Source organism: Pongo abelii, chromosome 3 (genome assembly GCF_028885655.2).
Source record: "Pongo abelii isolate AG06213 chromosome 3, NHGRI_mPonAbe1-v2.0_pri, whole genome shotgun sequence".
Taxonomy (NCBI): Eukaryota; Metazoa; Chordata; class Mammalia; order Primates; family Hominidae; genus Pongo; species Pongo abelii.
Window position 1 is genome coordinate 65,294,228 of NC_071988.2, and position 72,089 is coordinate 65,366,316.

The 72,089-nt window shown below is 41.4% G+C and overlaps 1 long non-coding RNA gene across 1 annotated transcript; it reads right to left on the minus strand.

Moving 5' to 3' along the window:
- Positions 1-15,664: 15,664 nt before the first annotated feature.
- Positions 15,665-50,157, minus strand: LOC100937750 (uncharacterized). Its single transcript, XR_151533.3, has 3 exons — positions 49,890-50,157; positions 28,943-29,118; positions 15,665-17,257 (listed from the first exon to the last, which is right to left on the minus strand). It is a non-coding gene; the product is annotated as an uncharacterized LOC100937750 (long non-coding RNA).
- Positions 50,158-72,089: the final 21,932 nt, after the last annotated feature.

The window sequence follows — 72,089 nt, forward strand, 5'->3', positions numbered from 1 at the left end:
GGGAATCCTCTCTGTGTGGTGCTGTGCCAACTTGGGGGAAGACGAGGGGCAATGCAGTCAAAGCAATAATGTTTCTGCTACCCTTTCAACATGGATTTGTATTCAGCTTTGTGGTACACATAGCTGACTCTGGCTTATTTCCATGTTTGGGTGGTTTTACCCAGATGTTTTTGTCTGTGGATAGTTGCCACTTGATCTTTCCATTGAGGGAGTGAAGCATAGGACTGCCTATTTTACCGTCTTGCTGATTTCACTTCCTTTCTAGATTTTTTCAAAAGTTCTGAATATAATCAAAAGACTTGCCCATATGGCTTCCTAATGTCCTACTGGATGTTAATGTGGGTAAAAAAGAAACAAATAAAGCTTTTGGTTCAAGCCTAGAACTTAAATTTATTTAATAAGTAACCACAAAGAAACTTTTCCATAGTATTAACAATCATTAAATTTTATACAAATGCAATTACGGGTAAATCAAGAGAAAATTTAGTATGTTTTGTCTGGAAATTTAGGTAAAGTTTTCACCATTTTGAAAAATCACATCTCTAATGGTAATGCTGCTTTTGGTATTTGAGTTGCCAAATAGCACACCTGTATCAATCTGTCTCTCAAGCATTCACAGTGATCCTACATGCAGGAAGAAGTATTGACTATTTTATTATGTCATCCATTTTATGCCTACTTATTTACTTTATTAAAGATGCATGCTAAAACACACATTATTTATTGAAAGTTGTTTTATTTTTGTTTCTCTTTTACTTTACTGTTGGGACATTGTGTTGGGTTTTTAAAAGTAATATATGTAGTTATAAAAGCAATAAATTTCATTTCAGGATAATAGATACAGTGGTATGATGCCATTATTATAAAGAAGAATTGTTTACCCCTACTAGAAATCTAAAATTAAAAATACTGACTATACCAAACGTTGGTGAGCATGGGGAGCAACTGGAATGCTCATACACTGCTAGCGGGAATGTAAAATGGTACTATCTCCTTAGAAAACTGTATGACTATTTCTTTGAAAGTTACACGTACACCTACTATATGAGTGAGCATTCTTTTCCTAGAGACTTATTCAAGGGAACTAAAAGCATTTGTTTGTTTGATGACATCTACATGAATATTCATAGCAGTTTTATTTGTAATAGCCCAAACTGGAAGCAACCCAAATGTCCATCAACATGTAAATAGATAAACAAAATTGTAGTACATCCACACAATGGAATTCTACTAAACAATAAAAAGAAATCAACTATTGGTGCACACAAAGCATAAGTAAATTTTAAATAATTCTGCTGAGTGAAAGCAGTCAAGCAAAAAAAGTACATACACACAATTATTCCATTTATATGCATTCTAGAAAACACAAACTAACCTAAAGGGATTGAATTAGTGGTTACCTTGGAATGAAGCAGTGGGGTGGGATGGGTGGGCAGGGGCATGAGGGAAAAATTATGAAAGGACAGGAGAAAACTTGAGGGTGATGGCTATGTTTATCATAATATATTGATTGTGATGACAGTTTCACAAATATATATATATAATGTCAAAACTTATCAGATTGTATACTTTAAATGTATGATATTTTTAATATGTCGATTATATCTGAATAAAACTATTAAAGTAAAAAAGGGGATTTTTGTAAATACCCACCCTATTAAATAGAGCTCATACAACATCCTCCACAATCTAGATACTTACTGCCTTTGTTTAAATAACCATTCTTCTGGGTGGTGGATCTCAATAGTGTAAGTTAATTAGGGTGGTTTTATTCCTTGTTTTTCCCAGGGAATGGATTAGGTGTGGCCATAAATAACCATTCTGGACAATGAGATAGGAGGGAAAGGCATGAGGAGGCTTCTGAGAAATGTTTACTTCCTTAGAAGAAAGAAACAGAAAGGGAAGTACCCTTTTCTTTCTCTTGACATAGGTGTGTCTAGATGTGATGTGTGAAGTTTTTGCAGCTTATGACCATGAGGGATAGCAATTTGGGAACATAGCTAATACATGGAGGAAGGCAAAACGGAGATGAAAGAAATCGGGTCCTTTATATCGGGAGTCCCCAACCCTGGGCCACGGACTGGACCACAGAGCAGGAAGTGAGCAGTGGGCGAGCAAGCATTACCACCTAAGCTCCACCTCCTGTCAGGTCAGTGGCAGTATTAGATTCTCATAGGAGCACGAACCCTATTGTGAACTGTGCACATGAGGGATCTAGTTTGCGTGCTCGTTATGAGAATCTAACTAATGCCTGATGATCTGAGGTGGAACAGTTTCATCACGAAACTATCCTGCAACCTAGCCTGTGGAAAAATTGTCTTCCACAAAACCTGTCCCTGGTGCCAAAAAGATTGGGGGCTGCTGCTTTATAGCATTGTCCAACAGTTGAATTAACGAGCCTGCAATATCTCTAGACTCTATATTATGTTATGTAATAAGTACCTTTATCATGTAAGGCTGAGTTTAGGTTTTTACTACATGCAGCCAAAAGCATTCTAACTGATATATGCCTGATCTTTTTAAGACTCAGCTCAAGCACTGCCTCTCCCAAGAAAACTTCCCTGATAGCTGCTGTCTTCTGTACCTAGACTGGGTTACATACCCCTACTCTGTGTTCTCAGGACATCCTCTTATGGCCACTTTTTTGTGATGTATGTAATTATCTATCTACAATTCTCCCCCTGCATTGGACTGGCGACATCTCAGTACAGGACCATGTTTTCTTTATCTCTATTTTACCAAAACCTAAAGAGTAATTAACACATAGTAGGCATGTAATGTATACAGATGATAGGAATTGAAACTCTCCTGTTCACCTTATCCTACACCAACCAATAGGTCTCGCTGCCTCCTAGTCATTCCCAGCCTACATAATTCTCATACCTAAGAATTTCTTTCTTCTCTATCTCAATCTTTTGTAGTTTCTTTTCCCTGACATATTTAGAAAATGTAGTTATATTTGAGGTCTCCCTGAACCTACAAAAGGCCATACTCCAGGTGTGCCCCTGCAGGCTAGGAGGGAAGAAGGAAAAGGGGCTTGTCTCTTTCCCCACGTTTTGGGCATTGCCTCTCCAATTTCTACCCACAGTGACCTCGGCTCTTTGGGGGAGCAGCAGCTGTTCTGTCCACAGTGTGACAGCAGACTGAAAGAAATTTGAGTTTTCACCTGTTCTCCCCTGTCCCCTCCTTCAAGGCCCCTTGGCATTATGTTACTGCACATTTTGGCCCAAGTTTGCCAAGATATCTAAGTTCTCAGTATTTGATTCTTTTCTATATCTTGCTATTTTGCAACAGCACCAACTCCAATGACACTGACAGGTAATGTTTTCCTGCCTCCCAGATCACTACCAGTGAAAAAGATGTAAGCCTAGAACAGGCCAACCCCCCAATCCCCCCTACTCCCAGGGGCTTCTGCTGGATATTTTTCTCCCCCTCCCTGGAACCTCAGGCTGGATGCAACACCATTCATCATTTTTTTGGCTGCAAATTCTGCAAGATTATGGTTTCCACTTTTGGAAAAAAATACTTCTCTTTAAAATTTATAGTATAAAAAGGCATGTTCTCTTTCCCCTTCCCTTTTTTTATTCCCCTCTCTCTCTGTCTTCGGTATCTTTCCAGATTAGTGCCTAAAAACACAGACTCTGAAATGAAACCATCTGATTTGGGATCTTTGTTTTATCACTGAATAGCTAAGTAGTCTTTGGAAATAAACCTTCTGTACCTTGGTTCCTTCAACTCGAAAGTGGTGATAATTGTGCTATACCTATCTCATAGAGTGGTTTTAAGTGTTAAAACATAACATAAAAAGGGCTTATAAGGATGCGTAGTACAAGGTAAGTACAATATAGATGTTAAGTGTTATATTACTACTACCACTAGCACTGATAGCACAGCTAGCATTACTGAGGGCATACTATTTATTATGTACCTGATATTTACTATGCTGAGCTCTTTAAAAACACTGGTCTCTTAAATTTGTACTAAGTCTTAAGAGGTGATTGAAAAAAAGTTTTTGAATGCTCTGTGGAAGGCACTTTTATACACTCTTTACTCTGATTTTATTATGTAATTTTCACAACAACCCTATAAGGTAGTTATCATTAAGGTGCAGCCATCACAGATGATGAAACTGAGGCACAGATTAAATGGTTTGCCAAAAACCAAGTCTTAAATTTATATCTCTCTAAACCGGTGGTTCTCAAATATTAATACACATTAGAATCACCTGGTGGGCTTATTAAAACACTGATTGCTGGACCCCAGCTCCACAGTCTCTGATTCAGTAAGTCTGGGTGGGGTCTGAGAATTTGCATTTCTGGTAAGTTCCTGGGTGATGTTGACACTGCTAGTCTGGGAGACAGGGTTTCCTATTCTGAGATCCACTGTATTTTTTTTTTTTTTTTGAGACAGAGTCTCGCTCTGTCACCCAGGCTGGAATGCAGTGGTGTGATCTCAGCTCACTGAGCCTCCCAAGCTCAAGCGATTCTCGTGCCTCAGACTCCTAAGTAGCTGAATCTACAGGTGTGTGCCACCATGCCCGGCTAATTTTTGTATTTTTAGTAGAGACGGGATTTCACCATGTTGGCCAGGCTGGCCTCTAACTCCTAACCTCAGGTGATCCTCCCACCTCGGCCTCCCAAAGCGCTGGGATTTCAGGCGTGAGCCATTGTGCCCGGCCGACATCCACTGTATTAATGGCAAGTGCTGCTTTACCCTTAAAACAGGCACAATCCACAGTTGATATCTTGAATTTTGCCAAGAATCTTAACTAGGAGTCATATTTCTCATCACAGGAACTGAAGAAAATAATTAATGTTCATCACTCCACTCACAGTGTCTTGGGGACATTATGAGTTCAGTTCAGTCTTCCTTACATGCCTGCTTCCAGCTAGCACTCAAGGAAACGGACTCTCACTTAGCAACCCATTCTCTGGTTATGGTGATCTCTTTGTTTTGATTTATATTATTTCATTATTTTCTGTCTTTTTCCACAAAGAGGTTATTTATTTTACGAGCTGTCCTTGCAAAAGGACCATGAGTCTGAGCACTGAAGCTGCTGACATTGTAGATTTTAAAGGCCCATACGTGGAGAGGCACAGGAAACCCGAGAAGATGAAGCACCACATTGGTTAAAGGGTTTGGGTGTTTCCCTTATTAACAGTGAATAATCATCAAATATAAGAGATCTCCAGACCATCAGAATAGAGATCCTGAAACTGGCAAACAATCCATACTAGTTGTGCCAGTTATCAACCCATTTCCTCTCAGCTCCAAATGCACCCATCTTTGCTCTATTAGTGGTAGTGGGACTGGACCCTGTAAACATTTCTCCTTTTCCATCTGCCGCAGTGTTAGCCTAATTGTCAATAGAGGGTACTGGGGTGTTGCTGTAAGCTCATAGCAGAGGAAGAGGCTTATCTTCAGTTATGGTGCTCTTATTCTCTTATGGTACAGCTGTCAGCAAACAGGCAGACAGGAGGCCCAAGTCGTTCACTCTCTAGTGAGTTTCTCCTGCACCCAGCAGACCACTTCCTGTAGACCAGCTCTGACCCCTCAGCTGCCTGCAGGTTGTTTCTTATAAGTCAACTCCAGTCCCCTGGTACCCCAGCTGGCCATGTCCTGCTCTCCAGCTCAGCTCACCTGCTCGCTCCAGTGGACTTAGCCACCCAGTTTCAGTTCCTGCAGACCAGCTGCAGCTTGCCTGCACCTTCTCGAGTGTCTCAACCACCTAGCAAGCTGTTCCTCCAGACCAGCTCTGGCCAAACTCTTTGACAAGTTTCTTTACCACTGACAGGCTACCTGTTTCTGTGTCAGCCACAAGATACCCACTGAGGGCTGAATTCAGCCTTGGAGGAGGGACCTTCTTTCATGTTCTTAATTCTTTATGTTATATTCTCTCCATTCTAGAGGTAGGAGCTTCTTCTCTATATTCTGTAGTTCTCTTTTAGTAGTTAATTGCATTTTACTAGCTCATAATTCTGTATATTATATTTTTTCTGTTCAAATTACTGTTGTGTAGCTATCTCCTGACTAGACCTTACAGAATTGATATCAGTAGTGGTCCTAAAAGACAGATCCTCACACATGAGATTTGGTACTAGTTTGATCATGATTTTAGGCTTCAGTGCAGAGACAATTTATTTGCCAGTGGGAAATTGATACTAATAATCCATGGCAGGTAGTAGCTTTGCAATTAATCAAACTATGGTAATTGTGATGGAGTGCAAACTAAAGCAAGGACTATGATGTTGGGTGGATCCTCTGGAGTGTACTGTAGCATTTACAGAAAGCAAATGACAGGCTAAAATTCCTTTAATTTTCAGTTCAATTCATGAGTGGGAAACTAGACATTTCTAGGGCAGCCCAAAAATAATCTTTTATTTATTATGGCCACAGGCTGATATTGATAAAAATCAAACATAAAATTTAATTGGGAGGCTTGCAGAATTACAATTTCAGTGGATTCACAGCCTTGCCAAATTTCTTATGTAAAAGATAGGAAATAGACTGGGAAAGCATGAGACACTGAAACCTGGAGTGAGGCATCAGGTTAGAACTGATTCTAAACACACCCACGTCACTCTGAGCCTCCCTTGCTTGTTCTTCTGTGTCTGGGGAGACCACGCTTTCTTTGGTTGAAAGCCCTGCAGTAACCTCATCTGGGATAGCAATGTTCCGAGGGGATGCTCATTTTCCACAAGACCTACAACAACTGCCCCCGTTGCCACTAGACCAATAACTAGGTTCAAATCACAGTGTGCCCCAGATCAGGAACACATGATGACCCAGGAGGAAATGACTTATATACACTGCATGATTTTGCTCATATATATGAGCAGAAACCTGAAAAAATACATGTGGAGTAGATTTGGTAAAATATAATGCTAGATCATTATCACTATGTCTTTTCTTTTAGGCATAACCAGGGTCCTTTTTTAAAATGAATAAACAAACAAACAAACTTTATTTTATGGAAGTTATGTGAGGATAGCCCTAATAGAAACTAGTAATGTATTATGATCCTGCAGTATTTGAGACAAAGTTATATTAGTACACGAAGAGAAAGAATGATTACTGGAACAAAATAGAGTCCAGAGAAATACTTAAGTATGAATGGGAATGTGATTTGTAAAAATGGTGACATTTCAGGTAAGGGTCAAATAATAAATAAATCAATAAATAGTGTGACAATAGACTAGTGATCTGAGGGGAAAAAAGAAAGAGAGAGGAGAGAGAGAGAGAAAAAAAGGAAGCTGAATCCTTACATCATTTCTTACCTAAAATAAATTTCATCTTGGTCTATTCTTTGCAACATAAAAAAATTTATGAAAGCATTAGAATAAAGGCAGTATTTTATTTTCTTGGAATGATAAAGATGTCCTAAAGTGTGACATAAAACCCAGAAGCTATAAAGAATAGATTTATAAATTTGATCACATAAAAATGTAACAGAGCAAAACAAAGCCCAAAGACAAAACAATAAACTGAGAAATGTTACTGTCACCCATACTGTAGGCAAAGATTGATTTATTTAATTTTACTACTATAAGCTATGAAAGGAAAATAAATCTTGGGACCCCAAACTCACTAAGCCAAAGGGAAAAATCAAGCTGGGAACTGGGTCATGCAAACCTGCCTCCCACTTTCGTTCCTAAATAAGATGGCTACAGGATGAAAAGCTACACATCTCCCTCATAGTTTGCCCACAAGGAAATTCCTTGTGAGCCCCAAGATCTTTACCTTAAAGCATTTCTGTTAAAATTCACCATGGCAATATAAATTGATAGCTTATCTTCAGAGGTGCGGGGACATAGGACAGAACTCAAAGTCATCCCTCTGCCCACCTGACGCAAACACATATCTTATTGTTTCCTCTGCCCTACTGTCTATGCTGTCATATGTAAAAATTCACGTTCACTGAGCCAGACAAGGGCATAACTGACTATTTTTTCACCTACTGCCCCTCTTGCATGAAAATTGTGTATATCTCAATATCCCCCTCTTTTCCCCTTTAAATTTGAAGCCCTCAAAATCATATTCGAAGAAAGGCATAGACCTGTCTCCCAGGCACACATCTTAGCTTCGGCAAATAAGCCCCCTAAAATGATTGAGACTTGTCTCAGTCATTTTTCTTGATTGACAAAGCCAAAAAGAAAAACAGGTGAAAACCAAGGAGAAAAGTGGACCAAAGATAAAAGCAAGCAGCTCATAATAAAAGACAGCTCATTATAAAAGAAGTACAAGTGGCAATTCACAATACAAATGTATGCCCAACTCTACTTGGAATTCAAGAACATCCATGAAAACAACATAAGGAAAACTGTATGAAGATGGCTGGCACCCAGTGTTGATGAGGGTAGGGAAAGGATAACTTTGGGTGAAAGTACAAATCGATTCAGTCTTTGAAAGTAGAGTGAGTCAAATCTATTAAAATTTAAAATGTGTATGCCTTTTGACCCAACTCTAAAACATTTAGGAAAGATATGCTCACATACTTGCACAAGGGTATTTGAACAAGATGCTTATTGCTGTTTGTACTAGTGAGAAAAATGCTGGAAACAAGCTGAATGCCCATCTCTAGAGAACCAGTTAAATAAATCATGTTACATCCACGTGATGAAACAGAGTAGATCCATTTTAGCAATGAATATAAACACCAAAAGGTAGCTGTAGCGTACTAAGTTAAAAAGCAACCTTCTGAAGAGTATGTATTGTGTAATCTCATCTGTGTTTTTTAAAAGGTATATAAATACAAATCTCTAGGAAAAGTCTGGAAGACATACTAAAAATTGTTAACAGTTTTTACCTCTGGTGAATGGGATGGGGGAGGCTGTGTCTGATGAAGAGCATGAGATTCATACTTCTTATTTTTTATAGTACTGAACTGTTTAACTTTTCTTTAGTAAGTATGATTCAATTTTATATTTAAAAAATAACTTGTCCCCCCATTTTTTAAAAAAGAGTTTTCCTTTCTCTTCCTTCCTTGGCAGTTTTCTTCTCCTTGCTCTGGATAATTGCTAAGAATAAATACTCTCAATCTCTGACCAGGTGGGATGACCCCAGGACGTACAGGAGAAGTAACTGACTGGGCTAGAGGCAGGAGAACTGAGTTCCTTTTCTTAGTTTTGCCTCCATCTCACAGTAGATCTCCAGCAACTCACTGAATCTCTGCTAACCTCGGTTTCTTCCTGTGCAAATGAGGCTGTAGGACAAGGTTCCTCTCAAGGTCTCATCAGCTTGGTGGTCAAGCAGTGACCTTCTGTTCAGCAGCTTTCCAGCCCCACTCCCTGGCTCCTGAGCTCCATCTCCTGCCTTATATGGGAGGCTCCAGCAGCGCCGCCTTTCACACAGAGGTGCTGCTGACACTGATGGACAACAGAGGGCTTTTATTCCACCCCACACCTGCTCTATTTGGGGGCTGCTATCAGCCATTTCACATCTCAGATTTGCCTTTGTTATCTAAATGGCCTCTTTGGGGCTAGAAAGCAGATGCTCTGAGCCATCAAGGAGAGCTGTCTCCGTCTAGGTTTGAAGTGGGTTTCTCTGAATAATCCTGTCACTCAAACACCTGGGTGGCTCTTATATTGAGCCTACAGATGGTTAGGACACCTGTCTGTGGAAGGACTGTAGTCACAGGCCCAATGTTCAACTATATAAAGATGACATGCAAAACTCCATAATCAGGACATTGTGTGTGTTTGTGTGAACACGTGTGTGTGTGTGTGCATGCACTACCTTTTACTAAGCACTCCCTATGTGCCTGCCAGAATACTTAATGCTTTATGTGGGATACATCATCTAGTCCTCTAACAATCTTAACAACTATGTATTATTAGCCCCATTTTACAGATAGGGAAAACTGAGACTCAGAGAGAGAAAGCAACTTGCAAACTCACAATAGACCAGTTTGGTTTTGAGATGTTGAGTCTAAGGGTATACACAAACTTTCCCCATCTATATCAAGCCTGTGCCCTTGTTTTGCTTTTGGCAAGGACATGACAGATCACCCAAGACACCGCAGTGTATACTGGACTAGGATGAAGTTCATTGCTGACTTCTCTTGATTCTTCCCCATCCTGCTCCCCACCGCCTGCCCAACCACAAACAAAATTTGACTATTCCACTTTCTTTCTTCACCAGATATTTGTTTAAATAAATAAAAACCTTCTGGTTGTCAGTATTTGCCAAGTTGTGGCAGTTGGGTGGGGGAGAAAAGGGCCAGGGCCGAAGAGACGAGGTATAAAGTCAATGTTTACGTGTCATTTAAAATATGGTCTGTGCATGTGTCAGAAGTTTGCACAAATCTCTGAATCAATTTTGTTGATTTGGGCACTTTTTGGAGGATAACCAACATATCTTGCAATATGGGGCTAGGAAACCATTTCACTGGGGTTCATTTTTCAGCGACAGCTTCCACCTTATCTCTAGTGTCTCCATTCCGAAAATCATAAGCATATGTCCTGCTGCTATTGAGAATAAATTTGTCGAGACAACAAGCTGGTATAGACAAGGGCAGTGTGCAAAACAGGAAACCACTGCAAATGCTTCCATACTCCTCCAGGAGACAAATTACTTTGCATCTTTCACTAGGAACAACTATAGAAGTTAGTATTTTATTTCCTAGACCTATAAAAGCCTAATTGGTGCCCATATGTCATACTGTAAGATTTCTTCCAGCACTTTCAAGTGTGCTGCAAGATTAGGATGGGGGAAAAAAGAATAATTGAGCTCTCTTGTGGGTGAGATGACTCCATATGAGAATATACAGACTCCATTTCTAAACTGTTTGGGTATCACGTTGACTTTTTCTTGATTCTTTGTTAGTCCTCTCTCATCCTCACAACCAAAACTCCACCAAGCCTTTGCACCTTCCCCCACAATATAAAAGCCCCAAATCACTTCTTTGTAAGCCGTAAGATTATTCTAGAGCCCTTGGTTAGTTTTGTAATATCCCAGAAGGAGGTACACAAAAGCTTTTTAAGAGGACAAAAGAAATAAGAAATTCATTATTAGTGAATACGAATAACTTTTCTTGGAAGGTGCAATGAATGGAATGTGTGTGTGTCTTCCCCTCAAATTCTTATGTTGAAATCTGCACCTCCGCGGTGGTGGTATTAGGGGATGGGGCTTTTGTTAGATGAAGGTGGAAAGCCTTCTGCACGAAGGTGGAACTCTGATGAATGGAATTAGTTCCCTTATAAAAGAGGCCTTACAGAGCTAGCCAGCCCCTTCTGCCATGTTAAGGACACAGCTAGAAGGCGCCATCTATGAACCAGGAAGTGGGTCCTCACCAGACACTGAAATTGCTGATAACTTGATCTTGGACATCCAGTCTCCAGAGCCGTAAAAAATAAATTTATATTGTTTAGTAGCCACTAGTCTATGGTATTTTGTTATAGCAGCTCAAATGGACTAAGATAGAGGGCAGGGATTTTTGTGAATTTTCTTCACTCTACATCTCCAACATCTAAGAAAAAGCCAGACACATTCTTGGTGTTCAATAAATATTTGTTGAATTAATAAATAAATAAATTATAGTGGATGTTTGTAGTTGTTGCCTGTCTGCATTCATTCCTTTCTTTCTGCTAAGAGCACCCTAAGCCTTCTTTGGGGAATCTCTCTTTTCTCACCCTTAGTGCACATGGCTCAGGTACAACTGATTCATCCCCAGCTGCAAGGCAGAGCGCATGTCCCAGCTCTGAGCCACGGGCCACTGTGATTGGTTCAGAGATGGTACATGATTCAGTGAAAGTCCAATGAGGGCCAATCTCCAGTTCTGATGGGAACTCTGGGGATATGGAGTTTTTTCCCACTGGAACTGCTATATCTAAGGACAGTATAAGCCAAGAGATTTAGGGTTCACCTCATAGAGAGATCCTTTCTAGGAGTCAACACAATACACAAAAAAGCAAAGCCAGAGATGGAGATAAAGTGTGAGTTCTATGTATGTTGTTTAACCCTTGCATTTAACTATATCTGGGACCCAAAATCCTTTGGAATTTTTAAGTTATATGACCCAATAAACCCCCTTAAGCCAAATGAGTTTCTGAAAAATCTAATGTTTAAACATAATAATAAAATTAAGAAATGAATTAGGGAAATATCAATTATGTTACCATCCTGGTAACTATGATTTCTCTTAAAGTGTGTCAGTACTTGACTAGTACTAGTCAAGAATAAGGCTCCTGTTTCAAAGAGACCCCAAAATACCACAACTTAAAGAACATGGACATCTTTCCCCCATGCAGAAATCTGGGAGGCAATACAGGGCTTTAATTGTGGCTTAACTAGGATTTGATCTTGTTACTTTGTCATCCTCAAAATGCAGCTTCTCTTTCATGGCCCAAGAGGGCAGTTCAAGTTCCTGCTATCAGGTGTCCTCCTGCCAGCTGAAAGGGAAAGGGGAGGAAGAGGAAGATGTGTACAAATAAAAGGCATCATCAACTTGGAGAAAGGTGCAGGTGGGTGGACCAGAAGAGAAATCAAAAATAATCCTTCCTTCCCCTCTCTCGTTTTCTTTCTCCAAGCATTTATTGAGCACTCACTATATACCAGGTACTATGTTGAGTGCTGGGAATATGACATTAAATAAGGCTGATTCAGTCCATACCTTACTGGAGCTTATACTTCTGAGTAAGTGTATTAGTCTGTTTTCACACTGCTGATAAACACATACCTGAGACTGGGTGATTTATACAGAAAAAGAGGTTTAATGGACTCAAAGTTCCACCTGGCAGGGGAGGCCTCACAATCATGGCAGAAGATGATAGGCACGTCTTACATCACAGTAGGCAAGAGAAAGAATGAGAACCAAGCAAAAAGGGTTCCCCTCATAAAATGATCAGATCTTGTGAGACTTATTGATGACCATGAGAACAGTATGAGGGAAACCGCCCCCATGATTCAATTATCTCCCACTGGGTCCCTCCCACAACACATGGGAATTATGGGAGCTACAATTCAAGAAGAGATTTGGTTGGGGACACAGCCAAGCCATATCAGTAAGTTATTTTAACATGTCAGAGGTCCAGTTTTAGATGGTGGCAGCTTCTAGGGAAAGATCTGGGCTTTTCTCTCTATAAGATTTAGAAAACTCAGCCACCCCCAACTACTAAGACCTAGTGGCTTTCAGTCTTCTGTCCCAGTGGCTACCAAAGTAGCAAAAGATCTGCTACCTCCATTTCCATTTTGTGTCGTACACAGTCCCATGCATACACAGTTATGCACCATATAACAACATTCCAGTCAACGCTCAACCACATACATAACAATGGCTCCATAAGATTATAATACTTTATTCTTACTGTACCTTTTTAATGTTTAGATACACAAATACCATTTTGTTACAATGACCACAATATTCAGTACAGTTACATGCTGTACAGCTTTGTAACCTAAGAGCATTAGGCTATACCATCAAGGATATGTGGGTTCACTCTGTGATGTTTACACAGCAACAAGATCATATAACAACACATTTCTCAGAACATATTCCCATCATGAAGTAATGCATGACTATATTAATTTTCTCTATCCTGTGTATGTTATAAATCTTATATCTTTAACTATGCTGTTAAAAACTGTCTCTTTTCAAAGGAATTTCCGACAATTGCAGGATGCAAGAGATTTTTTTTTGTCTATAAAATGGAGCTAATGATGCTTCCTACTGCATAATGTGTTGTGAAAATTAAATGAGATTATATATGTAAACTTCTAAGCAGAGTAAATATGTTGATTCTTTCTAAAATCATTTTTATTATATTTTCTGATCAGAGATCATTATTTTTCTCTCTCCCTAATTCTATTTAGGGCACCTGGAAGAGAAGGTATCTGGATTTTTTTCCAATGAGTACATATTACTTTTATGTTTAACAATTTAATATGCAAGAATAATAACTTTTTGTGTTTTAAAAAATGAAACAGCTTATAAAGTAAGCAATGAAGAAAAGTAAAAATAATTTTTAGTAGTAACCCCAAATGATTATTATTAGGTGAATATTTCACATCTTTCTAAGTAGATATATAGATTACAATGTTTTCAGTTTCAAAAATATATGTAAAATCCAAGTCGAATTGCTTTAGCACATGGAAATGTATTGATTTGTGTAACCGACATCCCCAGACAGAGTGATCTTCAGGGTTGGCCTGATCCAGGTTCCAGTCGCTGTGTATGGGGCAGAAGTCTTCACCTGCAGTGGTGAAAAATGTCTGTAGCAGCTCCAGGTTTTGCATCTTTAAACCAACAAGTCCAGAGGGAGAGAGGGAGTTTCCTATGGTGAGCTTCTCTTAAAAGCTGAGAAGCTCCTTCTTCAGAATTCTCCACCAAGCCTTCCTTCATGTTTCACTGGCCTGAGCTGGGTCACAAGCCCATTCCAGATTCTACTGCAGGAATATGCCACACCCTGGTTGGTTTTGACCTGAGTTCCCTGGGATAAGGGATTATCCTTAGCCCAATCATTCCACCCTGGCCCTGGAGCTGGGTTCACAGTCCCCTGAAGTACTTAGGTTGCCTGGCAGAGAGATCGAAATCTGAATGAAAATCCAGTTACTATTTGGAAAGGGGAAGAGAGGAAAGAGAAATGTATGCTGCATTAGTCCATTCTCACCCTGCTATGAAGAAATACCCAGGACTGGGTAATTTATAAAGAAAAGAGGTTTAATTAACTCACAGTTCCACATGGCTAGGGACGCCTCAGGAAACTTACAATCATGGCAGAAGGCACCTCTTCACAGGGCGGCAGGAGAGAGAATGAGTGTCAAGTGAAGGGGGAAGCCCCTGATAAAACCATCTGATATTTTGAGAACTCACTCACTATCATGAGAATAGCATGGGGGAAATCCCCCCCATGATTCAATTATCTCCACCTGGTACCTCCCTTGACATATGGAGATTTTAAAATTCAAGGTGAGATTTGAGTGGGGACACAGTCAAGCCATGTCATATGCTAAAGAGATATTGAAAGAGAAACAGACATAGATAGGCAAAAATATTTTTACATAAATATGAGCATATTATACACATTCTTCAAAAAACTAATGGATTTAATGTTACTTGAATTGAACATTAGAAAAGTAAAACTAACCTAAAACTGAAAATTTGTTGCCCTTTCATTAAATATTCTTTATCACAGGAGATACTATTTGCTCAAAATTCCCTCTTGGGGAAATAAGGTTAAGAAAAGATACTATAAAAAATGTTAAAATGTTGGAGTCATTTTTTTTAGCAACATGTTTCAGTTTTAGACAATATTGAATGACTCACACATCGGAAAGATGAGTAAATCTTTAGACTTGTACTTCCTCCCATCTCCCGACCCCTCACTTCCCAATTTTGGCTCTAATATTATTTTTACAATATCATTGCTTATAATACTCACATTCTGTTGTGGAAACATTAATCCCATAATTGTTTAATACCATGAGTTCCATGTTCAAATGAATTATGTGTTCCTAAGAAGTCTTTTTTATCCCAGACTATATATTTCCAAATATTTTATTTCTTTTCATCTCTAAATTGACTGTTTCATCACTGAATAATTCCTCTCAAGAAGGACTCATGAGTGTGTGTTCCCTGAGTTCTGTTGTGGGTCAGAATATTTATCTGTGCCTTTTATACTGAAACTCATTCTGGATGGGTGAAATATTCTTGAGTCACACTTTCCCTTGGAAATCCTAGGTAGTGCTTTATTATAACTTGGCATGCAAAATTGATTATTAGCGTCAAAGGCAACCCTAACTGACTTCCTTTACTTTTTATGTCCTATGCCAAAATACTTTTTAAAAAAGTCCTTGAAGTTTGATAAGTTAATGAGGACATGTCTCAGTGCTGATCATTTAGTATTCGTTTTTCTTGGGTCATGGTGTGCTCTTTCAATCTGCAGATTCATTTCTGCATTTGTCAGAGCAATTTTTTTTTGTTTTATAGCTTTGAATATTTTGTCTGTCCTATTTGCAGATTCTCTACAACCAGGCTTAACAACTAGGCTGAAACTGCTTTGTGCTTTTCACATGCAATTGTTATCTTTATCTTAAGGATTTTTTCTGTCTGTAAACTTATTTTGAGCTGTGCCTATTTAGTTTTTTTTTTTTTTGATGATTTTTATCTATTTATCAGTTCTATAATAATGTCTTTTTGAATGAAAACACTTGGACACAGGGCGGGGAACATCACACACCCGGGCCTGTCGTGGGGTTGGGTGACAGGGGGAGGGATAACATTAGGAGAAATACCTAATGTAAATGACGAGTTGATGCATGCAGCAAACCAACGTGGCCCATATATACCTATGTATCAAACCTGCACATTCTGCACATGTACCCTAGAACTAAAGTATCATTAAAAAAATAATATTGTTTTGGTCTTTAATTTGTTTCTATAGGACAGTAGCAAATCACTTTTCCAGATCATTCTCTTGTTTCATCATTTCCTCTTTGGGACCAACTATGTTGAATTCATATTCTTATTAACCTGTTCTATAACCTAAAGCATTCAGGGAAAACAATATGCCCTGCTAATTTGTTTCTTTTCAGATTTATAGCTTTTGATTCAATTTTTCAATATTTTGGTAATCCAAGGCTTCCAAAGTGAGCACAGAGTTAGAAACTACTTTTCTAAAACTCCTTCCTTCCTTTGTCCTCCCCTTTTTGAAGTCTATGACATTAGGTTGCTCCCATTTCTTTGTGTTCTTGCTGTTGCTGTTTTTTTGTGGGTTTTTTTTTTTTTGCTGATTTTTATTATTTTTATTCATATTTTAGATGTTGGAGGAGGAGATTATTTTGCCTTTATTCTGCCATCCTTCTTCAGAAGTCTATATTGTTTATATTTATTTTCATTTGTTTAAGCCAAGAAATAGTAACCTCCATTTTTTAAAAAAGAATCAATGAGATCATGTATGTGAGGTTCATTAAAAACTTAAAAATAATATGCAAACATTATTTTTAAAAGATAAAATCATAGAATTTTAAGATTGAACTAAACCTAGCGTCTTGTGTTTTAACCCCATACTCAACTCAGAAATCCACATGCAGCATTCCTGATGATGGCTTCTGCTGCTCTCTGTGATGGGGAACTCACTCCTTGGCAGAGCATATCATTTAGTAAATGCACAGCTCTTGCAGTTAGTAATTATCTATTATAAGGCCAAATGTGCTTTCTGGAACTTTCTGGAACTTCAGCCATAATTTCTAGTTCTGCCGGACTTAGTAGGTGATACAACGGTCACATTCACAGTTGTCACGATGTAGAGACACTGGCATCCTGAAGAGAAAAAATAAAAACTAAAAGATTCAGTGTGTTTGTATAGGAATCATACAGATCACAATAACTTGTGTGAACTGTTTTCTATTTGTATCCAAAAACATGCGGCAGAAAAAAAAAATGTTTTTAACAGTGAAAACATCTGATCAACTTTGTAGCAAGTTTTTCTCTGAATTTAACTGAGTCCCACAAAATCCTTACTCAAAGCTCATAGATAGCTGCTCCTAGAAATGTTGTCAACCATTTAAAAAACTAAATGGAGTGTTGCTGATATCTGGCCATTATCACCTTTCTCTGCCACTCAAGCTGCTGAATAAGCACTTGTTGAGGGAGAAACACATTTCCCAGTGTTCAAACCACTTCTCAGGAGGAAGCAGCCCAAGGACCACTTCCTAATCTGCACACTCCGGCTTGGTGGGGCCACACAAATCCATTTAGAAATAGTGTTTGCACAAATAACTGTTCCTGTAGCCAAATGTTTTAAAAATACTTTAAACAAATCTTTTTGAGAATTCTAATTCTAACCTGTATCAGAAATGTGTTAAAATTCTGCAGACCTTTTTGCATTTTGTATCAGCTCAAGTTTCCCTTGAAAATGTTTAGGAACTTCTATTAATCTTTTATTCTCCTTTTGAAAGTGAATTTTCTGGCATCAAAAGTTTCTAAGGCAATTGCATGGCACTTCAATACTGACCATTTAGGAATTAGGTAAGAGGCAGATAATGGAAGCATAAGGGGAGCATGGAGAGCCAAGGTGGTAAATGTTAAAGGACCCCTGACTCTCCTAGTCCCACCTTCACCTCCGTTGAAGGCCAATGTGCTTTGCACATTCTTCTCACAGCATCCATAATAAACAGTGACGTTTCTGTGCTTGTGGAAGCCGGTAATGCCATTCGGTGGGGTTCCATTTTTAGACCAACACACACAAACTTTAAGTCATCCTCATCGAATTCTATAATTCAAAAAGCCTTTCTTTCCTTTCTTCTTTCCGTCCTTCCTTCCTTCCTTTTTATATTTTATTTTATTTATTTATTTATTTATTTATTTATTTATTTATTTATTTATTTGACAGGGCCTGGCTTGTCATCCAGGCTGGAGTACAGTGTCGCAATCACGGCTCACTGCAGCCTCAGCCTACTAGGCTCAAGTGATCCCCCCACCTCAGCCTCCCGAGTAGCTGGGATTACAGATGCACGCCACAATGTCCGGGTCTTTTTTTAATTTTGTAGAGACAGAGTCTCCCTATGTTGCCAGGGCTGGTCTTGAACTCCTGGGCTTAAGCGATCCTCCCTCCTTGGCCTCCCAAAATGCTGGGATTACAGGTGTGAGACATTGTGCCTAGCTCAAAGAACCTTTCTTAGAATCTTAATTTTTGTTTTTCCTCCTGAGGACTGGGTCAGTATTCTCTTCAATTACTTCAGCCTTTTCCTTATCCTCCTTCCCTTTTTCACTTCTGGAAAGGGGCGGGTTTATCCTGATGAGCTTTTGTGCCCCCACCCCAACCTCGTGCATGGGTCTATTCTCCAGCCCAAGTCCTTTCCCTGAAACAAACGAAGTCTAAGATTTACCAGAGCACACCGCAAGCTCAGCCCTTCGCAGACATTACCTCATCTACCCTTTTCCGTGACTCCCTGAGATAGGTTCCATCATCACCCCAATTTCACATACTGGGAAAAGAAGAGTTAAGTGGCTAGCCCGAGGATATCCAACTAGGAAGCAGAAGAAACCAAATTTAAATCTAGGTAGTCTGATTCTGGAGCACGTACTCTTAAGCCCCACACAATGCTGTTGCCACAGGAGCCATTACACCATGTGCATATGATTGTACTGGTTACCTTAACATAAAACACATTATCAGCAGACTTTGCTGTGCTTTCCTGGAAACTCACCCAAATGGTCATCTCCAGCACACATCCTGTGAGCACCTCTTAAGGTGCTTGCTACTCTAGGTGATTAAAGTGGTAGAGGAAGCTCTCTGTGGGTGGCACATGGTGCTGGCATAGTCTTAACATGGAGTCTCACAGGCCTAATGGAATTTCCATTTGGGGCAATGTGGTGGATTGCATTACATGAAACCCTCCTGCTAAGAAACACCTGGCAAAGCAGTATAAACTAGAACCAGCACCTCTTTAAATGTCCCAGCTGAGCTCAAAAGAAAGAAAAGAAAATCCCAGGGGCCAAAAATGAAATGGCAACTAAAACCAGAGAATAACCAGCAAACTGAAGTTGGGGCCACCTGGGGGTATTTGATGATCTCACAAACCAAGGAGTTTGGGATTTGATGGTTAGTCTGGGACAGAAGGAAAAATTGATATCCCACTTAAAGTTGCTATCCTTAGTGAAAGGGGAAAAGCGGGGAAAGGCCTCCTTCTCCTAAAAGACCAAAGGAAATGACAGAGAAGCTTGCATTCCTTGGAGTGAGCTCTGAGTGGGGGAAAATTTTTGAAACTCCAGGCCTGCATTCACCAGCTTTGGGGTTCAAAGTTGTACTCCCTCTATGGCACTGGAGACCTCTGTGTGTTAAATTAGCGTAGAAACAGTTTTTAGACATTCCTAAAATTCCTGGCAAAAGCAGCACCAGAGAGATGCCCTCAAACTTGGAGATCCAGGATTCCCATGGTTTAAATGCCACGTTAAGATGAATTCACAATCCAAGAGTTTTTAAAACCCCAAACACATGAGCCAATGCCAGCAGGCCTATCAATAGAAAATATAAACCCTCCCCAAACTCAGCTTTGGCTAGGGACTATAAAATAAGAACACTTAAAGTGATTAAGGTAAGAAAGAAATAATGAGAGACAAAGAAGCCATAGAAAACACTAAGCGTATTGTACTAAATAGAACTTTGAGAGTAAACAATAAAGATTAAAAATTCAAGGGCAGCTGGAGAGAGAATCAGTAAAGCATTAATCCAGTTCTGTCTGATGCCTGAGACATATAGAAATGAGAAAAATTCCAGAAGGCAGCACAGAGAAACAATAAGAAGCTCCCAGGAAAGCAATCTTGGGTCTTCTACCAGAAAAAAAATGGACAAGAAGAGTTCTTTGTGCACTGGAGCTGCGATGTCAGTAAACATTTTCTAGAAATGGCCAGATAATAATCCTTTTCGGCTTGGTATCCATACATCTCTGTCTCTGTCACACAGTCTTCTTTGCATTTTTTATAACCCTTTAAAAATGTAAATATTTTCCTTAGCTAACAGGCTGTACACAAACAGGCTTTGGGTGGGATTTGGCCTGAGGGTTACAGTTTGTGGATCCCTGTGCTAAACCCTAAGTCTGTAGCTGCTCATGGGCATTTTCTACTGCATGAGGATAATCTGTCTGAGAAGGAAACCATTCAAAGGAGGTCCTGCCAGGAGGAGGATGAAGAGAACACAGATTCCCAATGACATGGGTTGAGTGCCTGGACCCACCAAATACAAAAACCTAACCCAGGAATTTTTAGTTATGTGAACCAATAAATGTTCTTTTTTCAAAAGTCAGTTTGCCCTGGTTTTATGTTACTTATAAACAAAAGAACAACTGGCAAATTTAGCAATGTGCTTGAATCTCTAAATCCTTTATGTGTGATAGTCTGCCTGCTTTAATATCATCTAAATTGCAATTGCTATTGTTCAGGAATTACTAAAACATTTAAACCCAGATTAATGCAATATTTTTTACAATCAGTTGCTCTGTGAAGTGGAAAAATAGAAGAAGGAAAAACAATATTTTTGAGTGTGTCAGGCATTGCACTGACTGTCTTAGATGTTGTCCCACTGAACAGACACAATTCCTTTGTGAAATATGCATTAACTCCGTTTTATAGGTAAGAAAACTTGATTGTGAGAAGTAAAGTAACTGGTCTAAGGCCACACTTAGAGTTGAGTCATTGTGGCAGAGATCTTATGGTTTAGAAAGCCAAAATTATCTGCTATCTCACCCTTTACAGAAAAAGTTTGCTGACCCTGCTCTGGACAGGAGGAGATATTATTATTATCTTAACTGCTGGCTGAGATTGTTCTCAAGAGGGAAACTGTGCTTGGGAAAATACTTTGCTAAGTGTTTGGGCTGGAGATCCATGATGCCAGTATCTGGAGGAGCCCTAGCAGGAAGGAAAAGATGTACCATTTTACATGTGAAAATAAGAGGAATATTGGGTATCGGCTCCTGAAAAAAAAGAAAAAAAGGAGTGGGGAGGAGGAAGGAGGGAGGGGGCAAGCAAGCAGGCTGGCAGAAAAAGAATTGGAGAGAAAGAGGCTGGAAACTTTTCAAGAAGTAGGAATGTAATATTAGGGCAACAGAGTTGCAGAAAAATCTAGTACCAGATTTTAAGCTATTTGCTTTGTGGTGTATCACCCTTCCTGGGATCTCCTGGTCTTTGATAAAATGGCTTTTTTGTATGGTTGATTTTGGGATGAAGGGAGAGTCAAAGAGAAGTTATGTGGGGGCCCAATATCAGAGCTGAATGGAAAGAAGTAGCTCTAAGACACAGAGAACAAATTTTGACAAAGTTAGGACATGAGAATAGAATTAACCATAAGACCATAAACCATAAGAACTTCCCCCAGAATTTGGAGACCCCTTGCGAAGTGCTTTAGGTTTCCCTAATCAATGTAATTAGGATCTGAACCAATCTTCTGTAGGGCTTAAGGGCCAGGAGACCTTAGCTAATAGCAGAGTCAGACACTTACTCCACAGGGATTGAATAAGGCATTCTCCCTGCCTCTGGGAGCTCACACCCCGTGGGAAAACCGACCTCAGAACAAATGTGTAATAATTGCTCTGATAGAAAGATGAACAATTAAAGCACAAAAGAAAAAATGGTCAGCTCTGCCTAGGGTATCAGGGAGGACTTCCGGTAGGAAGTGATGTTTGAGCCAGGCTTTGAAGGATGAGAAGGAGGTAATCACTCAGACAGGAGAAGAGAGACTCTTCCCGCCAGAGGGAAGAAGAGGTGCACAAATGTGAAGCCAGAAAGAAGGTGTCAGGAATCAGAAGGCTCCCTGCAAGATGAGAATGAGAAGGGCAGAGGAGGGAGTGCAGAGAAGTCGGTCAGGCCCCTAAGGTTGCATACTTTCTTTTTTCCTCCATAAAGCGCATGTACACAAGGAAGGCAATCAATGAAATTTGCTTTCAGATTGGTTATCACATCTATTATTTAATAAGAATTGAGGTTTGATGGGGTGGCCCTTTTTCTTTCTTGTTGCTCTTTGAAGCTTCTACTATTTTGTGGTCTTAACAGCTGCTCTTCTTACTGTGAGCACGTCTTGACCGAACATCATGATATGCATTAAGGACTCAGGGAGGTTTAACCGATTGTACTGCCAAGGGAAGCAACAGCATGTGTTAAGAAAAGCACAGCCTTGAGTTTAAATGCTGTTTCTGCCACTTCTTAGTGAAGCAGAATTTATAAACATTCCGAGCCTCAGCTTCTCTCTCAATAAGAAAGATAGAGACCAGGTGCAGTGGCTCACACATGTAATCCCAGCGCTTTGGGAGGCCGAGATAGAAGGATCACTTCAGTCCAGCAGTTCAAGACCAACCTGAGCAACATAAGAAAGCCCCAGCTCTACAAAAAATTTAAAAATTAGCCAGGAGTGGTCGTGCATGCCTGTGGTCCCAGCTACTTGGAAGGCTGAGGTGGGAGGATCACTTAAGCCTGGGAGGTTGAGGCTGCAGTGAGCTGTGATCATGCCACTGCACCCCATCCTGGACAACAGAGGGAGACCCTGTCTCAAAAAGAAAAAAGAAAAAAAAAAAGTAGATAATAGTATCTATGTGGCAGAATTGTGGTGAGGAGTAAATGACATGAGAGCCCAGTGGCTGTCACCTAATAGATGTTCAGTAAATATGAGTTTCCTATTTTCCAGTTAGATGAGATTCTTTTTGTACTTGATTTTTTTATGATTGTTTCGAGTCGTGATGTTCAGTATGATTGATAGCCACTAGCAACGTGCTGCTATTGAGCACTTGAAATGTGCCTAATCTGAATTAGGATGTGCCATATGTGTAAAATATATACCAGGTTTCAAAGACGTAGGATGAACTGAAGAATGTAAAATATCCCATTAATAAACTTTTATATTGATTGCCCATTGATGTGGTAATATTTTGGATATATTGGGTTAAATAAAATATGTTCTTAAAGTAATCTTACTTGTTTCTTTTTCATTTTTTAACATGGCTACTAGAAAATTTAAAATTAATTTGTGGATTGCATTATATTGCTATTGGACAATTGCTGGTTATAGAGGAAAGACGGAATGAAATTTCAAGGCCTGTCTGAAGCCCAGGTGACCAATAAAATATTTCTATTTTTTCAACTTTTGCTATAAAGATTTAGTTGCCTAAAATTCAGTGGAATTTTGAAAATAGGATGAGGCACTTAGTCAGTGGAAATTAGGTTAAATTGACTTTGATGGGAAAAAAATGCAGTTGTCAACATTTACTTTCATTGCATTTTCACCACTAACTGAATACCTTGTCCTCTAATGTTACACATAAATGTGGAGGTTAAGAGCTGTCTCTCTAACTTACCTCTGCTGGCCAGAATCCTGAAGCCATATGCTACACTGCTTTGTCTCTCCTGGATTGCACAGTGAAATTGTTTTCTCTTTATGTATGACAGAGCCTTCACTTCTTGAACTCATCCTTCTCAGAAACCACACAGGGTTGTCCCTGGACTGCAGAGGAGGAGTTTCTTTCAAATACTTTAAACCAGCAGGAGACCTCAGTTTTGACATTAAAACTGTTTAAATACACATATGCACATGTGTGAATGCACACACACACACGCACATGCACACACGCAGAAACCCAGCACAGAGTGAGGTGGTGCAGGGAGCAGTGGCGGGGTGGTCTCTCTTAAAAAATTCCAAGGCACTCACTAGCTTTGAGATACACAAAAAAGCTGAAACATTTCTTCACACACCATAGTTTCTTTTCTTTGACATCGTATGTGAGCCCGTTTGCTGAGGAAGGAGGGGGGTGACTGGGGCTCCCACTAAGCACTTGTGCAGATGGAGGCAGAGAGGCAAAAGAGAGTGTAGCCAGTGTTCATTACAACACCATATCATTGGCACAGTTTCTACCTCCTTCTCTTCCAATCCCCAACTGTCTCACCTGAGTTCTAACTCTGGCACTCCTCGCAAACGGGTGCCTCTCCCTAAGTACATCATGACCTCCAGGCTGCTAAATCCAATAAGTATTTTTTAGCCACATCACAGGAATGGCATTAACATCTGCCTCCCTTAATCCAGCATTGACCACAGCTATGGTGTACTATAGCCATGGGCACTGTTCCCTTTCCTCTCCTCCCTATGCCCAGCAGGCTTCCTCCTGCCTGGCCTAGCAGCCTTCAGAAATGGCTCATTCAGAGGCTTTCAAGGCATAAGTAATGCCACATCTCAGATATTGTTCAGTTCTCATCTTTACTAACCTCTCAGCAATACACCACTCCTCTTATCTTGAAACACTCTCTTCTTTGGCTGTCCAATGCCATCTGATATGGTTTGGCTGTGTCCCCACCCAAATCTCATCTTGAATTGTAACTCCCACAATTCCAACATGTCATGGGAGGAACTTGGTGGGAGGTGACTGAATCACGGGGGCGGGTCTTTCCTGGGCTGTTCTCATGATAGTGAATAAGTCTCACGAGAAAAATGGGAGTTTTTCTGCACAGACTCTCTTCTCTTGTCACCTGCCATGTGAGACACCTTCTGCCATGATAGTGAGGTCTCCCCAACCACGTGGAACTGTAAGTCCAATAAACCTTTCTTTTGTAAATTGCCCAGTCTCGGGGAATGCCTTTATCAGCAGCATGAGAACGGGCTAATACACCATCCTTATCTGGTTTCTCCTAGGGCTTTGCACCTTCCCTTTCTATCTCCTTTGCAGGCTCAATTTCAACCTCCTGACTATGAAATGTTAGATTCCCAAGACTTGGTCATAAGCCGCTTCTCTTCATCTATTCTAATACTTTCTCCCTTGACATCCAGGAATTATTATTACCAGGGTTATCAATACCCAGGGCTTCGACATCTGATAATTCCGGTAGCTTTCAGATTTATGTCCTCAGCGCAGAATGTTATTCTGAGTTCTAAACCTATACATCTAATCTTTTACTTGACATCTCAACTTGCATTTCTCAAAGATCTTCAAAGTAAACTCAAACAAACCTTAACTTTGAAGCCTGGTTCTCCTTAAGTGTTTTATCATTCAGGGGATGATAGTTCATCTCTAGCATAAACCAGCAATCAAAGAGTTCCTTTGAAATCTCCCTTTCCTTCACCTTTACCACCTCATCCATTATATCATCAAGTCCCAATGACCTCATGTGCCAATAATCTCTCAGATCCAGGGAGTTCTTTTCATCCTCCCTGCCAAACCCCAGGCCAAAAGTACCATCATTTCTTGCTTGGACTGCCTCAGTAGCCCCCTGTCTTCTTTTTCTCTCACTTCCCTCCAAACATAGCCACCAGAGTAAGGTGGGATTTTGCTTCCCAGACCTGTTGAGTCTACCCTAACCTAGTTCTCTTCTAAAGTGTGAAAGACGTAGGCCATCGGGGATGTGGCTTGGAACATCCATGATTGCTAAAAGCACTAAGATTTTGTAAGAATTCACAGAAGGAGAAGGTTACTTCTAGCAAGTGGGTCAGGGCAGGCTTGACTGAGGAGGGTTGTTTGACTCTGGGTGGTTTGTACCTGCCATGTGAATGTTAAGAGGGTCATTTCAGGCCAGGTGCGGTCCTCATGCCTATAATTCCAGTGCTGTGGGAAGACAAGGTGGGAGGATTGCTTGAGGCCAGGAGCTTAAGATGAGACTGGGCAACAAAGCAAGAACCCTGTCTCTACAAAAAAAATTTTTTAAAATAGCAGGTGTGGTGGCACATGCCTGTAGTCCCAGCAACTTGGGAGGGTTAGTATGGAGGGCCACTGCACTCCAGCCTGGGGTGATAGAGCAAAACCCTGTATCTTAAAAACAAAACAAAACAAAACACCCCATCATTTTAGGGAGTGAGAACAACATGAACAAAGGCAGGGAGGTAATAAAAGACAGGTATTTGTCCATGGATTCATTTAACAATTAATTATTGAGCATTTGTTATGAGTGAGACATCATTACAGGTGCTGGGAATATATTGATGAAAAAAACAGACATGGGCCTCATGGAACTTACAGTTGAGAGGTGCTGTGTGGGGAGTGTGTTGGATCCCAGAGAACATGAAGGGAATCTTGGGGTGTTTTGCTGGAGAAGTAAGTGAAGACCAGATTAAGGAAGGGACTTAAAGAGATAATAGGAGTTTTCGATTTTATAAAGTCAAGACTTACAAAGTCAATGCCTTGAGCGGACAGGTGGAAAATGTAAATTAGGGATGTGGGCTTGGTGTGAGGTAAGAGGAAGAGTGGGGATTTGGGCAAACTAGAAATCTCAAGCCCTATCCAAGGAGTGACTGATTATTCGGCCGCAGATAATTATTGCCATTCAGAAATGTGGATCCAGAACCTCTGCTATTGAAAGAAAGAAATGCAAGCATGCAAGCTTTTAGAGCAACTTTTGGTTTGTTAAATTTTGATAAGTGATTTGATTCTTTTTTTTTCAAAATGCCATGAAAGTATCAAACTATGACTTTGGGTTGATTCAGCTTGCAGGACAGCAGTTTATGAGCTCTGCTTGATACAAATGGGAGCCGTTGAAGGCTCTTTGTCTTAGTCCATTTGGCTGCTATAACAAAATACCTTATATTGAGTGGCTTATAAATAGCATAAACTTATTGCTCCAAGTTCTGGAGGCTGAGAAGTCCAAGATCAAGGTACTAGCAGATTTAGTGTCTGGTCAGGGCCTGTTCCTTATAGATAACACCTTCTATGTGTCCTCATGTGGCAGAAGGGGCAGATAAGCTCCCTCAGTTTTCTTTTTATAAGGCAATAATCCCATTCATGAGGGCTCTAACCTCATGACTTAATCATTTCCCCAAAAGCCCCACCTCATAACAGTATCTCATTGGGGATTAGGTTTCAATGTATAAATTTTTCAAGGGCACACATATTCAAACCACAGCACATTATGTGTAAAATGTGTTGAAGATGAAAATTCTTTAGGCAGAAAGCCCATTGGAAGTGGCCGAGGAGACAAAGAATAAGAGTCTGGTTTAGAATTTAGGCAACAAGAAAGGAGATGGGCCTCTTCCAACAAACATTTTCCTCTTCTTTCTTTCTTTTTTTGAGACAGAATCTCGCTCTGTCATCCAGACTGGAATGCAGTGGCAGGATCTCAGCTCACTGCAACCTCTGCCTTCTAGGTTCAAGCCATTCTCCTGCCTCAGCCTCCCAAGTAGCTGAGATTACAGGTGCTCGCCACCATGCCTGGCTAATTTTTGTATTTTTAGTAGAGGCAGGGTTTCACCATGTTGGCCAGCCTGGTCCCAAACTCCTGACCTCAGGTAATCCACAGTGGCCTCTCACAGTGCTGGGATTACAGGTGTGAGCCATTGCACCCGGCCTCCTCTTTTTTCTTAGTAACTGAACTGCAATGTGTTAGGCTGGAAAAGAAAACTACATTTGCCAGCCTTTCTTATAGCTAGGTTTGGTCATGTAAATAAATAATTCTGTCCAATGTCATGGCAAAAGATTGTAGGATGGGACTTCAGGAAAAGTTTTTAAAACAGGTATGCCTTTTTGTTCTTTCATCCTTCTGTTTTTATCATTCTGAGATGTGGACACAATGGATGAAACTTCAGCAATTATCTTAAGCCAAAAGTCGAAGATGATTTTTTCAAAAGTAAGATGGAGGGACTAGGGGTCTCTAAGGTGCACAGGGCACCATTTCAGCCCTGAGTAGCCTGCCTGCCTCAGGATTTCTACTTGAAAGAAAAAATTGGTTTTATGTGTTTACATGTAAAACCTGATACATTCTGACTTTTCTGTTACATGCAGTCAAACCCAACCCTCACTGAGAAAGCAACTAATTAAATGCACAGAGCAGGAAGGTAATAGGAGCCCAGGTTTGAGTATACAATATTGGAAAGACAGGCATAGCAAGAATCTAGACGCACATCAGCAGGAGCAAGAATGTAGGCGCCAAGGATCTATTGAGTGTTCACCACATCCCAGGTGCTGTTCTAAGGGCTTTGTATGTGTTAACTCATTGAAATCTAACAACCAGTCTATGAAGATACTAGTCTATAACCATTTTACAGATGGGAAAACTAAGACACAGGGAGACTAAGTGACTTACTCAGATCTCCAGCTAGCAAGTGGTAGAACCACGAGTCATCCAACTGTTCTGTCCCAGAGCTGGTACTTGTAACTTCCACCCTGTGCTGCCTTTATGCGCTGTCTGTCCCCACCATCTCTACCACACTTCCAGTCTCTCTCTCATTTGCAGCCTCTAGCCACAGTGCTTCCTTCTTCCCTGAAAATGCAAAGGCTTTTCCTGCCTCAAGGCCTTTGTCCTAATGAATTCTCTATCAAGAAGGTTCTTCCTCCAGATTGTTACGTGGCTTGCTCCTTTTCCTAACTCTGACCTTAACTCAACTATCGCCTCCTCAAACAGACCTCTGACTCAGCAGTTGGGGGACTCTTGCAATGCATGTTTCTTGTGCAGAATTATAACCTGTGTTCACATTCTCAGACATCTATGGTTATGTTTCCACATTTAAGCTAAACAGAATACTCTATTTAAAGAAACAAAAATAAAAACCTGGAACTGTCGCTGCCAGACAGTCGTCCATGTCCTCAAGAAATTCTCTGACAAGTAGGGAGGCACAGGAGAAGAACCACATGTATAGTGCAGGATCAGCGCTCTTCAGGAGGTCCTGGAGTGAGATGCACAGCAAGGGCAGAAAGAGCCACTTCAGCACAGGCCACTGCAAACAGCTGAGAGTGGAAGTATCAGAGACTATTAGTTGTCCTCAGTTTATTTTATCCACTGTTTCCTTGAGAATAGGATCCCAAATTGGTTTTTGGACAAATGGTTGACAAAAACAATAACTACATTTCCCAATCTCTTTTGCAACAGATGTGTCCATGTGACCAAGTTACATGGAAACGAAATGGGAGTTCCTAAGTGGAACTTCTTGGACGCCATCAAAAAGGGAAGGGCATGACTTTCCTTGGTCCTCCCTTTGTTCCATGGGTTAACATGGGGATCTGAGAGCTCAATCTCCAGCAGCCACCCCAGCCAATGACACAGAAGCTACATGGCGAAGGAAGTGGAAAAATAATCTAGAAAGAACTTGGGTTCTGGATGACTTAATGATACCACCCATATGTAAAGAAAAAGAATCAGCTTTCTAATAGTTTATACCACTGTTATTTTCATTTTTCTGTCACTTGTAACCAAATCTACTCCTGATCCAGAGTGTTATATAATAAATGAGGCTGGAAGGATAAAACCAAATCAGTGAAGTCATTATAAGGAATATTAGGAAACTTGAACTTCATCCTGAAGTAATGAAAAGAGGGTGAACATTTTTTAGTAGTGAATGAACAGGATTGCTTACACTTTTTTTTTTTTTTTTTAAATCACTGTTGGGAATGAAAGCATTCTTGGGAAGTGAACTGGAAGGGGCAAGACTGGAGGCAGAGACGCCAATTAGGAGGCTGCTATAAGTAGCACTGCAAAATGGCACACTCTGAACTGCAGTCATGGATGCAGAGCTAGAGAAGGTGGATTGCAGGGAAATAGAAGGAGTGGAATCTCTAGAACTTGATTTATCCATGTGCTGGCTGAGAAAACGGGAGCATTGGAATAACTTTCAAGTTTCTGATTTGGGCAGCTGCATCACTCATGAGTGAAAGTCATTAGGAGGAGCAGTTTACTAGGCTTCCAAAAAAAGACCTCCTCTAAGAATAGGGAAACTAAGCAGTAGAAGATTTTAGAAATAGGATATTAACCCAGTTTCCAACTACAAGACCATCTGTCAGGTTTTTGATGTAGTCAAAAGCAAGAACCAAACAGATCTGATTCAAAGTTTAGACAAACCATGCCCTTACTTGACCTTGGGCCCAGTTATTTAACCTCCTAGACCATCAGTTTCTTCATCTCTAAAATGGATACAATCACACTAATATCATTGGGCTTTACGGAAAATAATGAAATTCCCAGCTAAGTGCAAGGACATAGTAAATGGACAATATGTGTAGCTGTTGTTATTTACTGCTTGTTAAGTATTCAGGTCATCTATATGGGAGCATTTTCTCTTCTCCTGCTTAGTCTCTCAAAGATTCTTAGTACAGAACACAGCATGTATTACCTTCACTCTCAACTAAGTCCCATTGGAGAGTACATTCTCCATAAAAACAAAGGTAATTAAAGAGTCCAGTGTGTGCACGCTAGCCCAAGGAGAACTTACTCAAATTGACTTTCACTTTGATTCTCTGCCTGCCCTGAGATCTCCCTCAGCTTCTCCTTCTGGGTATCTGGGTATCTACTCCACCTAGCAGCTCCAGCAAAGAATTTTAAAAATAAAATGTTCTTGATCAATATCTTGATAAATTTCTTAAAGTCTTAATGTGGTGGACAAATAATTCCTTTTTTAATAAGCCTTTTTTTCTTTGAAAGACTCTCAATTGACATGATTGAACCAAAAGAAAATCGGCATGACATATATACTATTAAGCAGCTATAAATCTGGAAGAGATTCAAAACCCAGACAGAAGGCTTTGATTTTTTTAAAGCACATTTAATCACGTTTTAAAGCAAAATGAAAAACCACAAATCTGTTTAGACATTCCAAATATGAAGAAATAATATTTTTATCAAAATCTTGTAATCTTACTCACACCATAAGAAATTGTTCCTAAGCAGCGCTGACAACTCTGTCTGAGATGTGAATCTGAAAACACGTTTTAAAAATTATACTTTGGAAGCATTGAATACGCTCAATGAAATTCCAGAATTAATCCACTCCAGTTTTGCAATAGGCACTGACTCATCTACATCTCCTTCACTCTTCCCTTTTAGCAAAGCTACCCTACTCATCCCCCCAACACATACACACACACACATGTACACATACACACACACACACCTTCAGTTAGAACCAATGGCTATGATACATCAAAAGAGTCACAGTTAATCCAATAGACTCTTTTTTTCTGTTCCCTGCCTCGGTTTTTTCACGTTAAATGGAGGAAAACATCTCACTTATCACCTGGAACATCTCCCAGATGAACCAAGATGCAGGGAAGCTCTGATTTAGGAATGGTAGGCTGGCTCTTCATGCTCATAAATCCAGGCTGTTTAGCAGTCCCTCGTAGAATGCCAAGAGAACTGCATGTTACTGATCCCCACAAATGCCAAAATTGCAATGGGTTGACATTTACTGTGCAGTCATCGTATAACAAATGATTTACCTAGAAAGAGACACAGTCTTCCAGTGAGATGACAGTTAATCCTTCTTCCAGGCTTGGAGAGGTAGAGAAATTCCAGGAAACAAATTAGCTTTAAAAAGTCTCTGGTTTTAGCTGCATCATACATAGTTCTTTTTTTAATATAACTTTTTAAAACATATAATTCACATACATAAAACACATTCTTTAAAAGTGTACAATTCAGTGGTTTTTAGTGTATTCACAAATTTGTACAACCATCACTATTATCTATTTCCAGAACATTTTAATCACTCCTAAAAGAAACACCATAACCACTAGCAGTCACTCCCCATTCCCCTCCAACTCTCCAGCCTTAGGGAATTGCTAATCTACTTTCTGTCCCTAGAGATTTGCCTACTCTTGACATTCATATATAAGGGATTATACAACATGTGGCCTTTTGTGTCTGGCTTCTTTCACTTAACTATGTTTTTAAGATAGTAGATGGGAGTTTTTGCTGATATGTTGAATTTCTCTTCTGATAGCACTAACAGTTAACATATTTGGAGTGCTTCTCAATGCTGAAGTGCTTTCCATGCATAATCTCTCTTCATCCTCAGAACAGTAGAATGAGACATATACAATTATATCCATTTTACAGATGGGGAATTGACATTTATAGAGAAATCAAGTAACTCATCCAAGGCCAAACAGCTAGTAAGCGATTGAGGAAGGATTTCAATCCAGGCCTGCTTGACTCCAAAGCTTGTGATGTTGACCTCCAGGATCCACTGCCAGAATTCTTAGAGATGAGTTCTGATTTTGTTGCCCCTTTCCAGGGTCTTCTTTTAAACAGGAAAAAGTGTATTCCTAAGATGCTTGAGAGTTAAGGCAATTCCCCAGGGGCTGGACTCGTATGCAATGGGTCAGTGAAATGCAGCATGGCCATGTCTGCAAGCTGAGGAGAAGTGAGTGGCAGCTAGAAATGTAAGGCCTCAAGAATCCCAAGATCTCTAAGGAGAATGACCCCAGAGCTGTAGTACCCAGCATACCGGATGGGCAAATAGAAAGCGTGGGGTGTCTGGCTGACGCTTGGAATGCCACCGGCATCCCAGTCTAGGTCACTCATTGATGGGCTAATACATCAGATTATTCATATAATAATTAATAAATCATTTTTTCACAAAAACTGGTCTTGACAAACATTGGAGAAATATAAGAGCCATGTTGCTCATCACTATACCCCCACAGCAAGGTTCAATCCTAATAATCTGGGCATGGGATTCAATGTGTTTCTAAAGACCCTTTGAAGAGTGACAAAACATCTAAGTGGAGATTCATTAAAAGCTATTGATTTTTATGTTTCTCCCAGATGAAATGACATAAATTACAGCTAAGATGCACAGTTCAGTCTTTAATCTCGACCAACCACTTCTTTAACTGCCTACCCTGAAATTTCAAGAAGCCACATGGTCAAGGAGAAATCAGCTTCACTTCTCCTGATTTTCATCCTCCCAATCCCTCGAGGCCATTATCTCCACAAACTTCGACGTGGTTAGAAGTGGAATGCATGGATTGTGAAGAAGCAAAACAGAGCATCTGAGTAATTCTTCCTTAAAACACTGGACCCTGGATGCATTTTGGATGCAGGTGCAGAGGAAATGGTCTTTAAATGATGACAAATTTTTAGGCACATGGTTAAAATGAAGCCAACCAACCTCAAATTCTCAGATCTTCATCCCACTGTGATTTTGAACTTGAGTTGAATCCTTCAAAGGGGAAAAAAGAGCATCATTCTCTTCTCACTCCAAAGGGAGGCCTGTTCATCAGCCTGGCTCTCACCGTCTTTCTTGCTGTTTCTGGCAGCAGGAGCCTTTGTCTCAGGCTGAGCCCGGCTCTTCTGTGACCTTCACTATCACAGAAGTAAGCACAGTGCTTACTCGGGGCTGGAGTCAGATGAAAGCACACCTGAAACCCCACTCTGCTGAATTCAAGGTGTGAGGCAAATTACTTAACCTCTCTAAGCCTGTGTTTCCTCACTTGTTAAATGGGAATGTGAGTACCAACCTCTTAGGGTTTCTATGAGGATTCAGTAAAATTTCCATGTAAAATTTTCTTAAATTTGGTTTAACAACAACTTTTTATAGGCTTCTCTTAAATGCTATAGAAACAGAAAATATTTATAGCTGAAAAAAAAAAAATAAAGCACTTGGCAGAGTGTTTGGCATGTAGTAATTCCCAGTAAACATTAGCTATTGGTTTTACAAATTTCTTTCAGATCTTTGGAGGCACACCCCGGCGAGAGGTTGCACAGTCTTTATTTTAGTGTACAGAAGACACACATGATTCAGAGAGGTTGGGAGGGAGTGAAAATGTGAGCTCTCTCTAGTGGGTGCTTTCTGATACGAGCACTCTATCTGAAAGGAAAACCTTTCCAAAGGCTTAGAAATTGAAATGTTTTTGTGCTTAGCTCAGATCACCTCCTCTTGGGGGCAGAAAAGATGAGAAGGCCCAAATGAAGAGTCCAAACAATGGAAGGTGCAGTGGCAAGAGGCAACAATGGCAAAGGCCAACACTGCTCAGGAGAGCAGGGGTCCACAGGGTAGGAGCGGGAAGCGGGGATCCACACCACAGGGGGATGGGAGAGCAGAGACAGCCATAGCCACAGCTAGCCACACAGCTGCTGGGAGCCAGTTAGGACCAGCAGGCTTTCTCTCAGGCAGCACATCCCTCACCAGGACCCATGAATTAATAATGAGTGGAGCACAGGCTGGATTTCAGTTCATCTCCTCAAATGGGTCCTTGAGCAGGACTCAGACTTCACAGCCTTCAGCAGTGACCCTGGGCTGGGGGTGGGTGTCTGAATTTGGATATAACCCAAGAGTCCAGAACCAAGAAGTTGAGAGCAAGGAAGCTGATATCCGTGGAGGGCAGGAGAGGAATGAGGGAGGATCTTAGCAAAGTGTTTCTCTATATTTTGCCACATCTGTGAACCACTATAATGGGTTAGCTTCTTCAGAAATGGAAGCTGAAATGAAGGTTGGGATATAGGATGTTGATTAGGGACTAGCACTGCAGAGGAAACAGGAAGGAAGTAGGATTGAGCAGAAGGAGAAATCAAACTGCTGTGCAGGCCTGACAAAGCCTCAGCCAATATAATGAGATGGAATGGGGGGTCTGGAGCAAGAGGAAGGATTGGGACCCCATTAAAAGTTCCACCATCAGAGAAGGACATGGCCTCGGGCAGGGTGGCTCTCTGCAGTTGAGGTGGACCCTGAAGGAGCTTCCAGCCGGAGGCAGTCTGCTGACCACATTCCCCACGGCTGCAGCAAGGCACTCCTTGAAAGGAGACCTAGGTGGCACATGGAGATGTGCCACCAAAAGCACCTCGATGTCTATTCATGGTCAGTTCTCATTATTCACACTAGTTATATTCTATAACATCTCTGCAAATACTGAATTAGCAGATACTGAACCATCGCTCCCAGGTGAAATACAGGGTTAGGTACCTGTGAGCCTCTGGTCATAACATTTTCATCAGTCAGTCAATACATGACCTTGTTTATATGTGTTTCCATTTAAAGACACCTTATTTAATACATATTGTTGACTCAGTAGCATTGAACTCATGACCAATATCACACTGTAACTATGCCTGAAGGAAAAGTGTCTAATACACGTAGGTTCTCCCTAAGGCACATCACAGCTTTCCTGTACTTAGGAAAGCTAGACAGCACTGTGGCTCTACACGTGGGGGTCATTTTAACAGTGAAATTATCAACAAAAAGTGCAGAAATGCAAAAAACATGGCACTAAATAAACCACTTGATTATAGACTTTGTTTACAGTATGAGAGCTGAACAAAATAGAGCATTACCTTGCTGGGCCTCAGCTGAAAACTTGTATAGCTGGCAACTCAAATGTTTTGCTGCTCCACACATGTCTGCAAACAATAGCAAAACCACTGCACATATTGACTTTGGAGTTACAGATACTTTTTAGCAAGTAGGCAAATTCACAAATACAGAATCTATGAATAGTGAAGGTCAACTGTACTTAACTTTTTTTTTTTTTTTTTTTGAGACAGAGTCTTACTCTGACATCCAGACTGGAGTGTAGTGGTGCGATCTTGGCTCACTGCAACCTCTATCTCCTGGGGTCAAGTGATTCTCATGCCTCAGCCTCCCGAGTAGCTGTGATTACATGCATCACCAGGCTCGGCTAAGTTTTTGTATTTTTAGTAGAAACAGGGTTTCACTATGTTGGCCAGGCTGGTCTCGAACTCCTGGCCTCAAGTGATCCACCCACCTTGGCATCCCAAAGTGCTGGGGTTACAGGTGTGAGCCACCGCACCCATCCCAATCATACTTAATATTTTTAATTGCCTCCTTTTTTGTTACGTATATATTTATTCTCATTTTAGATACTATTATTGATGAAATCATGGTTTCACGTGTTGGGTATATTTTTATTAACATACATTAATTTAAGAACATTCCTGTTAATAAGCTGTTCTTCTTTATGCCATCTAAAATTGTCTCATGCACCCCTAGTGGTACATAGGTTTAAGGAACTAGTGAACCTGGTAGGCTGGATTTTGTGGGTGACAAGGGATTCGATACATGAATGGTTTGTTTCCACCCAGTCTCAGGAAAATCTTCTCTCCTTAGGTTTCTGTCAGAATCATTCATTTGTTCAAGGATCACTGGGCTAGAGGAAACCAATTTCTCTTCCATATCCACTCAGTGTAAGCTATGTTTCTCCTTCACTTGCTAATAAAACAATAGCTTGTGTTTAATGTGGATTGATTCAAATAAGAGAATTTAGCAACTTTCCAAGTCCACCAACTTCTTCCTGTGTGGTTAAGCATTCCCATAGTTGATGAAAATGGAGAAAGGAAATTACAAAGGATTTGAATATTATCCTGAAAGTTATTTGTTTGCTTTTAAAATCTTAATAAAAGATTTCTCCAATTTATTTTTCATAACTTCACGGAAAGCGAGAACAATTTCTGTGAAAGAGCTGATTAGCAAGGCAAAAACACCATTTTATCTCAAAATACACTGTTAATCAATTTTAACTGTTATCTGGCATTTGTAATTTAGGATGTCCAGGGTTAATAACATTGCAAAGATTCTCTGATGGTGCAATAATCACGGGATGCAAATTGATTTCTTTCAGTGTGGTGTTTGTTAAAAGCATATGAGCTTTCTAATTGGCCTTCAGCCACTCTTGCCACATTGTGATCTAACTACATTGTCCTATAATTTGTAAGCATTCACTGAGTTATTTATAGATAACATGAAATATGTGTTAGTTCAAAGTGGATATGATTTAAGCCAAACCAAAGACAGAGTGTATAAATGTTAAAATCTTGAACCTATGTTAAAATGTTCAAGAGCCCTATGTTCTGTTTTCTTTCCTCTGTTGTGTCCTCTGATGAATATTACTACCCATGTCTGGGTTTCCTTTGTAATTCTCTCCCAATTAATTACTCCAGAGAGAGAAGAAAGAGTTGCTACAAATATAACATAATTAAAACTCACTAGTTTTAAGAGCGTGGACTCCAGATGAAGGGAAAATCTGTGGTCCCTATGCTTTATTATCTTGCAGAGTTCTTTAGGACAATTCTGCTGCCCTTGGCTTTTAGAGCACCTGGTTTCCCTTTTTGTTTTATCCCATGATGGTGGCAGTAGGTTTGGTCTTCTTCACAGAATGCATATCTAATCCACATGTTACTTGCTTTATTCTCTAGACCTCAACATTCCCACCTGTAAGCTGCAGCACACCAGTATGTTGCAAACAGGTTAGCAGCCATTAACCCTGGACATCTTAAATGGCAAATGCCATAAGATCCTCAGCCTTCACAGTGGCCAGGTGGCCACCTGGAGTGCATGGGGCCTCCTAACTCATGTATCACCTCTGGCCTTGAATAACCTCATCCAGAGAGTCTAATATACAGTACAAGAATGATCCTTTCCTATGTGTGCCATGACATGAAAGAGGTTGGGGAACACCACCCAAGACCAAGGTTCATCATGACTTTGGGAACCTCGAAGGGTTCCTTAATGCATGTTTACTTGACTTTCTAGTACCTGCTGACTAGTTTCCCAGAACACCCGGCCCATCTTTAGACTCAGCTGGCCAAGCTTACTTCATTCCTGCAAAGATTTACTAGATGTTTACCTAACCCACTTTCCCTTCCTGGGCTTAGATGCAAATTACATTGCCCAGACCCCTTTCCTCTAGATGTATGCATAAGACTAGCTCCTGCTGATGCAGTGTAAGTGGAAGTGATGTGTCTCTTCTGAGTGAAGGCCATTAAGAGTCTTGTGCCTCGACCATACTTTCCTTCTTACTTCTCCTTCCAAAATATCCATGGACACAACATGTGTTGAAGATGGCAGCTAGGTCTTGGAATGACTGCATTTTCTACAGCCATAGACTGGCTGATTGAAATGGACTTTCATGTGGGTGAAAAATAGATTTTGTTTGTATTATGCTCTAAGACTTCAGAATTTATCAGTTATAACAACTAACATAATTTACCTTAATCAGTACAATTCTTTGTCCCCATAGACATACACAGTGTTATGGGCTGAATCTGTTTCCCCAAAAATTCATGTGTTGAAGTTCCAACCTACCCCACCCCTCCCCAGCCGGCATATTCCAGAACGTAACCATACTTGGAGAAAAGGTCTAAGGAAGTGATTATGCTGAGGTCATTAGGGTAGGGCATTAATCCAATATGACTGTGTCCTTATAAGAAGAGAAAGATGCCAGGGCTGGTGTGTGCAGAGAGACGACCTCAGAGAGACAGCAAGAGGTCAGCCATCTACAAGCCAACTGAGAGGCCTCAGAAGAAACCAACAGGCACTTTGGTCTTGGACTTCCAGCCTTCAGAACTGTGAGAAAGTAAATATCTGTTGTTTCAGCCTCCCAATCTGTGGTATTTTGTGATGACAGGCCCCAGCAAGCAAATGCACATAGTAAAGTCACCTCACGTACCATCTCATTTCTCTCTTATTTCCCAACAGGTTTGCATGAATTTTTAACCTGTAGGCATCTGCTGAGTCCTTAAGGATGCTAGTTTGCTAGTTCTCTTATCTCTGCCATAGATATCTTTCATGATCCAAGATCAATTGTGGAAACTCCTGTTCTCAGGCAAACTCAAACACACCAAAGCATGCACACACACACACACACACACACACACACACACACACACACACACACACACACACACACACATATGCACATAGTATATGTTGCTTTTCTTTATATTTTCCACATTTCATAATTCTCTTGATCACAGAGGTTTATTCAATGAAATTATACCAAGGGCTGCCCTAGATTTGAACTTAGCCCAGTCCGAGACCCCACAGGCAGCTAGATGAGTTAGGTGAACAGAAGCTCCAAATATTTGTGAAAGATTCTCCTTTCACTGCATCTCCTTCCTAGCCAGAGCCCTCAAAGCTTGTCACTAATAACTCCCCTAAGTTATAGGTTTCTGTGACACAGAATCTATCTCCAGAGACCGTGAGCACAAGCACTGCCTGGTGTGTGCAAGGTCAGAGGAATTGCCCACTTCCCTTCCGCTCCCAGAGCCAGGGCTACCTGTGGAATCTACAAACCTGTCTAACCATGGAATTGCCATGTGGAGCCAAGATCATGCTCTGCTGATGGAAGCAAGATGCATGACCCTGAGCAACCCACAAAACCCAAGACACCACCTTGCAAAAGCTGTGTTCTGGCTCAGAGCTTTTGAATAGGCAACCACACATTAACATACAAGTTTCCGAATTATACACAGGGCTACCTGCTTGGCTGATTGTATTTTACCCTTTAGCTTGGAAATCTTGTTTAACACAGCTCCCTCTACTGGGCTATTACTTACTCTGAAGCTTTTGGTGTCCAATTTGGGAGAAAAGAACCAGCCCAGTTAGCTGCTGAGGAACCAACTGATAGAACGGAGGCAAAAATGGCATTGTCTGATGCGAGAATACTAAGGGATGTATACATGGGGCCCTCTGGGTTTTTGCCAATCCTGTTTGGGTGTTTCCCTACCTTAGGTCCCTTTTGGCATCTTAGTAATCTGTCTTCTGAGAAAAAAGGGGCAGTAATCCTGACCTGCCTTCTAAGTGTTACAGGATAATGCGGTTACAGCATATTCTTCTAGGGAAAAATACAATCCCAAGTTCAGTCCACAGGAAGTCAAGCATCAGAAACAACAGGGCAAAGGTGTTCCTGAAAGCCAAGCCAGAACACATTGACAGAAGGGCCCCTTCCAAAATAAAGACAGCCTGAGAGGACAGCAGGCAGCCAAGCAGAGTCTTATCTGGGACATCAGTGGGCGTTCCAGGCTCAGACCAAAGGCTGTTCATGACCTTTGTAGAACTGCCACAGACTCTGAAAAAGGGACCATCCAGATTTTCTGTTTTAATCCTGGAAGTTCTTTTTCCTCTCTTGCTGCAGAGTGGGGTCAGAAGGAAGCTTTCAAGCAGGGAATGAGGCAGGGAAGTCCCTGAAAATGTGCCTCCTCTCTCTGCAGAGCTTAGCACAAGGGATGTAGATGACTCCCAGTCGGGCAGAGAGATGAGTCCATCCCTGTCACACACATAAGTGTCATGTATGATGGAGTTTGAGGGAGTCCAATAAACAGTACATTTTGTCCCTGTTACAGGAATCAGGCAAATGAAGATCAAAATCGACAATATTGATAAAAGTCAGGCTGGAGAATGTGGCTTTCAATATCTTAGCTAGGTGGACGTTTCAATATCTTCTCTTGAACTAAACTCATTCACTGGGCTACAAGCAGCACCTTCCTGGCCACAGCCAACCTCTGTAAAGTTTATGACACAGAGCAGTAGAAGGAAATGATCTCCACCAGGGAAAAACCAGAGCCACTCTGTCCTTGCTCCCTCTCTAGAACTAACTCTCCAATCAGATAAGCCATTCCTCGTCTCCTGGGGAGATGAGTAAAAGAGGTAAACAGTGGCCAGTTTCCTCTAGTGAAGATCTTTTCACAGAGAAGGAAGCTCAAGAGAAGGAAATAAGCATCCACCAGCAATCTCTTCTGGAAGTCTCTGTGGACATTCACCTTCCTTCCCTCTGCACAGGAACAGGTGGGCACTCACAGTTCCTCAGCACCTGGCAGGCCAACCAGCTCAGAGGCTTTCTAAGCCTGTAGCTACATTCATAGTTGGCCTTATCATCCTGCACCATAACTACTTCTCTCTCCCCTATGTTACAGTACGAACTCCTGGAAGGCCGGGACCATATTCCATTACTTTTAAAATTCATTTCTGTAACCCTGATGCCTAGTATTAGCACATAGTGGATGCTCACGAAATGTTTCTGGAATGAATGGACACGGATGGATGAATAAAACAAGTGAATAGACAATAAAACCAGGGGAAACCCACAGGAGTAGGACTTTTTTCTAGAGATAAAGGAAGGCTTTGACTTGGTCCAAAGGGAAAGCCGACTCAGCCCCGGGGGCTTCATTTGAGAGCCAGCCTCACAGGAGCCCCCAGAGTGAAGAGAATGTGGATCTGAGCTAAACTCCTCAGCATGCCAGAGTTTCCCAGGCTCCATTAGCCCCTTGCTGGATCACCACAGCCTGGCTCCGGCCCCTTGCCTGAGTGTGGGCCTTTCTGAAGTATCCTCTTGTTCCACGGATCCTCAAAGCTCTCCATATTGCTTCCGTTCCTTCCCATATTCCTTCCTGTAAGTTGGTAGGACTTCTAGTTCCATTCGACCCTGCAATCCCATTACTGGGCTTGCTCAAAGGAAAATATGCCCAAAGAAAACAAAATTATTCTACCAAAAAGACACATGCATTTGTATGTTCACTGCTGTGCTATTCACAATAACAAAGACTTGGAGCCAACCCATGTGCCCAACAGTGGTAAGACTGGATAAAGAAAATGTGGTACATACACACATTTGGAATACTATGCAGCCATAAAAAAGAATGAAATCATGTCCTTTGCAGCAACATGGATGCAGCTGGATGCCATAATCTTAAGCAAATTAATGTAGAAACAGAAAACCAAATTTATAAGTAGGAGCTAAACACTGAGCACACATGGACATAAATATGGGAACAATGGATACTGTGGAGTACTAGACAGTGGGGGATGGGGGGCAGCAATCAACTATTTATCGGGTACTATGCTCACTACATAAGTGACAGGATCCATACTCCAAACCTCAGCCTCATGTAATATTCCCATGTAACAAACCTGCACGTATACCTCTGGTATCTAAAATAAAAGTTGAAATTTAAAAAAAATTAAATGGAAGAAGAACTTCTAGTTCCAGCCTGGCCATCTGGTTTGAGGATCTTCAGCCCAGAGAAACACAAATCCCTTTCACAACCAAAGTACAACTGTTGATACAGTAGGAGCTAGATATTCACATAGTATACAACATACGTTTTTGTTTTTTTGGTCTGGTATAGACTCAAATAGCAACTTGCCCAGAAAACATAGTCCTTAAATACTGATTGGATAATTAATTGATCAGTGATATGTTTAATGACATTGACCATGGATACAATAGCATGGCCTTTGAATAGAAGAAAGACCATGGAAAGGAGGAGTTGTGAGTCCTGCCCTCTTTTTCCCCGGACATGCAATGCAGTGGTTGAGACACTAAATACAAGTCTGACTGTTTCACCTCTGTCACATCTTGTACAAGTTCTATAATTTTTCCGAACTGCAGTTTGTCCTTCTGTCAGCTGGAGATAATTATTGTACCAATCTCATAAGACTGTTCAATATGAAATAAAATAAAACACATAAAATGCTTAGCCTTGTATCAGGCACATAGTAAGTATTTGACATAAATATGTTTTTATTGCTGGTGTTGTTTTTGTTTTTTTTATGAGTTAAGATCCTGGAGAAGTGTGGGAGGTCAAAGGGAAAAGATGATAATAGCTTCCAGGGGCCCATGTTGAGTGGCAAGGCCCAGAGTGACCCCGTGCTGTGGCAAGGATCTGTGACTCTCCAGATGTTCACGAAGGAATGGTTTTCTGCAGAATGAAGGAGCTGAAGTGCAAATGGGGTCAGGGAATTTTATAGGAGCTTGGAGGAAGAGTCAAGAGTAGAATGTTCAGTCATTACATCAAGCGAAAATAGAGACCCTGACGAAGAACTCGTGCCCTTACCTGGAGAGCTTGCCCTTAGGAAAGAGAGAGAAAGAGACAGAGAGAGAGAGAGAGAGAGAGAGAGAGAGACGCAGACATACACAGAAAGAGACACAGACACAGACAGAAAGCACCGTCCCTCTTGTGCTGGCTGCTGACCAAACCCCACTGTGCCTCAGCCCAGCTTCCTGCCTCCCTGGGGAGGGGAAACGTGTCCCTTGGCCAGTAGCCATCAAAGGTCTTAGAGGGATGCTTTGTGTCTGACCTGCCAGGGAAGGCAAACGAGCCCCACTTTTTGTTCCCCAGGGAACTGGCCTCTTAGGGACACTGGCGAGAGTTGTCTGCACATGTGGTCAATGGAGGGAAGCAGCTAGCACACAAGGGGACCAAAAGGGATGGCGGAGAAACTGCACAGTGGTAGGGGGAAGACCGCGGGCTATTTTAGGCCAGGCTCAGAACTGGAGTCAATGGAGGTTTTGTTTATGTAACATCTGCAGAGGGCCCTTCAGAGCAAATAACCCTGGGTCTCCAGGCCAGGGCTGCAGCGAGCAGGGGTGGGGCCGCGAGCTTCCTGTTGTTCTTGGCACGGCTGCCCAGCTGTCTGCGTGGCTCCTCTCAGAGCCATTTGCCGCCTCACTGCTTTCTCCCTACGATCATCTTCCGAGCTCTTTTCCTGGGGGCGGGTAAACAAAGGACAAGAAGCAGTGCAGGCAGAGCCGTTCCTCGGAGATGTGACTCGAGCACTGTGCCCCAGAAAGTTGCCCTCCTGACCCCAGGGCTCCCCGGCCGCCCCGCAGCCTCAGGAGACCCCAGGGCGTCCTTTCTGCACATCCCCTTAGCTGAGCGGCTTTGCTGTCAGTTTCAGTATGGTAGGGAAACGGGCCTGGCTCTCAGGTCTGTCCCATACAGGTCTGAACCCAGAGCTGCATTTGGCAGTTGCTTACTCTTGTGCTAAGTGCTCAATCCCCATTATTTATTACAAGCAGAAACATACATATATACGAGATAAATAATGTATGTTAATTTCCTTTCTACCAGGCCTGTTTGAAGGCATGAACACTACATTGTTATCTTTTTGAAACACAGATTCCATTGGGAAAGATGGGGATAAGAAGTCCTTTTTCAAGTTTAGGAAAATTTATATGCACAAGAAAGTAGAAATCTGAAACTGACAGTTTGATAAACTTGTTCACCTATGTATCCACCCACATAACTACTACCCTGATCAAGATACAGAATATATCCATCGCCCTTATGTGAAAAGCTCCTTTGTGTCTCTTTCTGGTTAATAACCTGCTTACCCCTACTTACATTAGTCTGCCAGGGTGCCAGAACGAAATACCAAAGACTGGGTGATTTCAATAGCAAAAATCGGTTTCTCACAGTTTTGGAAGCTGGATGTCCAAGATAAGGGGACTAGAATGGCTGGTAAGCGCCCTCTTCCTGGCTTGCAGATGGCTGCTTTTTCAGTGTATGCTCACATGGCCACTACTTTGTGAACCTGGAGCAAGCACTCTGGTGTTTATTCTTAAAAGGATATAAATTCTATCAGATCAGGGCCCTAACCTCATGACCTCATTTAACCTTAATTACTTCCATAAAGGGCTCATCTCCAAATATATTCACATTGGGGCTCAAGGCCTCAGCATACGAATATGGAGATACATGATTCGGTCCATAGCACTACCACGGTGCCTTCCTTCCCCAGTGATATGGTTTGGCTGTGTCCCCATCCAAATCTCAACTTGAATTGTATCTCCCAGAATTCCCATGTGTCACGGGAGGGACCCAGGGGGAGGTAATTGAATCATGGGGGCTGGTCTTTCCCATGCTAGTCTCATAACAGTGAGTAAGTCACAAGAGATCTGATGGGTTTATCAGGGCTTTCTGCCTTTGCTTCTTCCTCATTTTTCTCTTGCCACTGCCATGTGAGAAGTGCCTTTTGCCTCCCGCCATGTTTCTGAGGCCTCCCCAGCCATGTGGAACTGTAAGTCCAATTAAACCTCCTTTTCTTCCCAGTGTCAGGTATGTCTTTATCAGCAGCATGAAAACAGACTAATACAGTAAGTTGGTACCAGTATAGTGGGGCGTTGCTGAAAAGATAGCTGAAAATGTGGAAGCAACTTTGGAACTGGGTAACAGGCAGAGTTTGGAACAGTTTGGAGGCCTCAGAAGAAGACAGGAAAATGTGGGAAAGTTTGGAACTTCCTAGAGACTTGTTGAATGGCTTTGACAAAAATGCTAATAGTGATATGAACAATAAGGTCCAGGTTGAGGTGGTCTCAGATGGAGATGGGGAACTTGTTGGGAACTGGAGCAAAGGTGACTTTTGTTATGTTTTAGCAAAAAGACTGGCGGCATTTTGCCCCTGCCCTAGAGATTTGTGGAACTTTGAGCTTGAGAGAGATGATTTAGGGTGTCTGGTAGAAGAAATTTCTAAGCAGCAAAGCATTCAAAAAGTAACTTGGGTGCTGTTAAAAGCATTCCATTTTAAAAGGAAAACAGAGCATAAAAGTTCAGAACATTTGCAGCCTGATGATGCAGTAGAAGAGAAAAACCCATTTTTTGAGGAGAAATTCAAGCCAGCTGCAGAAATTTGCATAAGTAGCAAGGAGTCTAATACTAATCCCCAAGACCATGGGGAAAATGTCTCCAGGCCATGTCAGAGACCTTCACAGCAGCCCCTCTCATCACAGGCCTGGAGTCCCAGGAGGAAAAAGTGGTCTCATGGGCCAGTCTCAGGGTCCCTGTGCTGTGTGCAGCCTAGAAACTTGTTGCCCTGTGTCCCAGCTGCTCCAGATGTGGCTGAAAGGGGCCAACATAGAGCTTGGGCTGTGACTTCAGAGTGCGCAAACCCCAAGCCTTGGCAGCTTCAACGTGATGTTGAGCCTGCAGTCCACAGAAGTCAAGAATTGAGGTTCGGGAATCTCCACCTAGATTTCAGAAGATGTATGGAAAAGCCTGGATGCCCAGACAAAAGTCTGCTGCAGGAGCAGGGCCTCATGAAGAATCTCTCCTAGGGAAGTGCAGAAGGGAAATGTGGGGTCGGAGCCCCCACACAGAGTCCCTACTGGGGCACTGTCTAGTGGAGCTGTGAGAAGAGGGCCACCGTCCTCCAGACCCCAGAATGGTAGATCCATAGGCAGCTTGCACTGTGCGCCTGGAAAAGCCACGGACACACAATGCCAGCCTGTGAAAGCAGTGAGAAGGAGGCTGTACCCTGCAAAGCCACAGGGGTGGAGCTGCCCAAGACCATGGCAACCCACCTTTTGAATTAGCATGACCTGGATGTGAGACCTGGAGTCAAAAGAGATCATTTTGGAGCTTTACAATTTGACAGCCCCACTGGATTTTGGACTTGCATGGGCCCTGTAACCCCTTTGTTTTGGCCAATTTCTCCCATTTGGAATGGCTATATTTACCCAATACCTGTTTTTCCATTGTATCTAGGAAGTAACTAGCTTGCTTTTGATTTTGCCGGCTCATAGGTGGAGGAACTTGCCTTGTCTAAGAGAAGACTTTGGACTATGGACTTTTGGGTTAATGCTGAAATGAGTTAAGTCTTTGGGGGACTGTTGGGAAGGCATAATTGGTTTTGAAATGTGAGGACATGAGATTTGGAGGGGCCAGGGGTGGAATGATATAGTTTGGCTCTGTCCCCATCCAAATCCCAACTTGAATTGTATCTCCCAAAATTCCCACGTGTTATGGAAGGGACCCAGGGGGAGGAAATTGAATCATGGGGGCCGGTCTTTCCCGTGCTATTCTCATGATAGTGAATAAGTCTCACAAGATCTGACTGATTTATCAGGAGTTTCTGCTTTTGCTTCTTCCTCATTTTTGTCTTACTGCCACCATGTAAAAACTGCCTTTTGCCTCCCGTCATGATTCTGAGGCCTTCTCAGCCATGTGGAACTGTAAGTCCAATGAAACCTCTTTTTCTTCCCTGTCTTGGGTATGTCTTTACCAGCAGCATGAATACAGACTAATAGACCCAGCCCCTAGCTGATAACTACTGCTTCACTTAATGCCTCAAAACTAGAAGCGACCCAAACGTCCACCAAAAAAGAAATGTACAAGTAAACTTTGGTCTACTTATACAATGGAATACTTTGCCTCAATGAGAAATAATGAAGCCAGGCGCGGTGGCTCATACCTGTAACCCCAGCACTTTGGGAGGCCAAGAAGAACAGATCATCTGAGGTCAGGAGTTCAAGGCCAGCCTGGCCAACATGGTGAAACCCCGTCTCTACTAAAAATACAAAAATTAGCCAGGCATTGTGGCACACATACCTGTAGTCCCAGCTCTTTGGGAAGCTGAGGTACAAGAATTGCTTGAGCCTGGGAGGCAGAGCTTGCACTGAGCCAAGATCACACCGCTGCACTGCAGCCTGGGTGACAGAGAGAAACTCTGTCTCAAAAAAAAAAAAAAAAAAAAGGAATGAGCTCCTGGTATATAGGATCCATTTTCGGCTTTCCTCTGAGCAGGTTATGAGTAAAACACAAGAAAGGCCTTTGGATTTTCTGATCTCTGCCTAGATTTCCCTGAAAGTTTGTTTATTCCAACCAAGTTTAATTATTCCCTCATGTTTGTAGCGAAAATTTCAAGGTTTTAGGGACCTTGCCTAACCACTGATAATCTTCCCACTCTACCAGGATAGACAATGGAGACCCCAGCTCATATCACAAGTGTCACCAGTAGAGCCTTTTAATATGAAACATATCTTTCTTCGGGGAGAACTTGACTTCAAATTTGGACTTTCTGTTATTTTTATTAAAGAACAATAGGGTAGCCAGTTGGCTGAGGAAAAAGCAGTTGTTTTAAATTAGGTGTAATTTTGAATTCAGCCAATATTGGCTTAACAGGTTTTATCCAAGATGTTTTTCTATATATAGGATGTTTGACTTAGTCTTAGAAAGACCGTGGTGGGTTTCCATGTCCATTGTTATTTGGCCTTATGCTTTGCAAAGTATCAAAGTAAGTTTATTTTTAACAGTTATGCTGCCAATTTGACTTAAACTGTTTAACAAGGGAGAGTTTTTACTAAAAAAAATCATCTTTTTGGAGGCAGGGAGTCTTAATTCACTCAAATAATAGATTAAAGTGAAAGTAGCTAGAACTTGAGATCTGAGATAACAAGCCAACTGTTTGCACCTCCACAAAATGTGACATTTCCCAAGCAGTGAATTGGGCTTTCTATTCCCAAAGGTTTCATTCTGGTTTCTATGAGTCTGATTTTTATCCAGAGCCCGTGCTTGCCTGGTGTTCCAATTTTTTTTGTTTTTTTTTTTTTTTTGGTTTTTGTTTTTTTTTTGTACCAGAGGGATATTAAAATGGCCAGAAGCAGAGAAGCCAGTGAGATGTAGAGCAAGAGTTTACGTGTTGACATCAGAGAGACCTGGGTTCAAGTACTATATTCTCCTCACATGGGTTTGTGACCAGGAACAAGTTGCTTTTCTGAGCCTCAGTTTCACTGTTCATAAAATAGGCATAACAATGCTTACCTCCAAACATATGATAAGAATTCACTGTGCAGTGCCTGGCATATATGAATAGTAGCTCATTCATTCAACAAATGTTTATTGAGCACCTGCCATGTGCCAGATGCTTTAACAGTGGGGACACAGTGGTAAACAAATGATATCTGCTCTCTTGGATCTCACAGTTGTTCAATAAATAGCTGCCATTCCAATAGGTATATGAAAAGGTACTCAACATCACTAGTCATCAGGAAAATACAATCAAAACTACAATGAGATATCATCTCACAGCTGTTAGGATGTCTATCATCCAAAAAAAAAAAAAAAAAAAAAAAAAACAAAGATAAGTGTTGGCTAGGCTGTTGAGAAACTGAAATCTTGGCACACTGTTGGTAGGAATGTAAGATGGTGCAACTGCTATAGAAAACAGTATGGAGGTTCATGAAAAAATCAAAATAGAAATGCTATATGATCTAACAATCCCATTTGGGAGATTTAACCAAAAGATTTGAAATCAGGACCTCAAAGAGATATCTGCACTCCCATGTTAATTGCAGCATTATTCACAGTAGCCAAGAGGTGGAAACCACCCAAATGTTCATTGCTAGATGAATGGATAAAGAAAATGTGGCATACTGCACATGCAGTAGAATATTATTCAGCTTTAAAAAAAATCTACCATATGCTACAACATGGAAGAGCCTGGAGGACATTACGCTAAGTGAAATAAGCCAGTCACAAAAGGACAAACACTGCATAATTCCACTTACATAAGTATCTAAATGTATCTAAAGTCAAACACATAGAAACAGAGTAGAATGGTGGTTGCTAGGGGATGGGGCAGTGTAAATGGAAAGTTATTATTCAAGGGGTATAAAGTTTTAGTTAGGCAAGATGATTAAGTTCTGGAGATCTGCTGTACAAAATTGTGACTCTGGTTAACAACGCTGTATTGTACACTTAAAAATTTGTTAAGAGGTAGATCTCCTGTTACGTGTTCTTTTAAAGAAAAAAAGAAAGAAATATTATAAATCTAGATGATGGTAATCTAGATCATGTTTGCATAACTCTGTAACCTTACTAAAATGGATTATACACTTAAAAGGGTGAGTTTTGTTATATATAAAGTACATCTCAATAAAGCAGTTTTGCAAAAATAGTTGCCATTAATTTAACAGTCCCATTTCTTTCAAGCCTTTGTTCAATATCACCACTCCCCTCCCGGCTTCACTTTTTTCATAGCCACATTTTAATATATTATAGTTTATTTATCTTATGTAATCAATTCTAAGTTTCACATCTTAACATACATAAAATCAAGATGCATTCTATAAAGGCAGCAATTTATTAGCAGCATTCTTTCTTTCTTTAGTGGCACATAGACTAACAGTGCATCTTGTATCACTGCCATCTTAGAGACAATAAACTGTGCTGTTGTGTTGTTGTTTCTTGCCTTTTTTCCCCTCTAGAATGTTTGTTTCACACTGGTAGGGATCTTTATTTTGTTCACTGCTGTATTCTAAATGTCTAGAATAGTGCCTAGAATGTCTAGAATAGTGCCTAGAATGTCTCATATCATTGATAAACATTTGTTGAATGAATAAATGAATGAATGAATGGGTGTCATGCCTAGCATCAAGAAACATACTAAAACAAAGGAACTGAAATGAAAAGATGAGTTAATAATAGAGCAACCTACTTTCATCATTTCCTCTTCTGTTCTATCCACAGGACACTGGGGAAATAGCCTAGTTTTGAAGAATGTCAGCAGGGAGCCACCAGGGATCATCCTCCTGGGTAAGAAGAGACCTCCAGAGACCTTCAGGAAGCTGGAAAGAAGCTTCCAATGGTGAGCTCAGCCCCAGAAGCTTCTGTCCATGCCATCTCACTTCTGAAGTGCTAATTCACCACTTTCACTAGAGATGCTGAAGATAGCCCTGTCTTGCCTGGAAAGTGACTGGAGTGGTCCCACCAGTGGCCAATTAATCTCTTTTAAACACTCCCTAATGGTCCAGGAATCAATCCCCTGCCCCCAAAAGCAGGCTGAGTCCGTTCATTTTGTCCTGGTGAGTGGTGAATGACCTGCTCTCCTGATCTGCCTGGAGGCCCCTGAGGTTAGGTTTTGGGTGCAAGTGGCTCCCTTGACAGTCTGGAAAGGCTGTGCAGGCATTCATTACCCATGGCCCCAAGCAGAACCTGCACCAGCCCATGTGGATGGGAATATGCAAATTCCTTGTTAGACAAGTCCTGTGCTTTGTTTCACATTAGCTAATGTTCACCAACCCAGTCACCAACCATTTATGGTTTTCCTTCAGTTTCAAAGAACAAATCTTATTATTGTCCTCTGGAAGGGATTGAAGAGTCAAAGAGCCAGGAAAACCCATTTGAGGGACGAGTAAAACTTCCCACAGAAGCAATATCCCTTCCTTGAGCAGCTTTGAATTGCTGGACTTTGTTCTTCACATTTTTGTTTCTCTTTCCATCATTTCTCATTAGGCACAGTGCCCAGGGTCCATGGTACTCTTAGGAACCCACAAAAATGTGTGAGTTTATTTTAAAATCAAGAAGGAAAAAAACAAACTTTTAGGGTTAAAAAAATTTGCATTATTGCTTACATCTAAAAAAATGAAATTTTCAAGGTCTATGAAAATTTAGACTTTGTCTAAAATAAAAATTAAATACAATGTTGAAGAATTTAAAGTTATATCAAAAATCATGTAAAAATTGATATCACATTATGAAGGAAAGGGCCCGTAAAACTCATCTTGCAGCCTTGAGGTTACCAGATGAGAAAAGTGATCTTGTCAGACTGAGAAGCCTGGTGTACCCAGGGCATTCAGATCCCTGGCAAACAGCTGAGAGAATTGTTAGGGGAAAAGGCAATTGTTAAGGGAAAATGCTGGGACTAACATTTCTTGAGTGTCACTCTATGGTAGGCTTGGTGCAAGGCATTTTAGTGATATTATCTCATCAAAGCCCTGCAGCAACTCTGAGAAATCATATAACCATCCAGCTTTACAGAGAGTTTAAAGAACTGCTACCTGACTGCTCCCCTGCCATCTCTCTGTACATTTCTCTTTCTTAAAAATAAATAAATAAATACATAAATTCACATGCTAATAAATCCTTCTCAAATTACCTTATCCAAATGTTGATTTGGATTTTTTTTAATGAAGATTTTTTTTATTTTTTTGAGATGGAGTCTTGAGATCTCGGCTCACTGCAGCCCCACCTCTTGGGTTCAAGCGATTCTCCTGCCTCAGCCTCCCAAGTAGCTGAGACTACAGGTGTGCGCCACCATGCCTGGCTAGATTTTCTGTATTTTTAGTAGAGACAGGGTTTTGTCATGTTAGCTAGGCTGGTCTCGAACTCCTGGCCTCAAGTGATCTGCCCACCTCAGCCTCCCAAAGTGCTGAGATTACAAGTATTTTTTATCTTTAAATTAGAACCAGAAAGACAGACATTGACCATCAAAGACTTGATTTGGGTTTCAGACAGGTTTGGACTGTGTTCTAGGATGCACCTATGGTCTTGAGGCACTCAATTACCTAAAGCAGCCCGCCTTGGAGAATGGGTGGTTTTTACTTATTTTTTGAAACACATGTTTCAAATGTCCAAAGGTAATTTAAAGAAAAACAATTTCACAATCAAGTTTTGGTTGTGTTGGCCCTCATGTAAACACCCACGCTGTCCTCAGAATGTGGCCTAAGGGCCATTCAATTAGGAAACACAGAAGATGAAGCTTGCCTACTGGAAACAAAATGTTGCAAAATCTCTCCTGCAATGGTTTGGATATGGTTCGTTTGTTGCCACCAAAGCTCATGTTGAGATTTGATCCCCACCGTGGCAGACTCGAGGGTTGGGGGCTAGTGGAAGGTATTTGTGCCATGGGGGTGGATCCCTTATGAATGGCTTGGTGCTGTTCTCATGTTGGTGAGTGAGTTTGCACTCTCTCAAGACTGGATTAGTTCTCCCAGAAATAGATTAGTTCCTCAATAGGGTGTTGTTACAAAGCCGGGACATCCCTCAGGTTTCCCCTTCTTCCGCATGTCTGCTTCTCCTTACTGTTGTTCACCAGGTTGTAATGCAGCATGACACCCCTTGCGGAAAGCCAGGGCCATGCCCTAGCACTTCTCAGCCTGCAGAACCAAGGGCTAGGTAAACTTCTTTTCTTTATAAATTACCCAGTCTCAGACATTCTTTTATAGCAACACAAAACAGACTAAGACATGGCCCTAGAAAAACAAACAGTGCTGACTTCAGAAGCTGTAGCTGCTTGCTGGGACAACTTGCCTTATTTGTTCATTCAGTGCCTTTGAGCACCTATTGTGTTGTGTGTGGGGCACTGTGCTGGATGCTGGAGGTTAAAACATAAGTGGGATCTAGTCCCAGATTTCAAGTCACTCGAGTCTAATAAGGACAACCATTCTGGCCCGAGCCTCTATAGCACCTTGCCTGGCCTATGGCAGAAGCCTCCTCCCTGGTCTCCCTGCATTCACCTTCTCTTCAGGACACAGGATGCTGTTTAAACATGTGTGAGCCCACACCCCTTTCTGCTCAGTATCCTCCTACACACCCCACCTCACTCATGCCACACTTCCATTGCTACTCTCTGACCCCATCTTATGCTTCTCTTTCCCTTGTTCTCTCTGCTCCAAGCACAGTGGCCTTTGTGCTTTTTCTAAATCAGGCCAAGCCCACTCCCACATCAATGGTTCTTCATTTGCTATATTTTTGGCCGAGAATACTCATCCCCAGATGCTCCTCACCTGCTTAGGATTTAACTCAAATGTCATTCCAGTGAAGGCTTCCCCAATGCCCTAGTCAGTATGACAGCTTCCACCCATGTGGGAGCCTCCACGTGCTCCGTCTCTGAATTGTTGTATTTCATTGCACTCAGCATTATCTAATCATTGTGTATTTTACTTATTTTTCACTGTCTGACTCCCCTTTGCTTCTTTTGCTTCTTTTTTTTTTTTTTTTTTTTTTTTTTTTTGAGACAGAGTCTCGCTCTGTCTCCCAGGCTGCAGTACAGTGGCGCAATCTCTGCTCACTGCAACCTCCACCTCCCAGGTTCAAGCGATTCTCTGCCTCAGCCTCCCAAGTAGCTGGGATTACAAGTGCATGCCACCATGCCCGGCTAATTTTTGTATCTTTAGTAGAGACAGAATTTCACCGTGTTGGCCAGGCTGGTCTCGAACTCCTAACCTCAGATGATCTGCCCGCCTCAGCTGCCCAAAGTGCTGGGACTACAGACATAAGCCACCATGCCAGACCATCCCTTTGCTTCTTGAATGCAAATGTTTTACCTGTTTTGTATCCAACTGTATCCCTAGTGCCTAGGATAGTGCCTAGCATGTAGTAGTTGCTCAATAAGAATATACTTATTTTTTGAATAAATAAGTGACTGAATAAGACATTCATGTAAAACAACAACAACCATAAAAATACTAACCAGGTATGGTTTTTTGAGAACACAGAGGGTGAATCCTCTTTGCTTTCAGAAATTGGGAAAAGGTGATTTTGTGCTTAAAGAATAAGTAGTACTTGGTCAGGCTTTAAAAAAGAGAGAAAAGCACTCAAGTAGAGAGAACAGTGTAAGCAAAAGAATGTTTTCATTTGGGAACTTCAAGTAGCCTGGGTTCAATGGATGCAAATTGTCTGGGTACATAGGACATATGTGGAAAAAGGAGTGACATGAAACCAGGTTGGAAATACAGACAGACTCCAGATCACATCATAATATGGAGATCTTCCTTCTTCAGGTGATGGAGAGCTACTGAAGCCTCTTAAGCAGAAGAGAGATCCAATTGGACTTATGTTTTAAGACCTCTCCGGAGATGGTATAGAGAAAAAAATTGTGGGAAAGATGGGAATTGGAGGACAAGAGAGGATGGATTTAAGAGATGTTGGGAGAGTAGGCCAAAGGACTTGCTGACCCATGTTGTAGGAGAAGAAAATGTCTTGAGCAGAAAAAAACTAGAATGACTGCCCATGTTTATTCTTGGGTAATTGAGGTAAACATATAAATTCACCCAAGAAATGTGTATTGAGAACCTATTATGTACTAGATACTAATCTAGGCACTGGGAATACAGCTTTGAACAAAATTTTAAAAGCCCTAATTTCAGGACCTTACGTTCAACTGGAGGACTGTCAGTAAATATATCAAGAGATAATGTAATTTCAGCTTGTGAGAAGCTTTCTGAAGAAGAGTAAAGCATGATATAAGGATGGGACACAATGTTTATTTTATGCAGGAGACAGACTTTTCTGAGGAGGTGATGTTAGAGCAGAGACTAATGGAGAAAGCCATGAGAAGTCCTGGGGAGAAGATATCCAGGCAAAGGGGATAGTGAGCATATAGAACCTCTACTAAAACAAGAGAGTCTTGTTCAACAAACAATGAAAAGGAGAAAAGTAGGCAGGGGCTGGATTCTTATAGCCCTGACCACCATAATAGTAAGTGTGGATTTTATTTTTTATATTTATTTATTTATTGAGACGGAGTTTCACTCTGTCGCCCAGGCTGGAGTACAGTGGTACAATCTCAGTTCACTGCAACCTCTGCCTCCCAGGTTCAAGCAATTCTGCCTCAGCTTCCCAAGTAACTGGGATTACAGGTGCCCACCACCACGCCCGGCTAATTTTTGTATTTTTAGTAGAGATGGGATTTTACCATGTTGGCCAGGCTGGTCTCTAACTCCTGACCTCAAGTGATCTGCCTGACTCGGCCTCCCGAAGTGCTTGGATTAGAGGGGTGAGGCACACCACACCCGGCCATGAGTGTGGATTTTAATCTAAGTGTGATGGGAAGCCATTGAATGGGTTTGAGCAGGAAAGAGACATAATTTGACTTATGTTTTTGTTGTCCTTTTAAATCACTCTGGTTCTGGGGAATAGAACAAATTTCAGAGACACAGAGGCAAAAGAAGATGGTGGCTGAGACTTGGGTTGTCACAGTGAAAGTCCTGAGAAGGGGGTTGTCTTTTCATCTTTTTAAGGATAGAAAAATTAGGATTTGCTGATGGATTGGATGTGGGGAAAAACAGGAATCGAGAATTACTCTTGGGTTCTTCACCTGAGAACAGGTGGGTGTTGGTTCCATTTACTGAGCTTGAGAAGTGTTTGGGAGGAATAGGATTTAAGGAGGTGGAGGAGGAAATCAAAGGTTTTGTTTCGGACATATTGCACGTGGAAAGTCTTCTGAACACCCAAGAGGAGAAGTGGCTGGATACCCAAGTCTGAAGTTCATGGGTAAGGTTTGGGTTGAAATATAACTTTGAACATACTTGACATCACAAGCTTGGATGAGATTACCCAGGTTGCTGTATATGGATAGGAAAGTGAACGTAGACCCTGACGGATCCTTGGCCACTCAAGATACACTAGTTGAATGGAGGAGGAGCAGCCAGTGAAGGAGACTGAGACGGAGCTGCTGGTGGGAGAAATTCAAGAGCGTGGTGTCTCAAATGCCAAGAAATTGTTTCAAGTAGGAAGAAGTGATCTTATGTGCAAAATGCTGCTGAGAGATTCAGTAAAATGTGGCCAGAAAATTGACCACTGGACATGGTGAAATGGAGATCATTGGTAACCTAGACAATAGCCATGTTGGCAAAGTGGTAACGACAAACAAAAGAAAGAATGGGAGGTAGGCAAGTGAAGATAACGACTACAAATGACTTTTAAAAATCTTGGCACTACTTTCAAAAGTCTTGGCATTAGAGGTGTACGGAGAAGCAAATGAGACCTGGGTGGGGGCTGAGGGGAGTCAAAAGGATTTTACTTCATTTTTTTAGAGCATGTTTATGTGCAGATGGAAAATATTCAGTGGAAAGGGGGAAATTAATGATGCAGGACAAAGAGGAATGAATTGTAGGCGTCAAAGTTTTGAGTGAGCAGGAGAGACAGTGCACAAGTAGAGAGGGGTTAGTCTTAGGAATAGGTACGATCTCACTCACTGGAAGAGGAGGAAAAGGAGAACATAGGGACTCAGGTGCTTGAAGTTTGGTGGATTTGGTCCTACAAAGAGAAGTCGTCTTCAGTTGTTCTTATTTTCTCAGCAAAATATTCAGCTGATAGTAAGGAAGTAGAAGGGTGCTGAAGTTTTGAGAAGTGGGAAGGAGATATGGAGAAGTAGCCACGAGATCAGGAGAGGAAGTGGGATAGAAGATGTATTTGAATTGAGGAGCAATGGTGGCCGTCCACCTGAGATGTATGATCTTTAATTTAAAGTGAGATCAGTCTGTTGTGTGTTTAACGTCAACCAGTTTAGCGACATGGGGGGCGGGTGTGAAGTAGGCAGTGAGAATCAAATGATGACACTTTGGTGGAGGAAGACACTAGAGATTAAGAGTTCAGCTGGGTGTGTGTTGGGTTTGAAATACCTGAGGAGATCCAGGTGAAGCTGTCTTGTAGACAGTTGGAAATGAAGAATCTGTGCTAATAAATAAAGGTCTGGGAATCACTGAATGATTTAAAAAAATTTACAGAATGTGTCTTGTGCACCAGATACTGTTCTAAGCCAGACATTGTTCTAAGCACTGGGAGCAACAGAGAACATAAGACAGGATCTCTGTCCTCATATAGGGCTTGTATGCTGGTGAGGAGGGGCATCATGAATAGTTCAGTCATTTCCAAAGAGAGAGATCTGCAGCCCAGAGGATGTGCAAGATGATCCCTTGAAATGCGAGCAGGAACTATTTGAACTCACATTTACATTTTTCTTATCATCTTTAATATCTATTTTTATATGTGTCTCATTCATTTTCTAAAATGCTAACACAGTAATACATATATTATTATTTAAATAAGTATGGATATGTTTGGAGACACATGCTCAGAAAGTATTTACTGATAGAGATGCTTGATTAGAAACATTTGAAAACCACTAGCCATGTGTGAGGTAGTAGAAGATGAAGAAGGTGATGAAGATAAGTCTCCTAAAATTGACATCAATAAAGATGTATACAAGAAATTAGATTAGCTCTCTGTAGAGCACAGTCTCTGAATTATTCCATCCTGGGTTAACATTTTTAAGTAATGAGCCTTCCAGAAATGGGACTAAATAAAGGTATGAGGAAGAATCTTATAATGATTGTGCTGTCAAAAAATAGAACAGGCTGCCATGTGACAAGTAGACACATTCGGCGGAGGCAAGATGCCTGTTGGTCAGACAGGCTCTGGAGGAAGTCCTCACCAGGGCCCCACTGATTTCAGAGGGAAGATTGGACCACAAGACCCTCAAGTGCCTTGTAACTCTAAGCATCTATGAGTGTATGAAGAATAAGCTGGGAATTTGGAATTATAATAATCTCTTTATGTAAGGAGTTGGATTGAGGAAGGGTGAATCATAGCCTTGCATCTACAAACAGAGGGTTGATGGTCTGCCCAGATTATAGCCAAGGGAGAGCTGGAGAATGTGTCAGCATTTCCAGCTTGCTTCGTGGGAGAGGGTGCCTGAGTAGCAGATGTGAACATTTTGGTTTCTGTGGTTGGTATTTTCCTATAGTGGAGAATAGTGACTCATGAGGTCCACACAGCCAGATGAAAATCGCCCTGGAGAGGCAGCTCAGAATAGTGGAAAGTTACTCCATGGACTGTTGTCTTCAGTGCTTGCAGGTATAGAAACTGAAGCTCAGAGAGACTAAGCAAGTAGGCTGTAGCCACCCAGCTGAGAAGTGGTGGAGCTGGGATTCAAAGCCAGGGCTATCTAGCTTCAAACTCCATGTTTACTCTGCTACATGGTAAATTTAAGAAATGCTTTAGGAAAAACTAAAAGGGGTGTAGATGATCAAAGAAGTGAGACTATATTTCTTTTCTTTTTTTACTTTAAGTTCTTCAAGTTCTGGGATACATGTGCGGAATGTGCATGTTTGCTACATAGGTATACATGTGTCATGGTGGTTTGCTGCACCTATCAACTCATCATCTAGGTCTTAAGCCCCACATGCATTAGGTACTTGTCCTAATGTGCTCCCTCCCTTGCCCTCCAACCCCTGACAGGACCTGGTGTGTGATGTTCCTCTCCCTGTGTCCATGTGTTCTCATTGTTCAACTCCCACTTATGAGTAAGAACATGAGGTGTTTGGTTTTCTGTTCCTGTGTTAGTTTGCTGAGAATGATGGCTTCTTTCTTTTATTATTATTATTATTATTATACATTTGGTTTTAGGGTACATATGCACAATGTGCAAGTTAGTTACATATGTATACATGTGCCATGCTGGTGCGCTGAACCCACCAACTCGTCATCTAGCATTAGGTATATCTCCCAATGCTAACCCTCCCTCCTCCCCCCACCCCACAACAGTCCCCAGAGTGTGATGTTCCCCCTCCTGTGTCCATGTGTACTCACTGTTCAGTTCCCACCTATGAGTGAGAATATGAGGTTTTTGGTTTTTTGTTCTTGCGATAGTTTACTGAGAATGATGATTTCCAATTTCATCCATGTCCCTACAAAGGACATGAACTCATCATTTTTTATGGCTGCGTAGTATTCCATGGTGTGTATGTGCCACATTTTCTTAATCCAGTCCATCATTGTTGGACATTTGGGTTGGTTCCAAGTCTTTGCTATTGTGAATAATGCCACAATAAACATATGTGTGCACGTGTCTTTATAGCAGCATGATTTATAGTCCTTTGGGTATATACCCAGTAATGGGATGGCTGGGTCAAATGGAATTTCTAGTTCTAGATCCCTGAGGAATCGCCACACTGACTTCCATAAGGGTTGAACTAGTTTACAGTCCCACCAACAGTGTAAAAGTGTTCCTATTTCTCCACATCCTCTCCAGCACCTGTTGTTTCCTGACTTTTTAATGATTGCCATTCTAACTGGTGTGAGATGGTATCTCATTGTGGTTTTGATTTGCATTTCTCTGATGGCCAGTGATGGTGAGCATTTGTTCATGTGTTTTTTGGCTGCATAAATGTCTTCTTTTGAGAAGTGTCTGTTCATATCCTTCGCCCACTTTTTGATGGGGTTGTTTGTTTTTTTCTTGTAAATTTGTTGGAGTTCATTGTAGATTCTGGATATTAGCCCTTTGTCAGATGAGTAGGTTGCGAAAATTTTCTCCCATTTTGTAGGTTGCCTGTTCACTCTGATAGTAGTTTCTTTTGCTGTGCAGAAGCTCTTGAGTTTAATTAGATCCCATTTGTCAATTTTGGCTTTTGTTGCCATTGCTTTTGGTGTTTTAGACATGAAGTCCTTGCCCATGCCTATGTCCTGAGTGGTAATGCCTCGGTTTTCTTCTAGGGTTTTTATGGTTTTAGGTCTAACGTTTAAGTCTTTAATCCATCTTGCATTGATTTTTGTATAAGGTGTAAGGAAGGGATCCAGTTTCAGCTTTCTACATATGGCTAGCCAGTTTTCCCAGCACCATTTATTAAATAGGGAATCCTTTCCCCATTTCTTGTTTTTGTCAGGTTTGTCAAAGATCAGATAGTTGTAAATATGTGGCGTTATTTCTGAGGGCTCTGTTCTGTTCCATTGATCTATATATCTGTTTTGGCACCAGTACCATGCTGTTTTGGTTACTGTAGCCTTGTAGTATAGTTTGAAGTCAGGTAGCGTGATGCCTCCAGCTTTGTTCTTTTGGCTTAGGATTGACTTGGCGATGCGGGCTCTTTTTTGGTTCCATATGAACTTTAAAGTAGTTTTTTCCAATTCTGTGAAGAAAGTCATTGGTAGCTTGATGGGGATGGCATTGAATCTGTAAATTACTTTGGGCAGTATGGCCATTTTCACGATATTGATTCTTCCTACCCATGAGCATGGAATGTACTTCCATTTGTTTGTATCCTCTTTTATTTCCTTGAGAAGTGGTTTGTTGTTCTCCTTGAAGAGGTCCTTCACGTCCCTTGTAAGTTGGATTCCTAGGTATTTTATTCTCTTTGAAGCAATTGTGAATGGGAGTTCACTCATGATTTGGCTCTCTGTTTGTCTGTTGTTGGTGTATAAGAATGCTTGTGATTTTTGTACATTGATTTTGTATCCTGAGACTTTGGTGAAGTTGCTTATCAGCTTCAGGAGATTTTGGGCTGAGACGATGGGGTTTTCTAGATATACAATCATGTCGTCTGCAAACAGGGACAATTTGACTTCCTCTTTTCCTAATTGAATACCCATTATTTCCTTCTCCTGCCTAATTGCCCTGGCCAGAACTTCCAACACTATGTTGAATAGGAGTGGTGAGAGAGGGCATCCCTGTCTTGTGCCAGTTTTCAAAGGGAATGCTTCCAGTTTTTGCCCATTCAGTATGATATTGGCTGTGGGTCGGTCATAGACAGCTCTTATTATTTTGAGATACATCCCATCAATACCTAATTTATTGAGAGTTTTTAGCATGAAGAGTTGTTGAATTTTGTCAAAGGCCTTTTCTGCATCTATTGAGATAATCATGCGGTTTTTGTCTTTGATTCTGTTTATATGCTGGATTACATTTATTGATTTGTGTATATTGAACCAGCCTTGCATCCCAGGGATGAAGCCCACTTGATCATGGTGGATAAGCTTTTTGATGTGCTGCTGGATTTGGTGATTCGATTTACCAGTGTTTTATTGAGGATTTTTGGATCAATGTTCATCAAGGATATTGGTCTAAAATTCTCTTTTTTGGTTATGTCTCTGCCTGGCTTTGGTATCAGGATGATGCTGGCCTCATAAAATGAGTTAGAGAGGATTCCCTCTTTTTCTATTGATTGGTATAGTTTCAGAAGGAATGGTACCAGTTCCTCCTTGTACCTCTGGTAGAATTCGGCTGTGAATCCATCTGGTCCTGGACTCTTTTTGGTTGGTAAGCTATTGAGTATTGCCACAATTTCAGCTCCGGTTATTGGTCTATTCAGAGAGTCAACTTCTTCCTGATTTAGTCTTGGGAGAGTGTATGTGTCGAGGAATTTATCCATTTCTTCTAGATTTTCTAGTTTATTTGCATAGAGGTGTTTGTAGTATTCTCTGATGGTAGTTTGTATTTCTGTGGGATCAGTGGTGATATCCCCTTTATCATTTTTTATTGCATCTATTTGATTCTTCTCTCTTTTTTTCTTTATTAATCTTGCTAGCGGTCTATCAATTTTGTTGATCCTTTCAAAAAACCAGCTCCTGGATTCATTAATTTTTTGAAGGGTTTTTTGTGTCTCTATTTCCTTCAGTTCTGCTCTGATTTTAGTTATTTCTTGCCTTCTGCCAGCTTTTGAATGTGTTTGCTCTTGCTTTTCTAGTTCTTTTAATTGTGATGTTAGGGTGTCAATTTTGGATCTTTCCTGCTTTCTTTTGTGGGCATTTAGTGCTATAAATTTCCCTCTACACACTGCTTTGAGTGCATCCCAGAGATTCTGGTATGTTGTGTCTTGGTTCTCATTGGTTTCAAAGGACATCTTTATTTCTGCCTTCATTTCCTTATGTACCCAGTAGTCATTCAGGAGCAGGTTGTTCAGTTTCCATGTAGTTGAGCGGTTTTGAGTGAGATTCTTAACCCTGAGTTCTAGCTTGATTGCACTGTGATCTGAGAGATAGTTTGTTATAATTTCTGTTCTTTTACGTTTGCTGAGGAGAGCTTTACTTCCAAGTATGTGGTCAATTTTGGAATAGGTGTGGTGCTGAAAAAAATGTATATTCTGTTGATTTGGGGTGGAGAGTTCTGCAGATGTCTATTAGGTCCGCTTGCTGCAGAGCTGAGTTCAATTCCTGGGTATCCTTGTTGACTTTCTGTCTCATTGATCTGTCTAATGTTGACAGTGGGGTGTTAGAGTCTCCATTACTAATGTGTGGGAGTCTAAGTCTCTTTGTAGGTCACTCAGGACTTGCTTTATGAATCTGGGTGCTCCTGTATTGGGTGCATATATATTTAGGATAGTTAGCTCTTCTTGTTGAATTGATCCCTTTACCATTATGTAATGGCCTTCTTTGTCTATTTTGATCTTTGTTGGTTTAAAGTCTGTTTTATCAGAGACTAGGATTGCAACCCCTGCCTTTTTTTGCTTTCCATTTGCTTGGTAGATCTTCCTCCATCCTTTTATTTTGAGCCTATGTGTGTCTCTGCACGTGAGATGGGTTTCCTGAATACAGCACACTGATGGGTCTTGACTCTTTATCCAATTTGCCAGTCTGTGTCTTTTAATTGGGGCATTTAGCCCAGTTACATTTAAAGTTAATATTGTTATGTGTGAATTTGATCCTGTCATTATGATGTTAGCTGGTTATTTTGCTCATTAGTTGATGCAGTCTCTTCCTAGTCTTGATGGTCTTTACATTTTGGCGTGATTTTGCAGCGGCTGGTACCGGTGGTGCTTTTCCATGTCTAGCGCTTCCTTCAGGAGCTCTTTTAGGGCAGGCCTGGTGGTGACAAAATCTCTCAGCATTTGCTTGTCTGTAAAGTATTTTATTTCTCCTTCACTTATGAAGCTTAGTTTGGCAGGATATGAAATTCTGGGTTGAAAATTCTTTTCTTCAAGAATGTTGAATATTGGCCCCCACTCTCTTCTGGCTTGTAGAGTTTCTGCCGAGAGATCCACTGTTAGTCTGATGGGTCTCCCTTTGAGGGTAACCCGACCTTTCTCTCTGGCTGCCCTTAACATTTTTTCTTTCATTTCAACTTTGGTGAATCTGACAATTATGTGTCTTGGAGTTGCTCTTCTCAAGGAGTATCTTTGTGGCGTTCTCTGTATTTCCTGAATCTGAATGGTGGCCTGCCTTGCTAGATTGGGGAAGTTGTCCTGGATAATATCTTGCAGAGTGTTTTCTAACTTGGTTCCATTCTCCCCGTCACTTTCAGGTACACCAGTCAGACGTAGATTTGGTCTTTTCACATAGTCCCATATTTCTTGGAGGCTTTGCTCATTTCTTTTTATTCTTTTTTCTCTAAACTTCCCTTCTCGCTTCATTTCATTCATTTCATCTTCCATCGCTGATACCCTTTCTTCCATTTGATCGCATCGGCTCCTGAGGCTTCTGCATTCTTCACATAGTTCTCGAGCCTTGGTTTTCAGCTCCATCAGCTCCTTTAAGCACTTCTCTGTATCGGTTATTCTATTTATACATTCTTCTAAATTTTTTTCAAAGTTTTCAACTTCTTTGCCTTTGGTTTGAATATCCTCCCGTAGCTCGGAGTAATTTGATAGTCTGAAGCCTTCTTCTCTCAGCTCGTCAAAGTCATTCTCCATCCAGCTTTGTTCCGTTGCTGGTGAGGAACTGCGTTCCTTTGGAGGAGGAGAGGAGCTCTGGTTTTTAGAGTTTCCAGTTTTTCTCCTCTGTTTTTTCCCCATCTTTGTGGTTTTATCTACTTTTGGTCTTTGATGATGGTGATGTACAGATGGGTTTTGGGTGTGGATGTCCTTTCTGTTTGTTAGTTTTCCTTCTAACAGACAGGACCCTCAGCTGCAGGTCTGTTGGAGTACCTGGCCAGCCGTGTGAGGTGCCAGTCTAGCCCTGCTGGGGGGTGCCTCCCAGTTAGGCTGCTTGGGGGTCAGGGGTCAGGGACCCACTTGAGGAGGCAGTCTGCCCGTTCTCAGATCTCCAGCTGCATGCTGGGAGAACCACTGCTCTCTTCAAAACTGTCAGACAGGGACATTTAAGTCTGCAGAGGTTACTGCTGTCTTTTTGTTTGTCTGTGCCCTACCCCCAGAGGTGGAGCCTACAGAGGCAGGCAGGCCTACTTGAGCTGTGGTGGGCTCCACCCAGTTTGAGCTTCCCATCTGCTTTGTTTACCTAAGGAAGCCTGGGCAATGGCGGGCGCCCCTCCCCCAGCCTCGCTGCCGCCTTGCAGTTTGATCTCAGACTGCTGTGCTAGCAATCAGCGAGACTCCGTGGGTGTAGGTCCCTCTGAGCCAGGTGCGGAATATTAATCTCCTGGTGCGCCGTTTTTTAAGCCCGTCGGAAAAGCACAGTATTCGGGTGGGAGTGACCCGATTTTCCAGGTGCCGTCTGTCACCCCTTTCTTTGACTAGGAAAGGGAACTCCCTGACCCGTTGCACTTCCCGAGTGAGGCAATGCCTCGCCCTTCTTCCGCTTGTGCACGGTGTGCACACCCACTGACCTGTGCCCACTTTCTGGCACTCCCTAGTGAGATGAACCCGGTACCTGAGATGAAAATGCAGAAATCACCCGTCTTCTGCATCGCTCACGCTGGGAGCTGTTCCTATTCAGCCATCTTGGCTCCTCCCCAAGAATGATGGCTTCTAGCTTCATCCATGCTCCTGCAAAGGACGTGAACTCATCGTAAGAATGTATTTCTAAGGATACAGATTGGCTACTGTAACAAAGACAGCCAAGAATTACCAAAACCAAACAGAGATTTAAACAAGATAGAAATATTTTTTCCTCATACATAATGGTCTGAGCACAGGGAGTCCAGGGCTGATATGACAGGTCCATTTTTTTGGGGCCCAGGTTCCATCTAACTCTCGGCTCTGCTGTCTCTTATGTTGTTGCCTTTATCTGCATGGCTAAAGACTGTATAGCTCCCCAACACACCACCTTGGTCTGTATTTCATCTAGTGGAAAGAGGGAGGAGAGGGAAGACATACTTCCTTCTCTTAGGTGTGACGCAGTTGTTGTACACCTTGCTTCCGGTCACAGCTCCTTGAACACTGAGTTATGATGGAAGCTGGGAAATGCCTTCATTCCAAGGAGCTATATGCCTAGCAAAATTCAAAGATTCTATTTCTAAAAGGGAAAGGGAAAATGGATATTGACAGGCAATCAGCAGCCTCTGGCACATTAAGTTATATCTATTAGAAGAACAAGAAAAAAAAATAAAGGGACTTTTAGACTATTCTAAAGGGAAAGGAAGGAGGGCTCTGCACGTCTAGGAAACAGCTTGGGAAAAGGCAGAAGAAATAGGCTCCTTTTAGAGAAGTGTTTGCAGCTAAGTTTGGCTTAAGAGTTTAGGAGTGCAAGGAAACTCTAAGAAACAAGACTAGAAATTTTTGTCGTGGACATTCAATACAAAGTGAGGAATTTGTACTAAACTCAGTCAGCAAGAGAAACTGATTGCAGATTTGTAAGCAGAAAATATTATGATGAGGGTTGTACTTTACAGAGATTGTCCTAGCAGTTGTATGCATAGTAGGCTGGAGTAAGGCAAGATAGAAAGCTGGGTGGGATTGTGGAAAAACACTGGAGCGGGGTCAGGAGGTCTGGCTGCAAAACCCAGTGCTTCACTGACTACTGCATAGTGGTTAAGAGTCAGGCTCCAGAGCTGCAGTCCCTGCATTCACATCTCATCTCACCACTTAGCAGCCATTCCTGAAAACAGGAAGATCTTCAGAGAGTGCTCAGCATCTTGGGCACATAGCAAGTTCTACCTTGACTGTTACCTTGAATGAGCCTTCTCTCCAGGCTAACTGCTTCCTGAGTTTAGTGTAAAAACTCAATGAATTGATTTCTAAAGACACCTTCAGCTCTAAAATTCCCTGATCCCCTGAATCTGAGTATGATACAAATGTTTTAACACTGGCTAAAGAGACCTGAAAATCACATTTTAGAATATTTTTCTTTCCAGTAGACAACATATTAATTTTGTTGAACTCACCTTGGCTGTCCCAGAGCAAATTATAATGATTTGTTGGTCAGAGAAAAGAATTATATGCAAATCACATTTTACTTAATGCCAAAAAAAAAAAAAAAAAAAGCTGGTAGCCCAGGGCATTTGAAGCCACACTGCTGCTTAGGGTACCTGCTTCTGTCTCCTGTCTTAGAAGAGGAATGGGGACTCCAAGCAACTTGCTAATCTTCTTAATCAAATTGGGAGTAGATTTTTTACCATGGTCTTTTGGGGAAGCCACTAAAGAGATCCTAGGTCCAAGTATGCCTCCTAGATATAACTTCTATTTCTTGGGGGCATTTCTGAGGACTCCTGGCTCCCAAGTTCCAGAGAAGATGGTTGTGCAGAGAAGCTATTCTCCTATAGCTCAAAGGGATGGATACACAGGACACGATCAGCCAGTCTGATATTGCTTAGTCCATATCATGGATTATGTGCCTCCCGAATTCATATGTTGAAATCCTACCCCCAGTACCCCAGAATGTGACCTCAGTTAGAGAGAGAACCTTTACAGGGGTAATCAGGTTACAATGAAACCATTAGGGTGGACCTTAATTACAATGTGACTGATGTCTTTATAAAAAAAGAAAATTTGGAAACAGACACACACACACAGGAAGAACATCATGTGAAGATGAAGGCAGAGATCAAAGTAATGTTTCTATAAGCCAATGAATGCCAAAGATTGCCAGCAAAGCACCAGAGGCTAGAGGAGAGTCATGGAACAGATTCTCTCTTTGACATCCCTCAGAAGGAAGTGACCCTGCCAACACCTTGATCTTGGGCTTGTAGCCTCAAGAACTGTGAGACAATACACTTCTGTTATGTAAGCCACCAGCTTGTTACAGTAGTCCTAGCAATCGAATGCAGCCCAGCTCAACAGAAGACGAAATGACCAGCAGCTGAAGTGCCTGGCACATATTGTTTGAGAAATATTTGTTGGATGAAGGAATGAATGAATGAATGTATGGTTTTGCATGAATGAATGACTTCTCCCCTCACCTCCTCTCTTGAGGCATGCTCCCTCTGTGGTAAGCTGTGCTGATGGCACCCTTGCTGGAGAAGAGGGAGGGAAGAAATGTCACGAGAGCAGATAGAAGCAGCTGCCAGCAATAACCCACAGTTCCTAGAAACTCTCCCCAGACCATGGGTGCCTGGGGCCTTGGCCTGGCCTGCTACAATAAGGAAAATTCACCTAAAAGGGTTGAAAAGCTGCCAGTGACTGTTATTTATTCTTCGTGCTAAGGACATATTCAAGTCTATAAATTTGCTTAGTTTTTAAAAATCAGCAAAATATCTTAAAATGTGTTTGGATGAATTGGGGCCCAAAGGTAACCTCTGGTGTGTATTTTCAGAGCAGTTTTCCACTTCAACTTGAAAGACATTTGAGTTTCTGGGAAAATATAATCCATATATTTCTGGGTCATTTATCCTGGAAACCTTGGGAAGACTTGCTTTGTCAGCACCAAAGGAGGGAGAAGAAATGCAGGAGACTCACAACCCATTCCCTTTCTGAGTGAGTACATTTCCTTTTGCTAGCTTCACCCTCAAAATCCTTCCATTCAATCCTAACCTCAGTTTCCCCATCTGCTGGAAGAACTCATCATGGATCTTTGTGATCGTTTCTGTTTAAGGGCACAGCCCCATCTATTAACTCTCAGACATGCTTTGAATGAGCTCACACCGAGGCTAGAAGGACCCAGTCCCCGGCCTGGCTCTCATTTCTTAAACAGCAGAGCTTCCTTCTCACACCCCACTTCCCTGATGTATCTCTTTATGAAAGGCAGTAAAATAATTTCTTTTAGTGTTTGGGGTATAAATAAAATAAAGTAAAACACAAGCATGTAAGGAATTGGTTGAGATAAGGACCAGCTTCATGTTATTAGGAACAAAATGTCCCATGCATCAGAATAAGAAAGTTTCATAATAAATACTTGCATGTCTCCTGTTCAGAGAAATGTGAAGCTCTATTCCAGGAAAGCTTCAGAATATATGAACCACATGGGACTGAGCCCCTTCCGTTCAGTGCCTCTTAACGACTGGCCTCTTTACTTGGGATTTGTTTGATTCAGGTTGTTTATTGCTTATGTATGTAGGTAACTTCATAAACTCCCAAAAAGCCCATAATTGATTTTAAACAGCAAAAAGAAAGTTACATGATAATTTTGCCCTTGGCTTGAAAACATTTTATTGGTAGAAGATATAAGAGGGAGGGAAAGAAACAGCTTAGGTTAGAGACGGAAAACCTATCCATCTTGGGACAAGTTAAAGAGCTTGAAGAAATAAATTGTAGAGCTGGCCGACTCAGCCGTCGTAGCAATGCTATAAATCATTTGCAGACAAGGGGCATCACAGTGCCCCTTCATGAGGTGCAGTCTTGGGTCTTCTGAGTCTTAGCTCCTACATCAATTACTCAACCTGAACCACAAATTCCCCACCTGAGAAGTTAAATCACAGTAAACTTCTGTTCTGATTCACAGAGGGGAAGAGTAATTTGAGTTAATAAAAGTTCTGAAATGCATTTTTTTAACCTCACATGCCTTGTATTGAATTAATTCCCATTCCTCGTTTCACAAGGCATTATTTTAATTTGTCTTTGGGAAGTCTATTCCATTCTTTCCCTTCCTTCTACTTTTCTTTCTTCCTTATGTGTTTCCTCCTATCTCCCTTCCACACTCACATTGTCCTTCCCTACCGCCATCCATCCTAATATGTTTAATATATATTTTTGCATGTATGTGTGTTTGCAAAATGAATAATTTTTTGTGCATATGCATTTTAACTTTTATGTATTGTATTATGTTATATATTTCATGATATACAACCTCAACACTTACCCACCACTGTCCCAATTATGGAGACAGATTACCTTCAGCAGTCCACAAATAATACCACCATGAACATTTATTCATTGATTCCACAAATATTTAGGAGAGCACCTGCTATGTTCCATGGGTGGTTCTAGATACTTAAAATGCATCATAAAACAAAACAGATAATAATTCCTCTACTTTTGGAGTTGACAGTTTAGCAGAGGGAGACAGAAAATAAGCAAAAATGACTAAAATAAGTAAATTACATAATATGTTAGAAGATGATAAATGTGATGCAGAAAAAGAACAAGTAGATCAGAATAAGCAAGATTGGAGGTGTGGGGAGTGGGTGGGCCGCAATTTAAATAGCATTGCCAGGGGAGTCTTTTCAGCATAGATGTGAAAATGGTGAGAGGGGAGCAATGGTGCTGGTACCTGGGGAGAGGGAGTTCCAGGGAGGGGAACTGCCATTGCAAACGCTTAAGGCTAGAATGTGCCTGACGTGTGCAAGGTTCAGCAAACAGCCACATGACTGGGGCACAGGGAGTGAGGGAGAGGGCCGTGCCTTACACCCTCTATCCTCCTTAAAGGACTTTGGTTTTTATTTTAGGTGGGGTATCCTTGGAAGGTTTTGGAAAAAAAAAAAACATGTCATGATCTGATTTATGTTTTAAAAGGATCACTCTGGCCACTGTGTTGAGAAAAGACTGCATTCAAAGCATGAAGAAAAGCAGGGACTCTGGTTGGAAGGATTTTGTAATAAAGCAAGTGAGAGATGATGCTGGATGAGATCAGGATGCGGGTGGTAAAAATGGTGAGAAGTGGGCAGATTTTGGACAAATTTTATATTTAAAACAGCTAAGATTTCTCAAAGTTCTGGCTCTACCTAGAATATAGAAAACCACAAGAGTACATTGCTCTCCTACTAACAGTGAGAAATATCTGGATAATCTATAAAATCATAACTTTTCTTAAGCCCCTCAGAGAGCTGAGGTCTCAAGACAACCAAAGAAATTGAATGCCAAAAATTGACAAGACTCTCCTAGGAGAAATGAGATACACAGACTGTTTCATTTTTTTGGCAATGCATAGGGAGAAAAGGTGGCTGCCATAGAAGTGAGTAAGAAGAAAGCTAAAATGTTAACAAATTCCTAAAGACTTAGTGTGGGCTCGTATATCTGGAGCTGTAGACACAAGGGAAGCTTTCTCTCTCAAGCTCTTCATGGGCCTCTAACAGGGGCTCATGGAGACTGAAGGCAGGGTAGGAGACCAGAGACAGTACCTCTCAGTGGCCCAGGTTTGTAGGAAGGGATCAAGTGCCATTGGAGAAGAGGTAGCAAGCACTACATACTTCCCCTAACCTTTCTGTCATACAAAGCTAAAGTCTTATGCCACTGGGGAAAATGCAGCAAAAACTTCTCCGAAGAGCTCCTGGGGAGGGGTATAAGGAAAACCCATCTGCCTCTGGGTAAGGGGTATATAAATTCCTCCTTCCTGGCCCCGGCAACCAGGCAAAGATCTACGGCTTCTAGGGGAAGAATAGAAACAAAAACAATCTGCCCCTAGAGAAGGAGCAAGAAAACCTCTTGGCCCCAGGATCTTGTACCAAAACAAGGCAGAGTTCTGCTGCTTCTGGGGAGGGTACAGGAAAAATCTCTCCTACCTAAGGGTACACACCAATAGGAGACAGAGTTTGGGGCCATGGGCAGTAAAGGGAGAGGAAGAAGCCAAGGTGAACAGTTTCTACCTAAGATTGAGGCTGGACTAGAAAAATTGAGAATGTCCCATCCCCACCCAATCAAGAACCTAGCACCAGGTGAAAAGTGACAGTAGTCTACTGCAAGAAGAGGAGCAAGAACAGGAAAAGCAAATCCCTCCATGGAACCACCATGCAAGGACAGTTGAAATCTGAGAGTGGAGCAAAAGCAGAAAAACTTACTCTAGTACCCAAGGCCTCCCACTGAGCAAGAGCTAAAGACAGCATCCCACCAGAGGAATCCGAAGTCTGTGGTACACTACAAGTAATGATAGCAGTAACAAAACCCAGACCTATCTCAACTCCCCCACACTAACAGCTCGACAGAAGAAGAGGCATGGCCATTTCTGGGCATGAATACCATTCACTTCAGCCCTTACCATTCTTCAAACACAATGCTTGGCATTCAGTAGAAATTATGAGACATAAACAAGCAAGGGGGGGAAAAGGCCCAACGTTAAGAGATAAAGCAATCAACAGAGACAGCTTAGAGATGCTGGGATTATCATAAAGGGACTTAAAAATAACTAGGATTCATATGTTGAAGGTGCTAATAGAAAAGGTCGACTGCATGCATGAATAGATGGAAATGGACCATTTCAGTCAAGGGAAATGGGATTAGCATTATTCTTTGAATAGTTATAGATCATTTCTTGTGGCTGGAGGTGGGGCCTTCATTCTATCAGCACAAACTGCCTCAATTATCAGAGAAAAATATCAGGGTTCAGCTAGGAAGGAAGGATGAGGGAATGACTATTAGGTAGGCAACCAGCAGCAGTATTGTGAGGGTACACATAGAGCATGGAAATCATTGCTCTTTACAGGATACTTTTCGAAGACCTAAGGAAAACTCTGTTCTTATCTTATCTCAGCCAGCTAAGAGTATGTATGTGTCATGGTTAGGGTAACATAAGAAAGGCTGGCCACAAGGACATCAAAGCCACATCACTGATTTCCCTGGACCGAGTCAGATTTCATCATACAATAGATGGACAGGACAGGCCTCTATAGACTCCAGGAAGAAACAGAGCCAGGAGGAAAAACTCAAAAAGAAAATGAAATCAAGTAGAAACACTGGATGGAAAGGGATCAGGATAAACAGAGCTGAGAGGAGAAACAAATGGACTGAGAATACAGTAAAGGAGAGGAAAAGAAGAAAAAAGAGAGACTGAGCAGAATTAAAACCAACTTCAGTGTCATTGTGAGTTGTATCAATTAGGATAACTGCAAATAACAAAATCTGACTATAGAGACTTAAACAAGGAGTTGCTAGTTTTATTTATTCATAATATGAAGTTTGGAACTTGGCAGTTGCTGACACAGGTTCAGAAGTTCAAGGATGTCAATCTTGGCAGTTAGTTCAGACAGCCGCTTACATAGGTTCAACAGCTCAGTGATATTATGGCTGACATCTTCACCACTGCAAGATGGTTGCAACAGCTCCAGCCATCACATCTGGGTTTTAGGCAGAAAGAAGATGCAGTAATGCCAGCTATCTCTGTTCCCTTTACCAAGAGAGCAAATGCAGCTTCAGAACCACCTCTCTACAGCAGTATCCTTCTACTCACTGGCCAGCTGGTGGCACAGTCATGTCTGACACAGTTATGTCTACCAGCAAAAGAGGGTGGAAAAAGCAAGTATATATCTGGTTCCATTTCTTCTGCAAAATTCACGTTGTGTTAGTAAGAAATAAGGGAGCATGTGATATTGGATAGACAATACCAACAGAGTCTACTCTTGTGTTTTAAGTAAGACAATGTATGCAAAACAGTCTAACACCAC